This window comes from Malania oleifera, chromosome 5 (genome assembly GCF_029873635.1).
Source record: "Malania oleifera isolate guangnan ecotype guangnan chromosome 5, ASM2987363v1, whole genome shotgun sequence".
NCBI lineage: Eukaryota > Viridiplantae > Streptophyta > Magnoliopsida > Santalales > Ximeniaceae > Malania > Malania oleifera.
In genome coordinates, this window is record NC_080421.1 from 31,538,291 (window position 1) to 31,610,379 (window position 72,089).

The following is a 72,089-nucleotide window of genomic DNA, read 5'->3' on the forward strand; positions in this document are numbered from 1 at the left end:
TAACAGTTAGCTATTACTCTGATATAAAGTTAGAAACTACTAACCTTACTGCAATTGAGAATGAAAAAGTTAATTAACCAGTGCTATATTGTCAAGACATAATGGTCAAATTATAAAGAAGACATGTGAGTCTTTCTAGTAGTGAAGACATGCGAGTCTTTCTAGACGTGACAATGCATTTGGGAGGATATTTGTGATGAGAACCCAATGGCTGCAAACGCAACAGTGAAGAAGACAAGATAAGGGATCGATGAGAATAGCATAGATATTAGATACCTTACCTTTCCCCTTTACCTATAAAATTTACTACTCCCACTTTCCTCCACTCGACTTGGTCTCATCCAAAGCCATGGGATGGGTACCCCATCATGTCACTGTCCCAAAAAGGAAAGCAAGCTAAAATACTGAACTGAACGAAATATATTACTTGAAAGAAGTCTCTCGCACGACTGTTCATTACCTGTTGTCTTATGATTCACAGCTATATAAAAGTATACATATTATGGTTGAAAGAAATTGCACAACTACGGTTTTACTTATCAATTAATTAGATGATTTGGGAATAAAACATTCATCTTTTGGAGTAGAGGGCTTAAATGAGACTAACCCTATGATTGGAGGGGTTTTAGATTTGAATAAAATGTAATATAAAATTATATCAAAAATTTTCAAATTTATCTAAATTCAAATTGAAGTTCCGAAATGTATGCTCCCTAACATAGATAACGTAAAAGAATTTTGTTTCGTAAAAAGGATTTTCTTTTGATAGTCAATTGATTTATGGTATAGTTGTTGGAAAAAATCACTCTATACATGAACAAAATAAGTGTAAGAGCCTTACTGTTTTAGTCTCATCATAATTAAATTTTAGAATTAATTTCATCATAATTAAATTTTAGAATTAAATTTTAAATTAATTATTGGATTGCCTTCCCCAAAAGTCTCAAATTTGGGTGAAAGAACACTAACACCCTTGTTTTCCCTTGTCGTCAGCCAATGGAGTCAAAAGCTTTTTCTATCCAAATTCCAGAGAGTTGCACTTAATTCTTTAGAATTTTCATGTTTAAATTTGGTGTTTGTTGTTGTTCGTTTAACTTGAACACATGCAGCGGAAGTACACAATCAAACACAAATCAATCAACAACCACTAATGCAAACACTCAATGATGAAATATACTCGAGAAGCAATTAAACAATAATAAGAATAAGCAAAAACACAACTAGGACACAAAAAATTTGCGTGGTTCGACAATAGCCTACATCTACAGTAGCAGCACTTCTGTTTTTCAGAATGAACAATGTCAAAGCTTATACATCTTTGGGTTACAATAATGTTTAAGTACGAACCTAATACGCAGAGAAGTGTTCTAGTATATTTAAACTACATCTGTGTCAATTCCCGGAGGAAATCCATCCGTTTTAGCCTAATCTATAAGCCCCCGATTTGAAATCACGTAATCTGTGCCAATAGTAGCCAAACTGTCGACGATTGGGTGCTAAGAAAATGACCTCCTGCGTACTACTTGAAATCACCGACAGTTTGCCCTCACTGCTGTAGACTCCTCTCATGCAATTGTCCCTCGCTTCATGTAGCCTTCTCCAATACATGTGACCAGCTCAAAATATGAGCCACATCTCCAACAATCTCCACCTTGGCGAATATTCACCACCTTGAAAATCTAAAACCAAAACCTATGCTCCACCAGGGCCTGTAGATTGGGTTTGTCCCTTTTCTAACACTTGGAGACATTGATCAAGTCCAAACAATGCTTGAACTTGTTCGTTGTGACTGGTTTCATCATCATATCCACCGCATTGTCAGACGTATGGACCTTCTCAAGGAGAAGGTCCCTTGAAGAAATCAATTCCTAGACCATGTGATACCGCACATCAATGTGTTTCGTCCTCGCATGGTAAACCTAAATTTTCGCCAAGTAGATGATACTCTAGCTATCACACAACAATCAAACTCCACCTTACTAGACACCCAGCTTTCTGACTAGTGCTCTAAGCCATAACTTTTCCTTGGTGGCCTTAGCTACTGCCATGTATTCCAACTCGGTAGTAGACAACGCCACGAGCGACTGCACTAAAGATCTACAACAAATAGGTCCTCCCACAAGGGTAAAGACGTAACCCGTGATCGACCTCCTGTCATCCAGGTCAATCTCTTGCGTAATCAACATCCACGTATCCCACCACCGATGGATCACTCTATTGTGCATTGAACATGATACCATATCCGGTAGTACCCATCAAGTAACTAAGAATCCACTTCACATGTAGTAACCTGGAAAATAATAATAATAATAATAATAATAATAATAATAATAATAATAATAAAGTATAATATTAATAATTAATTAATTAGTTAATTGATTAATTAAATAAATTAATAAAATAGATTAATTAATTAATAATAATAATAATAATTAAACAAATAAAATGATAGTATTATAATAATAAAAAATTTTAAATGAAAATAAAGATATATATATATATATATATATATATATATATCTCCACTAAGGATTGAAATCAATCCTTCATTCTCAATCTGGAGAAATCCAAAGAACTTCCCAATGCCTAGCTCTCAATACAGCTCTCTTTCTCTCCTCAAACACTCACTCCCTCTCTCTAAAATTTTTCTCTATCCGTAAGCCAAACCAAAAAACGAACACCACCACGTGGTCCTAACTTTGTTCCTCATAATTTTAACCGGAGTGGAATTGTCATTTGGGGATACTAGACACCACTTTAAGGCTAAGGTAGGGAGAATAAATTATATTAGGAATTTTTAAAAATTAACTGATTAAATTTTAATATTTGATTATAGAAATTGATATATATGTTTTATGGGTATTCAAATATATGGAAATTGGATTTTGGAATATTATTATTATTATTATTATTATTATTATTATTATTATTATTATTATTATTATGAGTTGATTAAACTGGCATTTGTGAGCTTAGGAATTTTATAATAATCGTTATTTCAAAGATTAACTGATTAAATTGAGAATTTGGATACCGCAATACTATATATAATTTTTCTTAATTATTTAGGCATATGGAAATGATGATTTTTGGTTATTATATTATGGTTTAATGCTTAATTTGTGTGGCATGAGATTAATATTTTTTTTAAATAAACTAGTTGTTATTGTTGTGGTGCATATAGCTTATATGTTATGGTGTTGTGTTGTTATTTATGTAAATTGCAATATAACGTTAGTAGGAGTGAGGAGTTTGTTATATTGTACCTGTTATAAATCGCAATATAACGTTGACAAGATTTGAGGAGGTCGTTATATTGTCATTTTTATAGATGGGGTAAGGTCATGGTAGGCATGAGGAGGTCATCTTACTGTTTTATTATGAATAAGGTTGTGTGTGTTTGTGACTGTGGAAGTGTGTGACGTAAGAATGTGGGGGAAACGATGAGGAGGGATGCCTTGAGAACCACGGGTTGTGAAGTAAATATGTATTTTCAATTATAGGTGTGAGTGCATGAATGTGGATTGAATGTATGGTAAATGTGCATATGTTATGGTGTATGTGTATGCAGATTATGTGGTATGATTGATGTTGAATGTGTGTGAGTATAGTTACAAGTCTCCTTATTGTCGTTGTTAATTAATAAACAAGTATATTTTGCATACACTAAAACTCATGTTGCCACACACTGATAATAATTTATTCAATCCTTACTGAGAAGTGTCTTACCCCAATATACAACTCATTTTTCAGGACCTTCACGTGATTGAGCTTAGCAAGCTCAGGCAAGGTTGGTTAGCGTAGTGTAGTATGAGTGTTTGTAAGAACTTTAAAGTATTTAACTTTATGTTATTTTAAAATTTTGGTTATGTAATATGGATAGATGGAAATTCCTTTTTTTTTTTCATGTAATATAGTACTTTGGTATTTTATTTGAGGATGTTTAATTATATTTCGCTACTTGGATGATATTTATGGTATCAGAGATAGGTGAATGGAACACATAATAGGCCGGACCCCACTTGGTGGGTTCAGGGTGTTACAAAGTGGTGTTAGAGCCTAGTGGTTCTATAGACTTTAACAGATGATTTTATCAGAGTATAAGTTCAAGTTATGATGAGGATAGGAATGGGTAGATTAGAATACTAATAGGAATTTTGAGTTTTGTTTCATAGCCTGGAGTCAGAAAATCCCTTGATGGACTTCTGTAATTTTCTAAATCAGTCGACTTGTTCAGAAAATCACGATAAATCTATCGATGGTGATATTTACAAGTAGAGAGACTGGAACTTGAAATTAGAACTCGAAGGTTAGGTTGGTTGATTTATGGGAATAAGCCTCTGAAAGAGAATTTCGGTAATTTATGTGTTTTGATTTGACAGTTTGAGATCAAGTTGGGTGTTTGATGTTTAAATTGAATGATTTGAATGTTAAACTGGTTTCTTTTTTTTTTAATTGTACCAGTTATGTTAAGATATGGAAATTATAAACTCACCTCTGTCCTATCTTTAGGATGGATCCCAAAGTTAAGAATGTAGATGCCGGAGGGAGTAATAACTTAAGGGCTTCTAGCGAGGATGATATTGATACCTCCATACTACTGCGAGGTTTAGCTCAGTAGGTCAAGGAAGAGATCGGGACTTTGGGGGGTAGAATTGCCCACTTGCGGACTAGGACTATTCAATTAAGCAATTTACTCGCCTGAAACCCTATACTTTTTGCGGGAGGAGGTGACCCAATCATGGCTAAGAATTGGGTGTAGGAGATGAAGAAAATACCGATAGTGCTACGTTGCATTAATGAATAGAAAGTTCTTTATGCCACGTTCAAGCTGTCGGGAGAGGCCAAGCTGTAGTGGCTAGCGGTGAAATTACTAAATGAGCAGAGGCTAGTGCCTACTCCATTGACCTGGAACCGCTTTAGAGAGCTAATTTTTTATCACTATTTTTCCACCACCACCCGAGATGCAAAGGCCGAGGAATTCTTGAACCTGACCCAAAGGCACCTCATTGTGCAGCAGTACACTACCAAGTTCGTGGAGCTATCTCGCTTCGCCTTATACATGGTCCCAGATGAATTCAGAAAGACGAGGAGGTTTGAGAGGGGTTTGTGACAGAGGATCTTTGAACACGCGGTAGTCCTACAGGTATAGATTTTCTTAGAACTAGTGAATAAAGCCACCGTAGTAGAGATGAGCCTGCAGAGAGGTGCAGAGATGTTAGATTAGAGGAAGAGATTTATGCCTTCCAGTTTTCATGTAAAATCCAGATAGGGTTCATGAAGGAGAGATGATAATACTGTAGGTCAAAGGCAAGGAATAGATAATCGAGGCTATCAGGGTAATACTATGTGTTTTAGGTGCAGCAAGTACGACCACATAGCCCAAGAGTGTCCTGGGCCGCTGAACAATGCAACATCTACTTCTAATCAAAATCGGGGGAATAATCAGGACCCTCAAGGCGGTCAGGCACGTGTTTACACACTTAGCCCGACTGACGTGGACATTGTTGGTGGCGTGGCAGTAGGTAATATGTTTATGTTTTGAGGCAAGTAATAGATTTATTTGATTTTAAGTGACATATTTATATATATTTGTGGAGTATATTGAAATTTGTAGTATGAGAATGGTTAGGTAATTTTAGAGGTAGGTAAAAGGATTGATTAGCGAATTTCGAGGACAAAATTCTTTTAAGGATGAGAGAATATAATAACCCATAATAATAATAATAATAATAATAATAATTAATTAATTAATTAGTTAATTGATTAATTAAATAAATTAATAAAATAGATTAATTAATAATAATAATAATTAAACAAATAAAATGAATAGTATTATAATGATAAAAAAATTTAAATGGGAATAAATATGTATATAGGATAAGTAATATATATATATATATATATGTATAAAATATTATTATTATAATAGTATATAGATATATATCTTCACTAAGGATTGAAATCAATCCTTCATTCTCAATCTGGAGAAATCCATAGAACTTCCCAACGCCTCACTCTCAGTACGACTCTCTCTCTCTCAATCTCTATCTCTCTCCCTCCTCAAATACTCACTCCCTCTCTAAAATATTTCACCATTCGTAAGCCAAATTGAAAAACGAACACAACCACGGGGTCCTAACTTCAATCATCGCCAATTTAACTAGAGTGGAATCGTCATTGGGGGATCCTAAACACCACTCCAAGGGTAAGGTAAGGGGAATAAATTATGTCAGGAATTTTTATAAATTAACCGATATATTTTAATATGTGATTACAGAAATGATATATATGTTTTATGTGTATTCGGATATATGGAAATTAGATTTTGAATTATTATTATTATTATTAGTTGATTAAACTGACATTTGTGAGTCTAGGGATTTTATAATAATTGTTATTTCAAAGATTAACCGATTAAATTGAGAATTTGGATACCAAAATACTATATATGATTTTTATGAATTATTTAGGCATATGGAAACAATGATTTTTGGTTATTATATTATGGTTTAATGCTTAAATCGTGTGGCATAAGATTAATATTTTTTAAAATAAACTGGTTGTGATTGTTTAACTTATATGTGTTGGAATTTGTGTATTCCCAAGAAGGGGCGTGAATTGGAATTTTAAAACCTTCTTCTTAGGTTATACTAGATATCAGTAATACACAACCTAAAGTCTTTCTAAGCATATACCAATTGCGCAGATAAAAGTGATATGCAGAAATTAAATCTTGCGCAATGTTCACAATATGTCAAATATAACATACATGTGTAGGAATATAAAGTGTTGGAAATTAAACGTAGACACACGATATGTTATTAGGGTTCGGTCAATACTGCCTACATCCTCGCCTTAGCTCGCAAGCCCGAGGATTACCACTATTACTCACTTAACGAGTGGAGCGGCACCGTATACAACACCAGGTCAAATTACAAGGGCTGACCTCAACCTTTACAACCTGATCCTTACGGGTTAGATCAACACCCCCTTATGCCACGCCTGGAATACAACTGATGATAAGAATATTTGCGTATAATTCAAATACTTCTACACAAGCAGATATGTACCACTATGCACAATACAACCAATGCATTCACAGATGATAAGGAATTAATATTCAAGTAAGATTTTGAAATTTTAATTCAAGAAAATATATTCAACAAGTGAATATTCAAGGTTACCTCAAAAACCCTAATCAAGTATCACACAAATATTTTATCAAATATAATCACAGCAGATACTTAGGGTTTAAACTTGCAAAAAGATTTATCAAATAAAGTATGCAAGCTCTCAAGTCTTGCAATTTGAATTTAAAGACTAGGAAGCTAAAACAAGTTATTCTCAATCAAATATTTATATACGAAATATTATGAGAATAAACAATCAAGCAAAACTCTCAAAAATAGATTTTCAAAGACGTATGAATATGTGAGAGTATTTTTCCAAGTAAAATAATTTGTTAGGATGCACACAATAACCACAATCAACTCCCTTCAATATTGCAATTGATTTGTAAGAGAGGGGAACAAGAAAAACAAACTCTCTATTTCAAAAGGATATTTGCAAGTAAGTATGAACGAGAGTATTAAAAATTTGTGCTTGGAATGTAAAGTTTATGGCAAAAGAGGTACAAAAATTTGAGAGGAATTTTTTGCTACTCTATTTGCTAATCTTGTGTTAATCTTTCCAAATGGAGACATATATATAGCCTCTAACAAAAATATAGTCGTTGGGACATAAAAGGTATTATGAAAATTATTTAATGAGTTTTTAATCCAATTTACCCTTAATTAACATGAGTTACCACAGTTTAAAATATGGCAACCCAAGAGTTTCGGTCGCCCATACCTCAATGTCGGTCGCCCGGACCTCAAGGTCGGTTGCCTGAACACTCACAACTGGAAAAGTTGAATTTTCAACTTCGGGTGCCCGAGGACATGTTCGGCTGGCTAAACTAAGACGATTTTCCAAACGCTCGAGGTTCGTTTACCCGGTTCATAGTTCGGTCTACCGAACTTCTCATTTCAGTTGCCCGAGGTATATTTGAACGTAAGGTTTAGGCGCTCAGGGAAGGTGAAAAAGTTTATATTCATGATTTGGTCTATCGTGAAAGTTTAGTTCAATTTCGATTTAGTTGCCCGAGCCAATTCAACTATTTTGACTTTTTACCCATTCGATCGACCGAGGCATTTTCAGTGCACAAGGTTTGGCCGCCTGAAGTCCTTTCATGCTTAAGAAATGGGTCCTATTTTTAAGAATAGTTTTCCCCTATTTGCATAATTATAATCTATAAGATTGAGGGGATTTATCAAAGTGATGTGTAGGGACCTAGGGTCGATCTAAGGTCTTTGAGCTAACCCAAAAAATATGGCATCGGTCGACTGAAGGTTAATCTATGGTTTTGAGCATCTAATCCCTATCATGCATCTAAATGCATTATTACATACCATTTTAAATATTACAAACCCAAAAGAATAAATACAAATACAATAAAGAGAGAGGTCTTCAATCTTTTACTTTCATGTGTGTGTTTTGAAAAATTAACTTGTTCAAGTACTTAGGCACACACATTAGTAACATACGGTTTGTCATTATCAAAACTAGGGATCAGACCAAAAAGTCAACAATATGTTATGGTGTTGTGTTGTTATTCATGTAAATTACAATGTAATGTTGGCAGGAGCAAGGAGTTTGTTATATTGTACTTGTTATAAATCGCAATATAACATTGGCAGGATTTGACGAGGTCGTTATATTATCATTTATATTGATGGGGTAAGGCGTTGGATGGCATGAGGAGGTCGTCTTACTGTTTTATTATGAATAGGGTTGTGTGTGTTGTGATTATGGAAGTGTGTGAAGTAAGAATGAGGGGGAAACAATGGGAAGGGATGTCCTGAGAACTACGGGTTGTGAAGTAAATGTGCATTTTCAATTATGGGTATGAGTGCATGAATGTGGATTGAATGTATGGTAAATTTGGATGTGCTGTGGTGTATGTGTATGCAGATTCTTGGTATGATTGATGCTGAATGTGTGTGAGTATAGTTACAAGTGTCCTTACTGTTGCTATTAATTAATAAACGAATATATTTTGTATACACTAAAACTCATGTTACCACACACTAATAATAATTTATTCCATCTTTACTAAGAAGTGTCTCACCCCAATATACAACTCATTTTTCAGGACCTTCGTGTGATCAAGCTTAGCGGGCTTAGGGCAAGGTTGGTTAGCGTAGTGTAGTGTGCGTGTTTCTAAGAACTTTAAAGTCTTTAGGTTGTTTTAAAATTTTGGTTATGTAATATGGACAGATGGAAATTCCTTTTTGGTCATGTAATATAGTACTTTAGTATTTTATTTGAAAATGTTTAATTATATTCCGTTGCTTGGATGATATTTATGGTATCAAAGATAGGTGAATGGAACACATAACACCTTGGACCCCCCTTGGTGGGTTCGGGGCGTTACATCACAACATCCCAGTTCTGTCAACCTGAATTCGAGAAGAACTTGCTCACCACGCTGAGAGCATGTGTTAGGTCCAGCCTCGTACAAACCATGACATATGTTGAATTTTTGAGTCCAATCTCTATTTTTATGCTAACAAAACACAAGTTACTTATGTGTGTATTTAGCATGTGAATAGGTTTACACTTCAACACACATAAGGCAAAAGGGAAATGGAAGCCATGAAGGACCTAAAGTACATACATCCTGACATTTTCCATGAAGCTTAAAAAGCAAAGAATGAAGACAAATTTACTTTGTAAGTTTCATTTTGTTTTTATATTTTGGTCTGTAATAATGCATGACATGCATGGTATGAATGAAAGCTTAAATGACCATAGACAGACCCTAGAGACCAACACATTTCACAGAATAACCTTTTCTTAATAACTAATGGGTTAGGGTAAAAAAATTAGGACTAAAATGAATTTGACAAAGGTCAACCAACGTTGCATTTTTTGGCTTAATTAAAAAGCCTCAATTGATCGGCCCTATAGCATTATAATCACCTCGGTTGATCGACCTTGTATTCTGATCTATTTATTATGCCTCGACTGACTGACCATTTAATTGACATCTGCCTTGGTCGACTAACCTTCATGAACTAGCAAATCGGCCTTAAGATCGGGTGACCGAATCTACGAAGACTTAAAAAATCACCATGGCTAGCCGACCCATCACCTCCCACGGTCAACTGAACCCCAAAATTAATTTCAAATCTCTCTGTGTTCGACCGACCGATAGTATCCCTTAGCCGACTGAACCTCTTGGGTTTCGGTATTTTCAGTGCTTAAAATGAGTTTAAATTTAATTAAACAATTTCAAAAATTCCTAATATGTCCTAAACGGTCATATTTTTCCCAAGCTCTATGTATACCCCCTCATAACTCATTTTTTAATCAAAAGATTAGAGAGGAAATTCTCCAAAAATATTTTTGATCTTTATTCATATTACACTCTCCTACAGTTATTATTTTGAAAATTTTCTTTTGGAGAGCATTCATTTTGGGAATTTGTTTTCACTCCAAAAATTCATTTACTCTGATTCACTACTTCATTTTAGAAAATATTTTTAGAGAGTAAAGTTAAAGTTTCTCCACTTATCTCATCCTGATAAATTTTTTTGTTGGAGAAATTTCATATTACTGGTGAATCTTGCACATCCATTGCAAGACTTCATAAGCTTACTTGTTCTTCATTGCAAAAATTATTTTGAGCTACAAACCCTTGCTTTCCTTTGTGCCATAATTTTTTAATATCATTCTTTGGGAAATTATTATTAGGGTTTGAATCTTTGAAGCATTCATCATAACATCCTCTCAAAGATTATAAAATATTTTTATGTGAAAAATATACATACTCACTTGATCTTTATTTTCATATCATATGTGAGTGCACATTGTGCTTTATTGTTATACACATCTGCTTGCTTAGAAGCATCTCTGTGTACAAAATATTCTATATTTATTGTATTCCTGACGTGTGGTCGGAAGAGGATTGCATTGACCTGTAACGTGCACCAGATTGCTTAGACCCGGTTAGGAAAGCACCAGATTGCTTAGATCCAGTTAAGAAAGCACCAGATGGTTTAGACCCGACTAGGAGAACCAGGAGCACCTTTCTAAGGTGTGGTTGTAAAGGTTGGGGTCAACCTTGTGAATGTGACTTGGGGTATTCCTTGCTCAATAAGGAGAGGAAGTTTGTAATCGGTGACGCTCCACCCGTAAGTGAGCATTAGTGGAATCCTCAAGTTGGCTAGCTAGAGGCGGGGGCATAGGCACAGTTGCTGAACCTCAATAACATATCTTGTGTCATTTTTTCCCTTACACTATTTAATTTCTACACTTATATGCTTACATTTTAATTTCTGTGAATGATTAGGAATTATTGAGATTGCTTTAATTTTTTAAATATTTGCTCAGTTAAATATTTTTGGATATTGGGATTACTTAGAAAGACCCTAGGTTGTGTAATACTGATTGCGATTTGAATCTAACCTATGAGAAATTTTTAAAATCTCCAATTCACCCTTCCCTCTTGGGATTACACCAATTACATTAGCATACATCAGACACCCCAATGCACTAGCATAGGGGACCCTCTGCATATCCAGGACTTCACCGTCTGTACTTGGGCATTAGGCGATAGACAGCCTGAAATGACTCACCAAAGGCATGGCATGCTCCCCGACTTAGCATTAGTCATGCTAAACCTCTCCAATACCTTCTCCACATAGTCGCTCTAAGATGACCATAGTCTCCCTGTAACTTTGTCCTTGTGAATCTCCATTCCAAGTATTCTCTTGGTTGCACCTAAGTCTTTCATGTCGAACTCTTTTCCTAATAGAGTTTTCAACCAATTTACCTCAGTTATGTCTTTAGCGGAAATCAGCATATTGTCTACGTATAAAAGTATAAAAGAAAAAAGAGACCCATCCACAAGTTTCCTTGCATAGACGTAGCAATCATACTCACACCTCTAGTAGCCAATTTGGGTCATATAGGCGTCGAACCTCTTATACCACTGCCTTGGAGACTGCTTTAGCCCGTACAATGACTTGTTTAGTTTTTGGACTAAATGCTCCTATTTAAGCTGGTTGAACCCTTCCTATGTGTCATGTAAATCAGCTTCTCCATGGTGAGATAGATTCACCCTGTCTTTACGTCCATCTACTCCAAATGTAGATCATGTTTTGTCACCATCCCCAACACTACCCTGATGGAAGTGTGCCTAACCACGAGGGAAAAGATTTCATCGTAGTCTACTCCCTTCCTTTGTGAGTACCCTTTCTCTACCAAGCGAGCCTTATGCTTCTCTCTTTCCTTTCTTGAAACTGCTTCCTTTTTCCTATATATCTACTTGCATCCGATTGCCCGCTTCCCAGCTGAAAGGTCCACCAAGTCCCAAGTCTGACTTTTATGCAATGACTCAATCTCCTCCATCATAGTGCCTATCTAGCTACCCTTCTCTTGGCTTTGCATCACCTCCTGATAGGTAGTAGGATCCTCGATACTGATGAAAAGTGCATAAGACACTAGATCGTCAAAATCATATCTTGGGGGTGACCTTACGATGCGTTTGGGTATGTCTATAGCTATGCTTCAATGTGGCTGCTAGTCATATGAGCTAAAACTCCCTATGTCATCTCCGCCTTGATTTTTTGACTCCACCAGCACGTCTGGCCGATCTCTTAGGCTAGGACTCCCTACATGTCTACCTTGAGTTTCTAACTCCACCTGAATCGTATGCTCGTTGCTGTTGCGATTTTCTGGCAACTGTTTCCCTATTTCATCCTGAGTACGTTGTAGCATGGCTTTCTCATCGAAAACCACATCCCTGCTGATCACCACCTTGTTTGCCACTAGATCACACAGCTTGAACCTTTTCACACCTTTCTGATATCCTAGAAAGATGCACTGTCTAGACTTCACCTCAAGCTTAGATCTCTCATCACCCAAGATATGCGCATAGGCTAGACACCCAAATACTTAAAGATCAAAGTAGTATACCTTATCTGCTTTCCACACCTCCTCAACAACATTCCCATTCTGTGATGCCCTAGGTCATTTGTTTACCAAGAAACATGCCATACTCACCGCCTCAGCTCAGAAATTCATGGCGAGCCTAGCATGCAACCTTAGGCACCAAAACCTTTCAGTTAGGGTTTGGTTTATCCTCTCCACCACATTGTCTTGCTACGGTGTCCAGCATATGGTAAAATGGCTCTTTATGCCATGCTGCTCACAAAACTATCTAAATCTCGAGTTTGTGTACTCAGTCCCATTGTCTATCCTGAGGAATTTTATCTTTCTTCCCATATGGTTTTCCACTTTAGTTTTCCACACTTTAAACCTGGAAAACGTTTTTGAGTTGTGACACAAGAAGTAAACTCAAACCTTTTGTGCATAGTCATCGATAAAACTCACGAAATACATGTGTCTCCCTTGTGATGCCACTCTCACCGGTCCCAAAACATCTGAATGAATGTAGTCTAGTACTCCCTCCTTCTTATATGCGATCGTCATGAACTGAACTCGGTTCTCCTTTCCAAGTATGCATTACTTGCAGAACTCCAGCTTGCATGATTTTACTCCCTTTAGAAGATCTCTCTTGTGAAGTTCTTGCATCCCACAATCTCCATATGCCTTATATGCATATGCCACAAAAGAGTATTGTGAGACTCAGACTCTACGGCTGCAGCTCCACCTACAACTGTAGTACCCAACAGTGTGTAAATATTACCTAACACTTTCTTCCCCTTCATCATGGTCAGAACTCCCTTACTCACCTTCATTACTCCACCTTCAGACTAGTAACTAAAATCGTTACAATCCAAGGTTCCTAACGAAATCAGATTCTTCCTCAACTCTGGTATGTGCCTCACATCACACAACGTCCAAATTATACCATAATATGACCTGATTCTGATATTCCCCATCCTGAACCTTCTTTGTTTTCAGCACCTCCCTTCCTCCTCTCTAGAAACTCGGGTTTTATGTGCCTTTTTTACTGCACTTAAAACACCACAGGTCCTTCTTCTTCCTAGACTTGGATCGAGCCCTATGGCCACTCGATCCACTCCAGGAATTGCTCCTCCTACGATCCTGATTAAACTTAGCCACGAACTCTTCAACATATGAATCCTTGACGCTGACCTTCTTCCTTTGGTGGAACCCTAGCAACCCACTCCTGATATCCTCCAACTCTAGGGTTTCTTTTCCCCAAGTTAGTTTCATAACTAGGTTTTCGTATGTCAGAGACTTCGGTAGGGAATTTTGTAGTATCAATGCTTTATCCTTTTTTTCAAAAGACCCTAGCCATTGTTGAATCAATAGCTCTGATACCACTTGTTTTAGTTCATTCAACTTGAATGCACGCAGCAGAAGCACACAATTAAACACGAATCAATCAACAACCACTAATGCAAACACTCAATGATGAAATATACTCAATAAGCAATCAAATAATAATAAGAAGAAGCAAAAACACAACTAGAATGTGCAAGATTTACATGGTTTGGCAATAGCCTAAGTCTAGGGGAGCAACACTTCGATTTTTCACTATGAAAAATGTCAAAGCTTATATCTTTGGGTTACAATCGTATTTAAGTATGAACCCAATACGCACAAAAGTGTTCTAGTATATCTAAACTACATTTGTGTCAATCCTTGGAGGAAATCCTTCCATTTTAGCCCAATTTACAAGCCCCCGAATTGAAATCACAAAATATGCGCCGACAGTGACTGTCAATGGTTTAGCCAAACCGTTGATAGTTTGGTGCAAAGAAAATAACCTAATGCATATTGCTTGAAACTGTCGCGGTTAAGATCCAATCCGTCGATGGATTGACCTCGCAGCTGCATACTCCTCTCATGCAATTGTACCTTCCTTCATGTAGCTTTCTCCGGTACATGTGATCTGCTCAGAATATAAGCCACATCTCCAACAGTGTTCAAGTGTAATAACCCCAAAAATGACTATACAAGATTAGTGGGGTGATTCAAAAAAAAAAAAAAATTTAAATTAAAATTTTAAAAATTATTAAAAAAATTAGTAATTAATTAATTAATTAAATTTATAAAAAAGGGAAAAAAATAATAATTAAAATTTATTTTTATTTTTATTAATAAAATATATTATTATTAATATTAATTAAATATTATTAATATTAATAATATTATTATTATTATAAAAAATTTGTATGAAAATCGGGGCATCACAGTTTGGTATTAGAGCTTAGGTTGTTAGGTTCTGCAGACTTTAGTAAATAGCGGAAAACAATACCAGAGTATATGAATGGATTATGAGGAAAATATGAGATGGGTAGATTGAGATATGACTCAGATATTTTCGGAGGATAAGATTGAAATTTAGGATTCTATCTTGCGGCCTAAAAGTAGGAATACCGGGGTTGTTTTTCTATTTTTCCTGGGGTGACGATTTCAGGAAAACCATGTATATTATCGTTGGGTCTTGTTTATGAGTGGTAGGATTGAATCTAAAATTGGGATTGAGAGTGAAGAGATGAATGATTATAGAAAGGTATTTTATGAATTCTGTTGTTGAATGTATTGATGGTGTTATGATAATAGAGTCTTAAGACTGTCTCATATTATTTTCAAGATGGAGCCTGGAAGTAGCAGTGCGAATGCTGGAGGTGATGGGGCAGGGCCTTCCAGTATGGGGGGCAAAGATCCTAATGCAGTACTGCGTAGCGTTACTTAGAAGATGATGGTTGAGATGGCCAAGAGTTTGGGGGAGCGGAGCTGCACGATCGAGCAATTCACGCGTATACGACCCCCATCGTTCTTTGGAGGGGCTGATCCACTCGTGGCTAAAAATTGGATCCAGGGTATAGAAGATATGTTGGCAGTTCTTCCATGCACAGATGAACAGAAAGTGTTGTTCACAACGTTCAAGTTGACTAGGGAAGCAAAACGCTGGTGGAGATCAGCGAGACTGTTAGAGGAGCAGAGACCTGACCAGGTAGTAGTGACTTGGAGCCACTTCAGGGAGTTATTTTTTGAGCGGTACTTCCCCACTACTGTCAGGAGTGTGAGGGCAGCAGAGTTTCTTCATTTGACACTGGGGCAGATGACGGTGCATCAATATGCAGCCATATTTGTTGAGCTGACTTGATTTGCCTTGTATTTGGTGCCAGAACAGGTAAAGAAGGAGAGGAAGTTTGAGGAGGGCTTGAGTCAAGGATTATATAAGTTGGTCATAGGCTTCCAGGCCCAAACTTTTTCAGAAATAGTTGATAGAGCTATAGTGATTGAGAGTAGCCTATAGAGGGGCGCTGCGGCACAGAGTCAAAGGAAGAGGCTAACACCCCCAGATTTTCAAGTAGGGTCTAGCCTGGGACCTTGAAGGAGGCATGGTAATAGTAGGGGTCAGGTACAGGAAATGAAAAATTGTACATTTCAGGGTAATCCATCATACCCTATTTTTCCTACATGTAACAAGAGGCATGAGGGAGAATGTCAGAGAGGAACGAAGACTTGTTATCAGTGCAGTAGATCTGGCCACTTTGCACAAGAATGTAGGAGGCCGTTGAGCAATGCATCCCCATTAAATCAATACTGGGGAAATAATCAAACACCCCAAGGCAACCAATAGAGGAATACTGCCAGGTATGTGTTTATTACCGTACTTCGGGAGAGACAAGGAATGTTGGAGATAAGTAACATTTTATATTTTTGAAGTAAGCAATAGTCTTGTTTAATTCCGGAACAATTCATGCATTCATATTTCTAAAGTATATTTAAATATATGAGATAATAACTTAATTAAAGAATGTTGTTTATTTATGGTTGCACCTATAGGAACTGTAGTGATACGTAGAAAAGTACTTAGTGATTGTCCAATGGATGTTTAGGGAAGAACACTACTTGCCATTTTAATGATATCTAGCATGTATGGATTTGAGGTAATTCTGAGGATAGAGTGGCTCGCTTTTATTATGCCAATATTGACTGTTATAAGAAGGAAGTAGAGTTTAAACTACCTAAGGAGTAGAAATACAGATATATTGGGTTGTGTGTGTGCGCCTCGCCACAAATACTGTTGGCTAGATGGGGAAAAAGACCATGTCTAGAGAGTTGTCAGGGATACCTAGATTGTGAAACAAAAAAGCACTAGAGGGAGAAGTAAAGCTCGGGGATATCCCAATAATGAGGGATTTCCCTAATGTATTTTTTGGAAGACTTAGTTGGGTTATCTCCTGACCATGAAGTTAAATTTGATATTGATCTATTTATAGGGATGACACTAGTCTCTAGGGCTTCATATGGAATGACTCAACGAATTTGAGAGAATTGGAAGAGTAGATGCAAAAATTATTGAACAAGGGATTCATCATACTTAGCATTTCACTTTGAGGAGCACTAGTGCTTTTCGTGAAAAGGAAGATGAGTTGATGAGAATGTGCACAAGATTAGGAGTTTCTTGGGATTGGCTGGGTACTACCGTAGGTTTGTTGAGGGCTTCTCTAGACTGTCAGGCCCACTTACCAGATTGACCAAGAAGGGAGTGAAATTTAAGTGGTCTGATGAATGTGAATAGAGCTTCCAAGAATTGTAACAGCAACTCATCACTGCGCCTGTGTTGACGATTCCTTTAAGAGAAGAGGGGTTTGTAATTTACAATGATGCTTCTCATAAAGGGCTCGGATGCGTGTTGATGTAGCGACGGAGAGTGATAGCCTATGCCTTATGACAGTTAAAAGAATATGAGAAGAACTATCCTACCTGTGATCTAGAATTGGCAGCGGTTGTTTATGCACTGAAGATTTGGAGGCACTATCTAAATGGGGGTAGGTGTGAGATATTTACTGACCATAAGAGCTTAAAGTATTTTTTTCATGTAGAAGGAATTAAATATGAGGCAGAGGAGATGGCTGAAGCTAATAAAAGATTATGATTGTACTATCAGCTACCACCCAGTAAAGGTTAATGGGGTTGCTGATGCTTTAAGCCGGAAATCAGTGAATTCATCTGTGTCTGCAGTGGGTATTCAGCATCCGATCCAAATGGATCTAGAGAGGCTTAGTGTGGATCTGGTAGAGGGCGATCACCAGGCCTTTATTGCTAACTTGGTTTTGTAGCCAACTCTATAGGAGAGAATTAAAGTAGCTCAGAGGAATGATGTAGAACTAGTAAAGCTTATGGGGAAGGTACAGGATGGTCAGGAAATAGAGTTTAGCATCTCAGATGATGGAGCCTTGAGGTTTTGTACCAGGTTATGCGTTCCTGCCGACCCTAAGATCAAGACGGTTATTCTGGAGGAAGCACATCGGTCCCTATATACTATACATCCAGGTAGCACTAAGATGTACAGGGATCTTCGAGAGTTCTTATGGTGGAGCAACATGAAGAGAGAGATAGCTTAGTTTGTGGATCAGTGTTTGACGTGCCAACAATTGAAAGCTAAGCATCAGAGACCGGCGGGATCATTGTAATCACTCCACATTCCAGAGTGGAAGTGGGAGCATATAGCAATGGATTTCGTCACAGGATTGTCGTCGGTGTTGTATGTATAGGACACTATTTGGGTAGTGGTGGATCGACTGACAAAGACTACCCACTTTTTGTTGATAAGAGTTAGCTATTCCATGGACAGATTAGCTGAGTTATATATCCAGGAGATAGTTAGGCTTCACGGCACCCCAGTGTCCATAGTTTCAGATAGAGACTCACGGTTCATATCTCATTTTTGGAAGAGTTTGCAAGGGGCCATGGGGTCTCAGTTGTCGTCCAGCACAGCTTTTCATCCTCAGAAAGATGAGCAGACGGAGAAGACAAGACAAATTTTGGAGGATATGTTGCGAGCATATATGTTGGACCTTGGAAGTTGTTGGATACGATATTTGCCATTGGTCGAGTTTGCGTATAACAATAGCTACCAAGCTAGCATTGGGATGGCACCATATAAGGCATTGTATGGAAGGAGGTGTCGATCCCTATTATACTAGGATGAGATTTGGGAGAGATAGTTATTGGGGCCAAAGGTGATATAGCAGACTCAGAATAGAGTCAGACTCATCAGAGACAGGATCCGAATAGCACAAAGCCATCAGAAAAGTTACGCAGATACACGCTAGCGAGAATTGGAGTTTGACGCAGGAGATCACGTATTCTTGAAGGTGGCACCGATGAAGGGAGTTATGAGGTTTGGGAGGAAGGGTAAACTAAGCCCTAGGTGTATTGGACCATTCGATATTCTTGAAAGAGTGGGTCCAGTTTCCTATCGGTTAGGATTACCACCGATTCTGTCTAGGATCCATGACGTATTCCACGTTTCTATGCTAAGGAAATATGTCCCAGACCCCTACCATGTGATCAGCTATGAAGCACTAGAGTTGGGTGATACTTTAGCTTATGGGGAGTGCCAGTGCAGATTCTTGAATGGAAGGAACAGGAACTACGCACAAAGAAGATCCCACTGGTGAAAGTTTTATGGCACAATCATGCTGTTGAGGAGACTTCCTGGGAATTGGAGGATCAGATGCGCCAGAGATATCCACACTTAGTTAGTAGGGTTTAATATTGAGCCAGTCAGAATAAAGTGAATAATATTGTGTATTTTTATTTGTATAGTGTGACGTAGGATAGATATAATTTTTAGTTTTAGAACGTGAATGGTTTTGAAAGAACTTTGAATAGTTGTAATCTCCCAGAACCCTAGTTGTAATCTCCCAGAACCCTCGTTGTAACCACGGTGTTCTTCCGTCATAAGTGAGGGTAATTAATAAAATTGGGGTGTTTCTCTTTAAGAATGAAAAGTGATGAAGAGCAAATTTCGAGAACAAAATATTTATAAAGAGGGAAGAATGTAATAATCCCAAAAATGACTATATAAGATTAGTGGGGTGATTTCCAAAAAAAAATTAAAATTAAAAAAAATTGAAAATAAGTAATTAATTAAATTTATAAAAAAGAAAAAAGGAAAAATAACTAAAATTTATTTTTATTTTTATTAATAAAATATATTATTATTAATATTAATTAAACATTATTATTATTATTATAAAAAAAATTTGTATGAAAATTGGGGCGTCACATCAAGTGTTTCCAAGGCATAATTATTCCTAAAAAGAGCCCTATAGTGGATATTGTAAATAGTAGAGTTTTTCGACACTTGTAGGCACAGAAAGGGAGGAGACGAAGACCTCCTTATGTCAAGAGTGAGCCATGCGCACCCTTGGGCATGTGACATACACTTGCTAGGCCCAAAATGTTGCCATGTTGCATCTCTTGTTCCCCCTCCACCCCCACAAAAATATTTATTTACTCTAGAAAAAATGTCCAAGGCAAATAACTAAAAAATTATAAAATAGTAGGTAACACATCTTAGTGAAGAATCTTACCAAACAAACACAAAAGTTTGAATAATAAAAAAAAGTATTAACTTATTTTCTATTAAAATATAATGATCTCACTTAAGAATGGTAAAATAAAAATTAAAAATAACACAAATTAAATAATCTACAAAACCAAACTTGTGAAATCAATTTTTCCTAGACCCAACTTTTACTTCATAAACAAAATTGAGATTAAGAGCTAAATAATATTACATTGTGTGCAAAGACAAAACAAAAGAAAGAGAGAGAAAAAAAAATGACATTGAATAACAGGAACATACACATTCATTGATAGCTACACCTAAAAATGAAAAAATTATATAAAAAAAAAAAAAACTTCAAAAAATCAAATAAATGATCTCACCCCTCAATATGCCTAGCCCAAAAAAAAAAAACCAATAAGTGCTAGCATTGGAGGAGTCCATATATGAGCTTGATACACATGGGTGAGCACCAACTTGACCCAAAAGCTTAAACCTATTGGGTCTTGAGCCCAACCATGTATATAAGCACTCATCATTCACTTAACAATCTCCTCCTCTCTTGTGAGTTCCAACTGCTCCCCCTTGAAATGAAACCATCTCCTTTGTGGGAGTAAGCTCAATTTTCCAACAGTTGCTCAAGTGGGCCTTACCATCCGTGCCTTACATGTCTTGAATTTCATTCCACATGCCTCCAAACTAATCCTACCTCCCACGTCTTAACCCTATTTGATCCTCCAACTATTATCTTGTCAGGAAAATTAGCTTTATGTCTCAACTTTTTACGATATCGCTTTACTCTAATACAACTTTTTAGCACTGGAGGAATCTATGGGGGGGCTTGATACACATGAGTGAGTACCAACTTGACCCAAAAGTTTAACCTATTGAGTCTTGTGTCCAACCATATATATATAAGTACCCATCATCCACTCAATTTTTTCAATGTGGGACAAACTCACAAGTGGAATTCTCAACAACAAGTTTAGAAAAAAAAAAAAAATTTGTGCACATAATCTAAAAGCAAAGAAAAATAGGTTAATAGGTTGAAAAAAGTTTTTTTCCATAGACAGATATGTTAAGAAAAATAAAAGAAAAATTATTGGAGGAGAGAGAGAGAGAGAGAGAGAGAGAGAGAGAGAGAGAGAGAGAGAAAGAGTGAGAGTTACCTCATTGCATAGCCATATCCTCTACTCACACTTAACCACTGTCACTATGCCATCATCTCTCATCTACCAAGCCTTCATCCCCCTCTAAGTATAGAAAGAATTAAAAGAAAATAAAGCAACACAGACACACACACAAGAAGGAAAATTATTCTCTAAAAATGTTAGGGTTGTAGGGTGTTAGAGAACAAATTTAGAAAAATTCTATAGCTTTGAGGCATGACTAAATTACTGTCCTTAAGGTGATAATTAGCCATACTAGAATGAGTTTCTAACAATAAAGTAATAACAAAAATCACGTCTTACATAACCAAAAAAAAAAAATGCAAGCAGCAAACCTTAATTTTTTTTTTTTTTTTTAGAAAAACTTCTTTGTAAATAGTGTATTTGACTATAAAAGAAATAAGAGAGGAAAATAAATATTTTTAATTTGATCAATTTGATGATCATTTTTGCCATCAAGATCTCTTATTTATACACGTGAAGAGTTGTAAATTATATCCCTTCAAACAAACACTAGAGTTTAAAGATATGTCTCCTCAAAAGAATATGATTGTTGTATTTAAATTTTAAACTGACAATTCATAGTAATTTTCCAATAGTCATGTTGTTTGAAGTTTAATTTTTAAATTTGAAATAATTAATTTAGAATATATAATGTATTAATTAATTCACACACACACATACTCAAGTGCCAAGTAGTTATATTTATATAACCGCTCCTAAAAGGCAAAAAATAAAATCATAGTAATCATCAAGTGACAAAAATTAAAATTTCAATTCTACCCTTCATTATAAATTCATGAAATTAGTAATTTCACATATGTCCAAATACTAAAATCAATGAACGCCGCCTCCCACAGCAGTGTGCCTTCCTCCAGCGTCGTTGTGGCTCACTACATGCTGCCAAAGATTGCCATTGCTGCACGCCAGAAGGAGACCGCCGCTGTCACCATCCACTTCGTCACTCACGCCATCCTCTCCTCCTATGGCCAGTTCACTCGTGTGTGTGTGTATGTGTGTGTGTGTGTGTGCATGTGTGCATGCGTGCGTGTCATAAATGACTCTGTGTGTGTGTGTGTTTGCATGTCTATGTGTGTGTACGTGTGTGCACACGCGCACACGCATGTGTGTGTGTGTGTGTGTGTGATTGTGTGTGTATGTGTGTATTTGTGTGTGTGTGTGTGTGTGTGTGTGGTTAGATAGTTAGATGGAATCCAAAAACTTAATTAGCTTAGTATTGTATGCTTTATGGGATAATAATTTAATTAATATAATTAATTGGACATATATTCCTTGCTTCATTTTCCTTTGAATTTTTATAAATTCCTTTGAAGGTTCATACATGTATGAATGAATGCCTCTTGGATGTTTTGAATTGTTGTTCATATTTTGTTGTCCTTTTACTTTGCTAGGGCCATAAACCCACCACTCGTCTTTTTAGAACACTAATCAGTGGTGTAACGCCTCGAACCCACCAAGTGGGGCCCAAAGGCTACATGTTCAATTCATGTATTCCTGATACCGTATACCACAACTCATGCAGTGGAAATAAATATACAACCTCAATATAAATACCAGAGTCTATCTATAAACCCCGAAATACAACTGCATCCATCTGTTTATATTACATCGCAGTATTTAAAACATAACTATACATAAATTATTATCACAAACACTCTAAAGTTTACCAAAAATACTACCCTACCCAAAGCTCTAAGCTCGATCGTCTGATGGACCTAAAAATATAATCATCCACTAGGGTGAGACATATCTCAGTAAGGAAGAATAAATCATAGCAGTGTGTGGCAAGGTGTTTAAATAGTACAGAACATATATTCATTTGTATTTCACTATCAACAACATCTAAGAAAATGCATCATTAATAACAATACTAACCTCTGATATTAAACTCACATTCATAATTATTTTTAATAATAATACCCAAGAATAGGGAAGATTACCCGCCCATACAAGTAGCTTCCCTTTGCTCTAATGCTAATATCAAGGCACTCACCTTACTCAATAAGCCCTTGGGCTATGTATATTGGTAAAGTCTCCAAGAATAGGGAATATAATGTAGCCCACACAGGCACCACTAACCATCACTACCAATCCCCATGACCTACCCATAGTAGATCAGTAGAACAAGCTCATCAAGTCTGCCAATACTCTACCCCAATATATAATGACAATATACAAATTCCTCAGGCCTGCCAACGTATATGGTGATTACATTTACGCAATATAACGAACTTCTCAGGCCTGCCAACGTTATATTGTGATACACACGAATAACCTTACAAAATGCCTCATACACACACATCACATTGTTCATTACACAGTAATCTCAAGCAACCAGTATACACAAGCAATCTTTATTCACCAGTAAACTATACTCACAGCCAACCAATGTTTACAATCCAAGAGTATATTTCATTATTCGGTACTCTCAATAGCCAATTAAATTATGAAAGTTATATACCTGCCACACAACTTTATCCCAAATATATATATATATATATATTAAATAACGAAATTCATCATTTTTCAAAATGCCTAGCCGTTAAGATAAATCATACCTAAATATATATATATATATATATATATATATATATATATAATTTGTATACTTGAAATAACGTGTTTATAATTAATCAAAATCGACTATAATTAATTCCCCTTACCTAGTTTCTAAATTTACGCCAACGGAAACCCTGAAACGACGCCTACGACACCCACCTGAACCCTAATTCAAAAACCCGAATTTATCAACTCAAATCTCAATAAAACACTATTTTATCATTCCTTAGGCCCTATATACTCCATACTAACCATTAAACTAATGTTTAATACCCTTACCTCAGTTTTGGGATGCTGCCCTAGAACCCTAAACTAGAAATCTGCTCCACATAGGTTGCATAGAATCTTCCCAGGAGTCCCGTGGTGGTTCCTGATCGTCAATCTGGCCTTTATTGGAGTGAAAATCAAAGAAAAATGGAGGAAGGGCCGTAGGGTTTTTGGTTAGAGAGACAGAGAGAGAGAGAGTGTGTGTTTATTTTTTTTATGTTTACAATTGAACTCTCGGTTTCCTTTTATAACTTTCAGTACTGCCAAGAAAACCGTTGCCAGTTTTCTATTTAACTAGCTAAGATTTACTGTTTACCCGTTACTGACTGAGGTAAAACCCCAAAACTGTCATTGGTTTTCTATTCCCTCTAGAAAACCATCGCCGGTTTTTCTATTAACTGGTTCCTTTCCAAAATCATCGCCGGTTTTTTGTTCCCTTTAGAAAACCGTCGCCAGTTTTCTCCCCTTCCAACCAAAAACTTTTTTTCTAAATTATTTTTTTTATTATTTAATTTTTTTGGGTCTCTACATTCTCTCCTCCTTATAAAATTTCATCCTCGAAATTCATTAATCCGACATTTTTTCACATCTTAAAAGCTAATTAACCACATTTACACACTTCAAATTTATTCTGACATATAAACCATCAAATCACTTAAAATCAATCAATACTATCACTAATGCAATCATAAATATATTACCTGCGCCTCTAGCATCGTCCCCCTCAGTCGTTCCAAGCATAAAAACACGTGTTGGGTTGCAGCTGCCATGAGGCATCGGGTTGTTCCTCCTATTTTTTTTAGGAGCAAGTGCACTGCTTGGTGAAGCACGACAACCATGAGCTATGTGGCCATGACTACCACACCTATAGCATAAAATATTCCCACCCCGGCATTCCCCCCAATGCCTTTGATTACATCTGAGACAAAGGGGCAGGATGGATTCTCCTGGTAGTCTCGATCAATCCTATCTAACCTCTAACCCCCAGTATCTCGATCTCCCCTCCTGGAATCCTGTTGGACATCGGTATGTGAGGTGGAAGGTATAGATCGTTTATTTTGTTTCGCTTCTGCCTCACTCTCCTATATACCGACCTTAACTACCATGGCCCTGTCCACCAGATAAGAGAAACTCTAAGTCAACAATGCCACCACTTGAGCACGTATCCCCTACCTCAGTCCTCTCTGAAACATTTAGGCTTTCAGCGGCTCATTTGGGACCATGTGTGGAGCAAAACGTGATAACTCCATAAACTTGACTGCATATTGTTACACCGTCATGGACCCTTGGGTCAAATGTAGAAACTCCTCTACTTTCGCATCTCGGGTGGCAACTGGGAAGTATTTTCCAAAGAAGACCTCCCTGAAACGGCTCCAGGTAATAGATGTATACCTTGGACCCTGCTCCTCCACCAGCTTTGCTGACCTCCACCACCTCTTGGCCTTGCCAACCAATTTTAAGGTGGCGCATTGTACCTTCTACTCCTCAATACATTGTAGAACAATCAGGAGATCCTCTATCTCTTCAATTCGGTCCTCAGGTACAATCGAGTTTGCACCTCCTTCAAAAGACGGTGGACTCATTTGGGTAAAATGCTGAAAAGTGCAACCCCCGTCTGCCATTGGCTGACCCTACTCTCTCCGAGCTTCCTTCTTAGTATGATGTGCTATGCTACGTAACAGTGCCGAGACATCAACGTCATCCTCACTAGAGGTATCTAGGTGTATATGTCCCCTGGTATCAACATCCTTCCCCCTAGGATCCATCCTAAAGATAGAATAGAAACAGATTTAGAATCTCCTCATTTATCATAACCGAAACAAGTTTGACATGAAAAGTTACTATCTCTGTGCATGTAATTTCTTCTTGTTTTTTATTTTATTTTTTTATTTTATGAATTTTGGCTAACTAATTTCCCCTATTCTTGTGTGTAGGTGATTTAAGAGGTCCAGGTGGCAGCTGGACTGACGGGCATGGCATCTTCATTATTGCATTTTTTTTTTCTATAATGCATATACCCCCGGGTTGCTTCCCCCTACAACTCCTGTTTGTAACATTATGTATTTCTTGTATGTAACCTGCATGTACCCCGCAGGCTTTTGTACTACGACTGTTATTTGTACCACATTCCTATATCCTTTCCCTATATGTATGTCATATTAGTTCTTTTGTGTGCGCATCACGTTTGTATCCTGCATAGCACGTGTTCCCCCTCCTCCTTTTACATAATAGAATGTGACATCATCTTTCAATTTTGACTTCAGAGTTGACCCATTTGACCCCAGCAACCCTATGGTCAATAAAACATGACCTTAAAGCCCAATCAAAACCTGATTTTAAAATTAAAGACTCAATTTAAAACCAAAAAACTCAGTTTGAATGACTTAGTCAACAAATTCCTACACTCAAACTAAAGAAAAGGACTAAATTTTGAAACTTAAAGAATTCAACTAAATGTACTAAAAACTTAATTACAAGGACTCTTTTTTTTTTTGTTTTTGAAAATATGGGACTCAACTAAACGATATCAGGACACAAATTTAAAATTAAAATGCTTAATGAAAGGAAATGAAGGAGACTCTATTTTATGATCTAAAACTTGACTTTAAAAGACTCAATTTTCAAAAGGACTCTGTTTACGCACTAAGAATCAAATTTAAGATTCAAAAGACTTGATTTCAAGATTTAGGGAATTTTTTAAAGCTGAAATGACTCGATTTTTGGAAATACCAGGCCTATTTTACCAAACCTAACCCAAAAGAAAGACTCCAGTTTCGAAGAAGACTTAATTAAAAATAACCAGGACTCCTATCTGAACCAAAACACTAGGGTTTGACCAGACTTTAGATCAGCTTCATTATACTGGGCCTTTTTAGGGAAGCTTGGTTATAATTAGGGTGTCTACACTTCACATAAATAACAATTTGAAAGCAATTGAATTATGAAGCAACAAATCGAGGTATGGTACCAATTTTCATAGGTCAAACCCTTCATGCCATGCAAAGGGTTTCACGACACTACTTATAAAAACCCCATCTGTGAGATATGGATTAAATAAATAAGAAAAGAGTAAGCCAGTAATTTGAGCAAGCTTCGTCAATGAAGCCAGTGTTTTTGTTGACGAAGGCCCTTCTATCATTCGGCAACAAAATGTAGAGGTTTGTCGATGAGGAGAAGTCGAGTGATTTTGGGAAATCCTGAAATCTCATGCTCGTTAATAAGGCCACTGCGACGCTGACGAGGTTAGCCGAGTCAAAGGCTCTATAAATATCCATTTCCTCTGCTTCTTGGCTAAGTTATCAAAATTCTCTTTCTCTCTCTCTAGAACTCGAAGATCCACTCTTTATTTCTCTCACTCTCTCTAAATTTCTTCGTTGTTTGTCGTTAGAATCGACGATCCGACGTTACTACGAGGATGAGGGAAGGAATCTTTATGTGTTATGTGAAACGGATCTTCATTTTGAGGTCTTCGGGTTTTTACCCAAAAAAAATTGAGGTAAGGTTCGGTTTTCATTTTTGTTTTCGTAGATTTGTAAAGAGTAAGATTGTAAGTGATTATCGTATTGTGATTTATAGGTTTTGGGAACTCGGTTCGCTGTTTAGGAGCCATAGAGTTCGTGTTTGGATTTTTGAGGAAAGGGGATTCTGTTTTTATCGGTTAATTTTTAAATTGGATTCGGTAGAACTGTGGTTCATAATCCTGTGTATATTTTGGCTAGTTATTTGGGGAAATCTAATAGGTAAAAATTATGGGGTTTTTACGTTACAATTTTGGGAAAATGGGGGCATTGGGTTGCATCTCTGGTTTCGTTGGAAAACTGTGGTTATATTGTTGAGTATATTGTGTTATGGAGATGGCCTTGCCTTAACTTGTTTTAAAATGTATTCTAAAAATCATGATTTTGTGATTACCAAATAAGTGTGGAATGAATTGTTATATGAATATGCATTGAGTTGTGATATGTTGAAATGAGATATAGGAACGTGTGTTCTGAATTGTTCTAGATTGTAAAAGAGTGTTCGGCTCTATATTTGAGGGTGTGAAATATCACTTGCCAGTGGCAAGAGTGTCTGACTCTATATTCGAGGGCGTGAAATATCACCTCTTACCAGCTGATCACCGAAGGGTGTGGATCCACCAAATGTACTAGTACGATGTCATGGGAGCCTGGGGCTACTCCATGTGCCGGGGACACCGTGTAATGCGGATCGGCTTCATGCAAAAGAGTGTGACGATACTAGGTTGATTGATCATGTGTGTGTTGAGAACTATACTTGAACTGTATTTTGGAAATACTGGAACTGAACTGTGTTATGTTTTATGTCATGATAACACTTATATGTCACACACCGATATAACTTGAATCTGCCTTACTGAGATGTGTCTCACCCCTATCATACATATGTTTTTTTAGGTCCTTCGAGTAACCAGAACTAGTGTCCTAGTGAGTGTGGTGGTCAGTTTACTACATGGAGTACTTGTGTAAGTACTTGGACTGTAACTGGTTGTCGTTTTGGGTATTGCTAGCACCCTGGGTCATGTTTTGTAATATGGAGCTTAAACTTTGTTTGTATAAACTTTGGTATGGTACGATGTATATATGGAATGAACTTTTTCTGCTGTGTATATGTCATGTATGTGGATGTGTATAGGGTGTACGGGAACCCCACGAGGTCGGATTCTCATTTATTATAGTATCATGTGTGTTTTTTATGATACATGGACATGTTAGGTTATTACATCACATCGTGGGGCCCATTGCTGGGTTTGGAGCGTGACAGTTTGGTATCAGAGCTAACCAGGTTGCTAGGTCTTGTAGACTTGGTTAGGTGTTAATGTGTGTACATACCAGAGCATAGGATGTCGTGAATGGGTAGAGTAGGTCAAGGGTCATCTTGTAGTTAGACAAGGATACGTTGACGATATTCTATGTTTTTCCTGAAATGACGATTTCAGTAAAACCACGACCAACCATTGATGGTTTTGTGTCGATGTGATAGGACAGACCTGGACCCATGAGATTGGTAGTTAACATGATTAGATGTCAATAATTGTGTAAACTGTATATGACGTAGGAATTCTAACCGATTCCTATTCTATTTTCAGAATGGAGCCTAAGGAAAATAACTTGGATAGTAGCTCTGAGGGGACTACGAGAGATGAGTCTCCTTCTGTGCCTCGAGGGTTAACAAGGTAGGTTATGCGAGAGATCGAGTAGAGTGTTAGGAGACGTGAATGTTCTCCTACTGCTTCTTGGTGTACCATCGAGAGGTTCACACGTATGCAGCCTCTGACGTTTTCAAGAGGACTTGATCTAATGATAGCAGAGGACTAGGTTGAGAAGACAGAAGGATTCTGAAGGTCCTACACTGTACAGATAAGCAGAGAGTCCTCTACGCTACCTTCTAGCTGTCTGGGGAGGCAAGGCGATGGTGGACTATGGTGAGTTTGCTGGAGAAGCAGAGAGTTGGTCCAACAAAGATGATGTGGACCTGCTTCAAGGAAGTGTTCTTTGATAGATACTTCCCAGCCTCCACACGCAATGCTAAGGCAGATGAGTTCTCTGTTTTGACACAGGGAGATATGATGGTGTAGAGGTATGCTACTCGATATATAGAGTCATCTCATTTCGCACCATACTTGATCTCGAACGAGTACGAGAAGACTCAAAGGTTCGAGAAGGACCTAAAGAAAGACATCTGCAAATTAGTGGGTATGCTGCAGATCTATGAGTTTTTGATTTTGGTGGATAAGGCCACTGTGATCGAGATCGGCATTCGGAAGGATGAGGTGGATCAGGAACCGAAGAAGAGGCTGATGCCATTTGGTTCTCGTTAGAGATCATGGAAGAAGAGGAACAATGGCTCGAGCTACTGCCAGAATATCGAGCATTAGGGTTCTCAGGTGGATCAGTCACGTGAACATTGTATCAGGTGCCACAAATGGCATGAAGGTGAGTGCCAGTCATTTAGGGGTAACCGTTACAGTTGTAGCAAATCAGGCCACATGGCTCGTGACTGCTGCACACTGAAGGGAGACACGCTTGCATCTAGTGTGAACTGGGGTAGCAATTAGATACCTCGAGGAACCATCCAAACGAACACAGCTCCGGTGAGGGTATATTCTCTTACTCTAGCGGATGCTGACCATGCGGGAAATGTAGTGACAAGTACCTTGTTATTTCTTTCAAATAGAGTTGTTGTTTTATTTGATTCGGGTGCAACCCATTTTTTGTATCTATGATCTTTGTAAACCTGTGTGGGGTTGAGACCCAAGTTATGAATAAAGGTTTATCTATAGCTACATCGTCTGGGAGTGTAACGTCATGTAGGAGGATGTTAGGAGGCTGCCCAATAAAAATTCAGGGAAGGCTGTTACCAGTGAATCTTGTGGTGTACGATATGTCTGGTTTTGACATTATATTGCAGATGGATTGGTTATCCTCTGGTTATGCTGTGATCAATTGTCGAGGAAAGGTAGTAGTGTTCAGACCTCATAGGGAGTAAGAGTATAAGTTTGTAGGATTGTGTGTGCATTCGACGCCACAAATTCTATCGGCATTATAGGCGTGGAGGTTACTTTTAGACGGATGTAAGGGACACTTAGCTTGCATGAAGGAACCACCGCGGGTGAGTTGAAGCTCGAGGATATTCAAGTGGTTAACGAGTTCCCGAATGTGTTTCTAGAAGATTTACCCAGTTTACCTCCGGATCGCGAGGTAGAGTTTGCGATAGAGTTACTTCCTGGCAAGGCACCGATCTCTAAAGCTCCATACCAGATGGCTCAGACAGAACTTCAGGTGTTGAAGGAGCAGTTGCAGGAATTACTGGAAAAGGGCTTTATCCGACCTAGTGTTTCGCCCTAGGGAACTCCAGTTTTATTCGTGGAGAAGAAGGACAGGTTGATGTGCATGTGCATTGATTATCATGAGATCAACAACGTGACTATAAAGAACCGTTATCCATTGCTTCATGTTGATGATCTCTTTGACTAGCTATAGGGGACGCAGATCTTTTTGAAGATCGACCTATAGTCAGGGTATCATCAGGTGAGGGTTAGATTTGAGGATGTTGTGAAGACTGCTTTCTGAACTAGATAAGGCCACTACGAGTTCTTAGTCATGCCTTTTGGGTTGATGAATGCTCCAGCAGTGTTCGTGGATTTGATGAATAGGGTTTTCCATGAGTACTTGGACCAGTTTGTAGTGGTGTTTATCGATGACATTTTGGTATATTCGAGGAGTACGGAAGAGCATAAAAACCACCTGAGGTTGGTACTAAAGATTCTACGAAAGAGGAAGTTGTATGCCAAAATGTAGAAATGTGGGTTCTGGTTGAAGCAGGTCATTTTTTTAGGCTATGTGGTTTCTAATGACGGTATCTTAGTTGATCCAAAGAAGATTGAAGTTGTGGTCGACTGGGTGAGACTGAAAAGTGTGTAGGAGGTTCAAAGTTTCCTAGGACTGGAGGATTATTATCGTCGGTTCATGGAGGGATTCTCTATGTTGTCTGGGTCTCTGACACGATTGACCAGGAAGGGTGTGAAGTTTGATTGGACCAATGATTGCGAGTAGTGTTTCCAAGAGTTGAAACACCAATTGGTTACTACTCCGACCATTCCTTCTAGGGATGGCGGTTTTGTGATCTATAGCGATGCATCTCTGAAGGGTTTGGGATGTGTGCTTATGCAATGGGGTAAGGCAATAACTTATGCTTCTCGGCAACTTAAGGAATACGAGAAGAATTACCCTGCATATGATCTGGAATTAGCTGCTGTAATTTATGCACTGAAGATTTGGCGACACTACCTGTATGGTGTTCAATGCGAGATTTTCATTGACCACAAAAGCCTCAAGTACTTTTTCATACAGAAGGATTTGAACTTGAGGCATAGACGGTGGTTTGATCTGATCAAAGACTATGATTGCGCCATCAGTTATCACCTGGGGAAAGCTAACGTGGTAGCTGATACATTGAGTCAGAAGTCGGAGCATACAAGTGTATCTGTAATTGTAGCTTAGCATCATATCAAACAGAATTTGGAAAGCTTTGGCATAGAGTTGGTGGTCGGAGATCATTAAGCTTTCGTTTCTAGCTTGGTGATCTAGGCGACTTTGTTTGAGCATATTAAAGCCACGCGGGCTAGGGATGCAGAGTTAGTTGAGACTGTGGAGAAAGTGCAACAAGGGTTGGCTGTGGATTTTGACATCTTTGATGGAGGTGTGTTGAGGTTTGGAACCAAGCTGTGTGTTCCAAATGATGACGAGATCAGAAGGACGATTTTGGAAGAAGCGCATCGTTCTTTGTATATGGTACATGCTAGTAGCACGAAGATGTATCGGGATTTGTGTGAGTCCTTCTGGTAGAGTGGTAGGAAAAGTGAAATTGCTTGGTTTGTGGAGCAGTTTCTGACATGTCAAAAGGTGAAAGCTGAACATCAGAGCCCAACAGGGCCATTACAGCCCTTAGCTATTCTGGAGTGAAAATGGGAGCACATTTACATGGACTTTGTTACCAGATTGCCGCTAGCACTTCACGGGCAGAATACCATTTGGGTAATCGTGGATAGGTTGACGAAATCTGCTCACTTTGTACTAATGAAGGTTAGCTACCCTTTGAGTAGGCTAGCAGACTTGTACGTGCATAAGATAGTCATAATGCACGGGGTACCAGTGTCCATTGTGTCAGATCAAGACCTAAGGTTTACCTCTCGATTCTGGAAGAGCTTGTAGGAAGCATTGGGGACGAAGCTTACTTTCAGTACAACGTTCCACCCTGATACTGATGGACAGTCAGATAGAATAATACAGATCTTAGAGGATATGTTACAGGCTTCCGTGTTAGACTTCGGTGGTGGTTGGATCCAGTTTTGCCACTAGTAAAGTTAGCTTATAATAATAGCTTCCAAGTTAATATCGAGATGGCACCGTTCGAGGCTCCGTATGGTTGGAGGTGTCAGTCTCCTCTGTATTGAGATGAGGTTGGTGAACGTCAGGTTTTAGGATTTGAACTCGTGTAGCAAGCATCTACGAAGGTAGGTTTGACCCGGGATAGGATTAAATCAGCTCATAATCGGCAAAAGAGTTACACGAATGTTTACCGTTGTGAGTTGGAATTCGAGGTGGGGGGTAAGATATTCCTGAGAATCGCTCTAATGAAAGGGGTGATGAGATTCGAGAAGAAGGGCAAGCTAAGCTAGAGGTATATCAAACCATTCAAAGTTCTTGAGCGAGTGGGTCTGGTAGCCTACAGGATTGCACTACCCCCAGCGCTCTCGAGGATCCACAATGTGTTTCACGTATCCATGTTGAGGAGGTATGTGTCGGATTAGTCTCATGTTATTAGTTACGAGAACTTAGAAATTAGGGATGCTTTAGCATATGAGGAGGTACCCATTCAAGTTCTAGACTGTAAAGTTCATAAGCTACGTACCAAGGATATACCGTTAGTGAAGGTATTGTGGCGGAATCGTGAGGTTAAGAAAGCTTCTTAGGAATTAAAAGCAGAGATACGCCGGAAGTATCCACAATTATTCTGAGAGGTAGTTTGGATAGTAGAGTCAGTTGAGTACGTGTGAATAATGCTGCTATTGTATTGTGATAGGTGGTTCGTATGTGGGAGTTTGTGTTATTGTGAACTCTCGAGACAGTATATGTATGTAACCATGATGTTTCTCCGCCATAAGCGAGAGTATGTATGTATTGTGGCGGGGTTGCGATGTAAGTGGCCGCCGACTCTTCTTAGAGTAGGTATGTGTATGCGATTGTGTGGATGAGTTTGTAAATGAGAAATTACAAATTTTGAGGATGGAATTTTTGTAAGGAGGGGAGGTTGTAAGAACCTAACCTATGAGATATGGATTAAATAAATAAGAAAAGGGTAAGACAGTAATTTGAGTAGGCTTCATCGACGAAGCCAATGTTTTCGTCTAAGAAGGCCCTTCTATCGTTCGGTGATGAAATGCACAAGTTCGTCAACGAGGAGAAGCCGAGAGATTTTGGGAAATCCTGAAATCTCAGGCTCAGCGACGAGGCCACCACGACGTCAACGAATTTCCTTCGCTGGCTCGTCAATGAAGATGCCGCCTTATCGACAAGGTTGGCCAAGTCAAAGGCTCTATAAATATCCATTCCTTTGCTTCTTGGCTAAGTTATCAAAATTCTCTCTCTCTCTCTCTCTAGAACTCAAAACTCCATTCTCTCTTTCTCTCTAGATTTCTTTGTCGTTCGTCGTTATAATCGACGATCCGATGTTACTACAAGAATCAGGGAAGGAATCTCTACGTGTTCTATGGAACAGATTTTCGTTTTGAGGTCTTCGGGTTTTGACCCAAAAAAAATTAAGGTAAGGTTCGATTTTCATTTTTGTTTCAGTAGATTTGTAGAGAGTAAGATTGTAAGTGATTATCGTACTGTGATTTATAGGTTTTGGGAACTTGGTTTGCTGTTTAGGAGCCGTAGAGTTCGTGTTTGGATTTTCTAGGAAAGGTAAGGGGATTCTGTTTATATCAGTTATTTTTTAAATCAGATTTGGTAGAACTGTGGTTCATGATCTTATGTATGTTTTAGCTAGTTATTTGGGGAATAATGGGTAAAAATTACGGGGTTTTCACATTACAGTTTTGGGAAAAGGGGAACGTTGGGTTGCATCTATGGTTTCATTGGAAAATCGTGCATATATTGTTGAGTATATTGTATTATGAAGATGGCCTTATGTTGACTAGTTTTAAACTGTATTCTGAAAATCATGATTTTGTAATTATCAAATAAGTGTGGAATGAAATGTTTTATGAATATGCATGGAGTTGTGATATGCTGAAATGAGATATATGAACGTGTGTTTCGAATTGTTGTAGGTTGTGAAAGAGTGTCTGGCTCTATATCCAAGGGTATAAAATATCACTTGCTAGTGGCATGAGTGTCCAGCTCTATATCCAAGGGTGTGAAATATCGCCTCTTACCGGCTGATCACCAGAGGGTGTGGATCCACCAAATGTACCGGTACGATGCCATGGGAGCCTGGGGCTACGCCATGTGCCGGGGACATTATGTAATGTGGGTCGGCTTCGTGCTGAAGAGTGTGACGAAACTAGGGTTATTGTCTGTGTTGAAAACTATACTGGAACTGTATTATGGAAATATTGGAATTGAATTGTGGAAAAATAATGGAACTGAACTGTGTTATGTTTTATATCATGATAACACTCATATGCCACACACTGATATAACCTGAATCTTGTTTACTGAGATGTGTCTCACCCTTATCATACGTATGTGTTTTTAGGTCCTTCGAGTAACCAGAACTAACATCCTAGTATTGGGAGCATGGTGGTCGGTTTACTGCATGGAGTACTTGTGTAAGTACTTGGACTGTAACAGGGTTGTCGTTTTGGGTATTGCTGGCACCCTGGGTTTTGCTTTGTAATGTGGAGCTTAGACTCTATTTGTATAGACTCTGGTATAGTATGATGTATGTATGGAATGAACTTTTCCATACTTATATGTCATATATATGGATGTGTATAGGGTATACAGGAACCCCATGGGGTTGGACCCTCATTCATTATAGTATCATGTGTGTTTTGTATGATACAGGGACATATTAGGTTACTACATCACACCCTAGGCCCATTGTCGGGTTCGGGGCGTAACACTACTTGTATCACATATGTTTAACTTGTAAGTTGAAAGAAAACCACAAACTCACTACATAAACATGTTCACTTTTTTTATAAGTCTCAAATACTTTATACATGGTAGGCAGTAAACAGTAAGTATAAAATAAACATGAGAGTTAAGTGGTAAAGAGCAAAAAAATGTTATTCATTTTATTAGTTCTCCGTTGATAACATGTATTTAGTGAGGGAAACAATTAGGCTAAACATATGTACAATAGCTAGTAAATTTTGCAATGATTGATGGACATTAATATTTTTCTAAAGAACTTTTTATATGATTCCTAGTCTAGCACAAATAAACATCAACATGTTTGAAGAATCATACTCCTTTTTTTCCTTGGGCGCCACACCACTTAAAGAACAAAACCTACACTACTATTTACATAATAGTTGCCTACCTAAGTGGTACAAGAAAAGCAGTTAGAAGCAAGCATAAAGCTCTCAATAAGCTTCATTCATTACACTAGCCATGTTTGTTTAATAACATTATTGTACCATTTTTCTCATCTATAAAGTGGACATATTTTCAAATTGTCATTACCCACTTGGGTAGGAGAAAGGGATTATTACCTTAAACTAACTAAAGTACAATGTTGATTAAGTTATATTCAACTACAAAAAATAGTTTTCATCTTTTATGTTTATTTTAAATTAAAAAACCAATACCTTATTTTCATTGGTTTCTAACTCTTATTGGAAAACATCTTTTTATTTTTTAATATTATAATTTCCTTACTCTATGTTCAGAAACATTGAATCAAATCTTTGAATTGGGTTTGTCTGAATTATGACAAATACAATACAAAATTATATTCAGTTTCTTCTCACTCCACACAAATCTAAATCTAAGTCTCAAACTCCATGTTGTCAATACAACCTTATATAATTATTAAAAAATTAAAAAAAGTATGTTGCATGTTTTGTAATTATTTTGAAAGTTAGAATAATTTTTTTTTTTTTTTAAATTGTACGACTAAACAAACTCTTTGTTTTTCACTTTTTTTTTAATGCTGTACAAATCTAGCATGAAAAAGTAAAAAATAAGTTAAATTGTAATTCTTTGAAAAACTAAAATTAAAAATTAAAAAACATTCTCCACATGCCTTAATAATTTTATTTTTTATTTCTATTTTTTCAAATACTTAAAAAAAATGTCACCTAGTTTTTTGTTTTCCAAATTTGTACTGAAAAAAGTGGAAAATTTTCTTTTCTTATTTTTTTTTATTAAAACCTAAATACTAAAAATTAATATTTTTATAATTATTTAAAAGTATAAACAAAAAATAAAAATTATTCTCCATAACTACAAAGACCCTAATCTTTTCACAGCCTGAGCAAACTGTACACCTAGCATGGCAGCAAAAAGATCATGCTGAACAGGGAAGAAGAAGCATCGTAACAGTGGGAGATAAAAAATAAAAAATTGGAGAGCTATTTAGGGTCAATCGATAATAAACCAAAGATGAAGACATTAGTAATAGTAGGTTAGTGATGGAATAATTTAAGATGGAATTGTGGGACCCACTGTGGTGGGGTATACACATTCTCAAATCGTATCCCTTCCTCCCCCTTATATATTTATGTGCTCTCCCAGTTTTTTCTAGCTCGGAGGCAAGTTTGAAGCACCTCATTCATTAACTTCTTCTTTGCCCCCAACTACTGCCACCACCACCACTACCGCCGCGACCACCGCCGCCGCCCCCGCCGCCGGAAGTAGCCACTCACCCAGTTCTTAGACAATAACACCCGCGTCCATCCTAAACTGCATAAAACCAAAATCAGAGCATATAAATACCGATCGCAACTGCCAGCCGCCCGCCAAAGATGTCGGAGCCCAACGAGCCGGCTGTCCTTGCGTACCCCCCGCAGCCCAATTCTTCACAAACAATACTACAGCTCAGCTTGTATCCCATAACTTTGAGGGTCTCTCTCTCTCTCAAAATAAATATTTCCGTTTATATATACCTAGTTTTTTGAAATATTAATATATATATATTTATATTTATATTTATATGCACCGTCGATTATTTAAAAGATGCATCATAACATATATTAAATGTAATCATCTTCCTAGCTAGCTAGTTATCAAGGGGAGACTTCCTCGGTTAATCAAAAAAAATAAAAAAAAGGAACAGGCTAGTATTATGGTGTGGGGCATTCTTGTGCTGATTTTCTTATATTTTGATTCCTTGCAGTTCGAGGAAGTGGTGTACAAGGTGAAATTGGAGGAGAAGGGGGGGTGCTGGGGCAGCACTACATGGAGCGCCACCAAAGAGAAGCCAATACTAAATGGGATAACCGGCATGGTCTGCCCCGGAGAGATACTGGCCATGCTGGGCCCCTCCGGCAGCGGCAAAACCACCCTCCTCACCGCCCTCGCTGGCCGCCTCTCCGGCAAGCTCTCCGGAAAGATCACCTATAACAGCCACCCATTCTCCGGTTCCATCAAACGCCGAACCGGCTTCGTCACCCAGGACGACGTTCTCTACCCGCACCTCACCGTGACTGAGACACTCCTCTTCACCGCCTTCCTACGACTGCCCAACAGCCTCACCCAGGACGAAAAGGCCCGGCACGTGGAGCGAGTCATTGCAGAGTTAGGCCTCAGTCGGTGCCGGAACAGCCTGATCGGGGGACCGCTCGTTCGCGGGGTGTCGGGCGGGGAGAAGAAGAGGGTGAGCATAGGCCAGGAAATGCTGATCAACCCTAGCTTGCTTCTGCTGGACGAACCGACATCCGGGTTGGACTCGACCACGGCTCAGCGGATCATGACCACGGTGAAGCGGCTCGCAGGCGGTGGCCGGACCGTCGTCACCACCATACACCAGCCGTCGAGCCGGCTCTACCACATGTTTGACAAGATAGTGTTGCTGTCTGAGGGCAGCCCCGTATACTGTGGCCCTGCAGCGACTGCCATGGAGTATTTCTCCTCCATTGGCTTCTCAACCTCCATCACCATCAATCCAGCTGATCTCTTACTCGATCTTGCTAACGGTAATTATACTTTCTTTTGTCGGAATTAGTTATTATGTCTTTCTTCTTTCATTGAGAAATTTAAACTGAAAAAAGTCGTCAAATGAGGGACAGGAGCAGGTGTCCTCTCTTCATATAATTTGATTAATTTCCTCCATGGATCCTTTCTTTCACATGAAACAGAGATCATATGAGTAGCCCTACACAAAGTGGTACTTTGGTTAGATGATTGTAACTTTGCATAAAAGAAGAATAATTTTGATACCCCATGCACTACCCCACCCACACACAACTCCCCTTTAACTGTACGTGACAAACTTTTGTTTCTCCCCTTAGCCATACTTCAAATGTCATCATCCCAATTCCTCCTCCCCCCTCCCCTCCCCGCCCACCCCCCACCCCCCCCCCCCCCCCAAAAAAAAGGAACAAAAAAAAAAAAGAAGGAAATTTCTGGGTATGCCAAAATATGGAAAATTGATTCTTTGAAATAATGGACATTCCACTTTTCATGAGAATGAAAATTGAAATTTTCAGGGATCAGCCCGGATTCGAAGAACGGAGTGACGAACCAGAACGAGAGCACAGAAGAGGAGCAAAAGTCAGTGAAGAAAGCTCTAATGTCCGCTTATGAGAAGAACATATCAACAAGGCTCAAGGCCGAGCTCTGCAGCTCTGATGTGATCAGTAGCTACAATAACTGTAGTACAAAAGATGCTTACGCAAGTAAGAAAGCATTAATATTCACTTTTACATTTGCTTTTGTTAATTTGCTTATAATTTTGTTCAGCTAAAGTATTCTGGGCGGTTATATACATGTATATATAAAATTAATTAGGTGGGCGTGTGGTTGCATGTTTAGGGATTGAAGGGCAATGGGGAGAGCAGTGGTGCACAGGGTGGTGGCATCAGTTCAAGGTGTTGATACAGAGGGGAATGAGGGAGCGTAGGTTTGAAGCGTTCAACAAGCTACGAATCTTCCAAGTCATTAGCGTTGCTGTACTTGGTGGACTTCTATGGTGGCATACCCCTACATCCCACATTGAAGACCGGGTGAGAATTTCTTATCATACTCCTCTCTCTCTCTCTCTCTCTGTATATACATATATATGGGGGGTTTTAAACTTTTACATGACATACGGTACAGCCACTGAAAAGCAATGTTTTAATGACATTAATAGGACAGTGGGACTTGAGCAATGATCCACTGGATTAGTGATCAGATTAGATTACTTTAGATTTTTTTTTTTTTATTATTTATTTTTTAGTTTTATACGCTTTGTTTTCATTGATTTTGCATACTTTGTGGGAAGATTGATTAAGTGATATTCATTTTCATTTAATTTTATATACATTTATTAAAGGTTGAGTTAATTTTTTTATATTTTTAATTATTATATATATATATATATATATATATAAAACTATAAATACCTATGGCAATTAAACGTTTAAACTTATTATATGGTGATATATGATAAATAATTTTTTTTCTTTATTAAAAGTTTAGGAATTCAAATCTCTAATTTTTTTTTTTTTTTTAATGAGGGATAGTCTATTGTGTTAGGTCCAACTAAGGCATATTATTGAAGTGAAATCAAGTTGCGTAGACCTAGAAATTAGTCAAAATTATCGATTCTTATTTCTGACATTTTTCCAAAATCTACTACCTACAAAACCAACCTTAGAGAATCTACCTTGTAACTGAATTTCTCAAACTTGCCTTTGAAACTTGTGACAAGTTATATGTGATAAAAATATTTGAACTTTAAAAAAAAAAATTTAATGCAAGTATTGACAAGTTTTAGTTTAAGAATTTCAAACTTGTGAACCCAAAATTTAGAACTTGTAAATATAACTAGTTCATGAAATTGATCATGAGTTTTATAACTACAAATTAAATTTAGGAACCATCTTAAAACAAATAAAGTTAATTTGACTAGTAAGTTTTAGGTTTCAATTTTTTAAAACTAGCCTTAGGCAACTTTGAGATTTTGAATACAAAACCTACTCATCCTCATTTGTAGGACAAGGATTCATGGTGTGACTTCAACTACAGCTATGTGATTGAGTTCAATTCAATCTCTACCAATTTAATTGTGTGGTGCAAAGTTGGATACACCATAGATGTATCATTGAGCTATCTAAATAGGTCAAAATTTCTCTCTTTAAGGGAGGTATAAAAGTTCATCCACTCTATGCTTACGGCACGACACGTGTCTCTTATGATTGATCAAATAATTCATGAGGTATGCACGCGTCATTAGTCATAGCTAAGTATGATGTAAATAAAAATGTTAAATAAGCTGCAATAAAAATCTAATCACATCATATTTGGGGAAAAAAAAACATGGATAATTTTTTTTTGCATATAGTTGGTTTCTAACAAAAACGTCACAATCAAAACAATGACATCCATTCGAAATGGTGGTGTCCGCTTTATCCAAATGGCGTACCTTCATTGAGACCAGACTACCATGGAATGTACCTAGGAAACTTTACCTTGTCCTGGCTATATGGAGTTGGACATCTAGTAACCCATATATGATTTTGACATCATTCAAATGTACGCCACATTTCAAAGTTTCATAACAAACATCTAGGGGGCAAAAAAAAAAAAAAAACTATGTACATAGATATATGCATGCATGCATGCATGCATACATACATACATACATACATACTAACCAATTGTTGCTCCAACAAAATGCAGATTGCCTTGATCTTCTTCTTCTCTGTTTTCTGGGGCTTCTACCCACTCTACAATGCTGTTTTCACATTTCCACAAGAACGAAGAATGTTGATGAAGGAAAGATCATCTGGGATGTATCGCCTTTCCTCCTACTTCCTGGCCAGGACCTTCGGAGACTTGCCTCTGGAGCTTGCACTCCCAACAGCCTTCGTCATCATAATATACTGGATGGGAGGGCTCAAACCTGATCCCGCAACATTCATACTCTCCCTTCTCGTTGTACTCTTCAATGTCCTCGTCGCGCAGAGCCTCGGCTTGGCATTCGGTGCCATGCTTATGGACATAAAACAGGCCACTACTCTAGCTTCTGTCACAACTCTAGTCTTCCTCATAGCTGGGGGATACTACGTTCAACAGATCCCTCCCTTCATAGTTTGGCTTAAGTATTTGAGCTATAGCTACTATTGTTATAAGCTTCTTCTCGGAGTTCAGTACAGTGAGAATGACTATTATGAGTGCTCAAAGGGAGTGATGTGCCGGGTTGTTGATTTTCCGGGTGTCAGATCAGTTGGGATAAACCATTTGTGGGTGGATGTGGGCATTATGGCCTTGATGTTGGTGGGCTATCGGTTGGTTGCATACTTAGCATTGTGCCGGGTGCAGATGAGGTGATTTTAGATGGCTAGAACGAGGAACATTTCCACCAAGAAGGCAGTTCAAACTTGGAAGAGTATTAGGATTTTTGGGTTCTTCAATTGAGTAATAATGTTAGCTTTAGATGGAAATCATGTCGGGTTTTGAACTGAGCAATCAGTTCAGAATTTTGATGTGCTACCTTTTAGCTGATGGCATAGACAATACTAACTTGGAATTTGGAAGAAGTTCAATTTTTCTGCAAAAATACCCCACAACATCCTGGAATAAACTTGCGAAATACACACACATTTACATTTAAGCCAATAATTTGAACAGCTAATAGAAGCAATACTGCAATACCACCAAACCTTACAATCACTTCATGATCCAAGATGTTGACATGTAATAGACCCAATGCACATTTTTTTCAAAAAATTAATAATAAAAACTGGAACATCCGCCAATGTGGATCTTGAATGGTTCGGCTGCAATGCCTAAAACATAAAGCACACCGGGAAAGAATTTTCTAATTTTTCAGACTAAATTGCATTGGAGAAGAGAAAATGAGAATGAGGAAAATGTGCAATTCGTTTTTTTTTTTTTTTTTGAGAGAGAGAGAGAGAGAGAGATCAAACAGCAGAAGCTGACTTTGAAGCCCACTATACTTTTCTGCAGAACCAGATTCTGAATCCGCGTGGGGCATCTAGAGTCGAGCGTTGCGTTTATTTAATAGCTTCCTGATCAACAAGAAGAAAGACAGCACTCATCAGAAAAACAACTGGGGGAGCACATGATAGTGATAATAAAAAAGAGAAAAACAAGACAGAGCACAGGCTTTTCGTTATGTTTCTTTTTTGGTAATATTCTATTTTTCTTAATAAATAGGGAGCGAGAGATTTGGATTCCACCTGTTTGATTTAATCTTCTGGTCAAGATGGAGCTTTTGGGGCTTGTGAGACATCCACGAGCACCCCACTAACATTGTGCCAATCATGTGAGATTCTTCTCCCAGCCAACTTGAAAAATAATGATTAAGGTAATGATTGAAAAAAGGAACAAAGGTGCACCACAAATTAATAATTAATATCTTCATCAAAATGTGATCTACTAGTTATTAGTATTAGTCAAGTATGCATAATTTCTGCTAAGATGAGACTTGATCTCCCCCCCCCCACCAAAAAAATAATGTTTGCGCGCAACTGCGCATGCATATTAATTTTTGCTGGGTTAAAGGCTAGAGAGTGGAGAGATCAGAGCATAGAAAAGGCAAACCCTAATCCTAATGGACAAAATCATCCACAGAAAAAATTTTTGAAGGCACTAACTGATGGGAGGAGGTCACCCACGTGGTAGTGTAGACACTAAAGATCAATGAAGCTTGGTGGACGCCCATGCACTAAGCAAGAAAATGACACCCAAAATCCTTGTCATTTCCTACTTAACTTGAGTAGAATGCACCATCCACAGTGCCACACCAAACTTCTCTGCTTGAACTAATAGAAAAGACAAGAAAATTTTCATACTCATCCTTTTAAGACAAGAAAATAAAGCTGTTTGAATGATCAAGGAACACTGGAATGGCCAGTACTGACAAGTGATTTGAGCGTACACAGAGGAATGCAAAAACAAACAAGCCTTGACCATTTGAGAACACAGATTGAGATAATTTTCATTGATGGTAGCAAACATACTTCAGGGGCCCATTTAACTTTCATTCTTATTAAAACACCCCAGTGTTATTTAACGAAAGACAGCAGGACTTTTTCAGCAAAATCCATGGATGCACATTTGCAATCAAATTCACAATTGAGTCTTAAAGTGAGGAACAAAAATTCTTTGATTCAATAATAATCAAATTCATTGGTCCATTTGCTTCTTCCGTAAATCGAGCTTTTTGATCCACATGCCTTGATTCCAGAGAAAATAGTCCATAGCCATGGAGAAAACAGCACCAGCATGAAATTTTTCTCTCTTTCAAATTCAAAAGTAATCAGAGCAGTCTTTTATGTAACAATTCGATGTTTTATGATAACAATTTTCAATTGATTTGGTTACTCTAATAAGAGACTTAAACAAATATGGCATATATAAATAAATTAGTTCACAAAGTTACCATAACCATCTCTCTTTCTTTTCGTTTAATTAAATGAAGGTTAAGAAGATGCCTACATAAGCTTGAAAAAGGAATACAACTCTGATATTTTGTCACTATGTCAATTACGAGCATTCTAGAACCAGTTTCAATCCATGGAGAAGATCAAGAGGATTTTCAGTTCTTTAGAGCAAAAAATAACCTCTGATCCTAGAAGCATTGTCATAGTTTTAAATTCCTTTGAGCAGGAGGTGATCAGGTAAGTTAGAATTGTTCTGACAGCTATTAACAAGTTACAATGCAGTAAGCAGTTGGGCTGTATGAATTATTTTGTACAGGAGTATTTTAAGACAACCAAAAAATAAAACCAAAGAGGATGTTATACAGGGCAAATGAACAATCAAAGTTGGAAAGAACAACCGGATTATAAAGAATGAGAACACATCAAAAATAAGAAATAACAAAATTGAAGGGAACCAGCAAAACTGATCACAATGTAGAGAGCAGAAAATCACCTATTTCCTATATGGATATTCAATCTATCTATTTTTGCCTGTTGTCAAAATAAATTTGACAAGCAGTGGAAATAAAAGTACCACAAAAGTCGAACTACAATTATCTCCAAACTTGTCAAATCAATTCAAATTTTTACTTGAGTATCATGAATATCCATCAAATGATGAGGTTAAATGATCATACTTTTTTTTTTTTTTTTTGGATTACGCACCGGGTATCCACGCGTCCGTTTTACGGTCCACGTGACTAATCCTGCGCCCCTTGAAGTTGACCCTACAACTCCAAAGGGAGGGTAAATTCAGGAGTCCAGGGCGGAAACGAGCTTAAGAGGGTTTGAACACCTGACCTCGTGACAATATGTTGGAATATCCCAAAAACTAGCTTATATAAAACCAAACATAATGCAGGTGTTCTATGCTACCTTCGAGAGAAACAATAGAGAAAGAGGCCTTTTTCGTCAACAAAACTATCCATTTGGGGTTCAACTCAAGCTTCCCCATTCTATTACCATTGTCATTGCTTCATTTCAATCCCTTGCAATTTGCATGAATTTCCTAAACTGCGAGAAATATTGCGTGAAGCTGGAATCCAATCTCCTGATTGTATCTTGTAAGATGCCGTCAACATCCCTGGCATAATGCCAGAAACTTAAAGCCAATGGCTCATGCTTTGCTTTGTAAGAATCAGATATCATGGGCTTCAACAACTAAAGTTGAAAGGAATGCAGCTTTGTGATTACAAAAAAGTGATCCTCGACCCTTAAACAATGAAATTTGAACAATAAAAATCAAGAGGATTTTACAGGGGATGAAACAATTCCAAAAGAATTACACAAGTGATTTAAGTTCCGAAGTTTGTTTACCCACTGCACATATTGCCTCAAAAAATGAGAAAGAGACGGTCGGCCCCCAAAATCAGAAACATTCACCCAGATTATCAGTAAAGGAATGCTTTGATAATAATATATTTCAGAAGTGCAACTAGAACACACCACCACTATTACCTTGGGTAAAAAACAGAAAGTCTAATATGAAGTATTAGACTCACAAACTAATAAAAGTCCTCAGAAGAGATAAAATACAAAAAGAATTGACATTTCACGTGATGGAAAAGGCTTCTTCATAGTGAATGTCTTTCAAATGCGAAGAAGCCCTTTTCATCATCAACAAACCATTCATTTAGGGCTCAACTCAGGCTTCACCGTTCCATTACCATTCACATTACTTCACTCTAACAAGAATTTCCTGAACTTCAAGAAATATCACTGCAAAGTTGGAAAATATCTTGGTTGTATCTTCAAAGATCTCAACATTTATGTGAACTGTTGTCCTAAATCATCTATTCAAGAGAGGCAGACAATAAAAAACAAAAATTTTAATCGATAAAGTACAAAAAAGAACAATATTTCACGTAATGTTGAAACAAAATCGTGATGGGGTCCTCTTCAGCAAACAATCCCCAACAAAAACATTTTAATAGGCCATTTCCAGGCCCCATATTAGATAATTAGATCAAAAGGCATTACTCGGCAAGACTGTTTCCACAGTCAGAACACAAACTAGAATGGAGAAAGACTAATTCCTTCATTACAAGGCCTGGAAATTCATTGGCATCATGAGTTTTGAGCAGGTGGAATGTTTGATTCTTTGTATAATAATTCTAACATCAAACAATAAATGTTGATGCTGAGCATCTAGGTTTATTAACTTTCCAATTAACTTCACATATTGATGCTCATTTTCAAAATCAACCCAACATGTCAGGTCCATGGGAGTATCAGCTAGTCTAGTTCCCAATATATTAATCTCAGTCAGTATATTTACAACATAATTCCTCTAAATTCAAGCCTTTGCTACACCAAAAATCAAAGAGTTTTCAGATCCTTGCTTGAAATTGCTTTTGGGTCCAGAAATAAAACTTAGCATCTGCAATTTCACTCAATTCTCTACTTTTGAGTGGCATCATTTACGGAAACCACTCAAAGAGCGCCTGTCTCTTGCTTCCCAACAAAGATAAAGTCGTAATAGTAACATCATATGAAGCTAAAGGCAGAACTACTTTGCTAAACTTGTCAAATGTCCCAAATGTTAGGACCAGAAGAGTCCATAGGGGAGCTTAAGACACATAGGTGAACACCAACTTGACTAAAAAGCTTAAACTTATTGGGTCTTGGGCCCAACCATGTATATAAGTTGAAAGTAGAATAATATTCCCAAGAGGGGGGGTGAATTGGGTTATTTAAAAATTTTAAGTTCCTTTTAAATTTTTTGTTTAGTTCTCACAGCAAAACTTAAGTTAATCAATCAATTCTCAATCAACAACTAAAAACCGCAATTAGTTGAAAAATTAAACAATCCAATCAACCACACAATGATTTAAGATAACCAACACAAACACTTAAACAATCAAGATTTTTGCAACTCTTTGAAAGCTTTCAGTTTTTTTTGACAGCCCTGTAATTTGTATGCAAGCCCTGTTTTGGATTGATTTTTACTCCGTTCTCTTAATTAAGAATTCCGCAAATTAACCGACGTACTCCCTGGTGGGTTTCCGTAAATGGTTAATTGAAACATATTTTCTATAGATTAAGAGTCTTCTTTGAATTCAGTGTTTAAATTCTGCAACATGCACTTAGCATACACAAGAATATATATAGTGCAGAAATTAAAAGAGTAGGGTTGAGAAGAACATCAAGTTTTTTACGAGATTCGACTTTTCCCCAACCTACATCCTCTCCTTTAGCTAATACCACCAAAGGGTTCCACTAAATCAGTTCCTTTCCAGGCTGAACACTGCTGTTACAATCCCTCCTTCAATTAGGCTAGAGTGTGCCCCTCCAAACGATAACCCTCGCTTGGTACAACAATGATTCAAGGACCTGAACCGTCAATCAATCTACAAGAAAATATTCAAGAAAATTTGTACAAGAGATTTAAATCCTCTCTCTCTCTCTCTCTCTCTCTCTCTCTCTCTCTCTCTCTCTCTCTAGAACTCGAAAACACTCTCTCTATAACGCCCCAAAAATAATTATTACAAGAGGATGTAGTGATTTAAATAAATAAATAAGGTAATTAATTAAGTAATTAAATTATTTAAATAATTAATTAAAATCAATAATTATTATTAATTAAATATTATAATATCATATATTAATATAATATAATATATATGTATACATATACGTTAAAGGTTATTATTATTATTATTATGATTATTATCATATAAGTTAGTAAAGGAAAAGATCCTTTAGGAATGACATTTCTTGAAGAATCTACGCACCCCCCACCCCCCCGGCGGAGTGTATTTCCTGAAGAAGCTGCACTCCTTCTTCTGAGCGTCTCTGTCTCTTATCTTCATTCTCTCTCCCACTTCCTTCAATTTCTCGATTGATTTTCGCCTAATCGAAAATTAGAAAATACTGCTGGACTCCATTATCCACCACCGACATTTCTACTGGAACGGATTTGTCATAGAAGCAGCACAAGTACCATGTTATTGCTTTCGAATAGAGTTGTTGTTTTATTTGATTTGGGAGCAACCCTTTATTTTATATCTGCAAGTTTTGTGAAACTGTGTGGGGTTGAAACCGAAGTGATGGATGAGTGGTTGTCTGTGGCTACACCAACTAGAAGTGTGACGATACGTAGTACGATGTTAGGAAATTGTCCAGTGGTTATTCAAGGAAGGCTGCTACCAGTGAACCTAGTAGTGTACGACATGTGCATATTTGACGTCATACGGGGGATGGATCGGCTATTCTCTAGTTATGTGATGATTGATTATCGTAAGAAAGTAGTAGTGTTCAGACCTCCTGTGGAGCAAAAGTATGAGTTCATAGGATCGTGTGTGTGTTCGACATCACAAATTCTATTAGCTATATAGGTGAGAAAGTTACTTATGGACGGTTGTCAAGGGTACCTAGCTTGCGTGAAGGAACCACCTTGGGATGATCTAAAACTTGAAGATATCCGAGTGGTTAATGAATTTCTAGATGTATTTCCAGAAGACTTGCTTGGTATACTTCCTAATCAGGAGGTGGAGTTCGCTATTTAGTTGCTGCCAGGCAAGGCATCGATTTCTAAAGCTCCATACCAAATGGCTCCAACTGAACTTAGAGAGTTGAAGGAGCAGTTACAGGAACTACTGGAAAAAGGCTTTATCTGACCTAGTGTTTCACCCTGGGGAGCTCTAGTGTTGTTTGTAAAGAAGAAGGATGAATCAATGTGAATGTGCATTGATTACCGGGAGATCAACAAAGTAATAGTGAAGAACCGATACTCGTTGCCTTGTATAGATGATCTGTTTGACCAGCTACAGGGAATGCATGTCTTTTCGAACAAGGTTTTCCATGAGTACCTGGATCAGTTTGTAGTGGTATTCATTGATGATATTCTGGTATATTCTAAGAGTTCGGAAGAGCATGGAAACCATCTGAGGTTGGTACTTCAGGTTCTATAGGAGAAGAAGTTGTATGCTAAGCTGAAGAAATGTGAATTTTAATTGAATCGGGTCGTGTTTCTAGGCCATGTCGTGTCGAAGGGTGGTATCTCAATTGATCCAGGTAAGATAGAAGCAATGGTTAACTGGGTGAAACTGAAGAGTGTGCAGGATGTTCGGAGTTCCCTAGGACTGGCTGGGTATTACCGGCGGTTCATGGAGGGATTCTCTAAGTTATCTGGCCCTCTAACACGGTTGACGAGGAAGAGTGTGAGATTTGATTGGGATGTGTGCTGATGATGGTTTTATGATTTACAGCGACGCATCGTTGAAGGGTTTGGATGTGTGCTGATGCAACAAGGGAAAGTAATTGCTTATGTTTCTCAACAACTCAAGGTGTACGAGAAGAATTACCCTACGCACAATCTGGAGTTGGCGGCAGTAGTATATGCGTTGAATATCTGGAGACATTACTTATATGATCAACAATGTGAGATCTTCACGGACCACAAGAACCTCAAATAATTTTTCACACAAAAGGAGTTAAGCATAAGGTAGAGAAGGTGGCTCAAACTGATCAAAGACTACGATTGCACTATTAGCTATCACTCGGGGAAGGCTAACGTGGTAGCTGATGCGTTAAGCCGGAAGTCAGAGCATGCGTTAGTATCTGCAATAGTATGTATGCATTATATCAGACAGGATCTGAAAAGTCTTGGTGTGAAGTTGGTGGATGGTAATCATCAGGTTTTCATCGCTAACTTGGTGATCCAGCCGACCTTATTTAAGAGGATTAAAGTCGTGCAGGCTAATGATGCGAAGTTAGTTGAGGTTGTAGAGAAAGTGCAGCAAGGGTTAGCTACAAATTTTAACATCTCCAAGGGAGGTGTGCTAAGGTTTGGGACCAGACTATTTATTCCAAACGACAAGGGGATAAACAGGATGATCCTGGGGGAGGGGCATCGTTCTTTTTATATGGTACATCTGGGTAGTACGAAGATGTGGATTTGCGCGAATCTTTCTGGTGGAGTGGCATAAAAAGGGAGATTGCTCGGTTCGTGGAGCAATGTCTAACGTGTCAGTAGGTGAAAGCTGAACATCAAAGGCTGGTAGGGCCATTGAAGCCATTGAGTATTCCGGAGTGGAAATGGGAGCACATCTCCATGGACTTTGTCACTAGGTTACCACCAGCACTTCACGGGCAGAATGTCATCTGGGTAATCGTGGATAGGTTAACTAAATCTACTCACTTTATACCGATGAAGGTTAACTACTCTTTGAGTAGGCTAAGATTTGTACATGTAGGAGATAGTTAGAATGCACGGGGTACAGGTGTCCATTGTTTCAGATCGAGACCCGAGATTCACTTCTTGATTATAGAAGAGCTTATAAAAAGCACTAGAGACGAAGCTGACTTTCAGTACAACTTTCCACCCCCATATTGATGGGCAGTCAAAGAGGATAATACAGATCTTTGATGATATGTTATAGGCTGGTGTGTTAGATTTTGGCAATAGTTAGATTCAGTTTCTACCGTTAGTGGAATTTTCTTATAACAATAGCTTCCAGGCTAGTATCGGGATGACACCATTCAAGGCATTGTATGAGCGGAGGTGTCGGTCTCCTCTATATTGGGATGAGGTCAGTGAACGGCAGGTAATGGGGCCCAAACTCGTACAACAGGATTTTTAGAATGTCAAATTGATCAGGGATAGGATTAAATCAGTTCAGAGTCAGCAGAAGAGTTACGCGGATGTTCACTGTTGTGAGTTGGAATTTGAGGTTGGGAGTAAGATATTTTTGAGAATTGTTCCGATGAAAGGGGTGATGAGATTCAGAAGGAAAGGCAAGCTGAGCTTGAGGTATATTGGACCATTTGAGGTACTGAAATGAGTGGGTCCAATGGCCTACAGAATTGCACTACCCCCAGCACTCTCGAGGATCCACAATGTGTTTCACATATCCATGTTTAGGAGATACGTGCCGGATCCGTCGTATGTGATTAGTTACGAATCCTTAGAAATTGGGGATGATTTGGTGTATAAGGAGATACCTATTCAGATTCTAGACCGTAAAGTTTAGATGCTGCGTACCAAGGAGATACCATTAGTGAAGGTACTGTGGCAGAATCACGCAGTTGAGGAAGCTTAGTGGGAGCTAGAGATGGAAATACGCTGGAAATATCCACAGATGTTCTGAGTAGTAGCTTGGGTAGCAGGATCGGTATAGGTATGTATGTAATATTCAGTTATCATAGTAATGATGTGTGGTTAGTCTCTGAGAGAGTTTTGTAATATTGTGAGCTCCCGAGATGGTATGTATGTAACCACTATGTTCCTCCACCATAAGTAAGGGTACGTATGTATTTGGGACGGGGCTTCAGGCTCTTTCTAGAGTCGGGTATGCGTTGGGTATGTAGTTGAATTGGTAAATGAGAGATTACAAATTTTGAGGATGAAATTTTTATAAGGAAGGGAGGTTGTAAGAACCTGACCCCAGGTAGGTGTATTAAATAAATAAGAAAAGAGAAGGAAAATTAAAAAGGGTAAAAATTAGTCGGGCTCGTCGACAGGGCTTCCCTTCTCATCGACGAAGTCCCTTGTGCAGCTCGGTGACGAAGATCAATCGTTCGTCGACGAGGAGATGTCGAGAGATTTTGGGAAATCCTAAAATCTCAGGCTCGTCGACGAGTCCACCTTGGCGTCAACGAAGTCTCATGTACAGCTCGGCGACAAGTCTTAGTGGTTCATCAACGAGGAGATGCCAAGTGATTTTAGGAAATCCTGAAATCTCAGGCTCGTCGATGAGTCAACCATAACATCGACGAACTTCCTTTTGTGGCCCATCGACGAGGACGTCGTCTCGTCGATGAGTCTGGCCGAGTCAAAGGTCTATAAGTTGAATTTTCCATTTTTTCATGGTTAAGAAATCTAAATCCTCTCTCTCTCTCTCTCTCTCTCTCTCTCTCTCTCTCTCTCTCTCTCTCTCTAGAACTTGAAAACACACACTCTCTCTTTCTAGGATTTCAGGTCGTCTATTGCCGAAATCAACGATCTGACGTTACCACGTAGATGAGGAGGAGAATCTCTACATTTATAGCAGATTAGAAATTCATTTCAAGGACTTTCTAGTTTTGACCAAAAATCGAGGTAAGGGTCCAATTTCATTTTCATTTCGGTAGATCTGTGGAGAATAGTATTGTAAGGAAATATTGTTGTTTGTTGTTTAGGTTTTGGTACCTCAGTTCACTATTTTGGAGCCGTAGAGTTCGTTTTTTAATTTTCGGGTTAAGGTAAGGGGATTCTGTTTATATCAATCAGAATCGGTAAACATGTAGTTTACGATTGTATGTATGATTTGACTACTTATTTGGAAAAATCTATCAGGTGAAAATACGGAATTTTTGGGTTTTTATTTTGGGAAAATTTGGGGGGTTTCAATTATCATCTCTATTTTTGTTGGAAAATCGTATATTGTATAAAATTGTGATACTGAGACGGTCATACATATATTTGCATTAAACTATATTTTCGAATTGAAAACGATATGATTTGTTGTATACCAAATAAGTGTCGAATGAACTGTTGTATGTAAAATGTTCTAGGTTTTGTTAAATAGCCGTATTGGCTAATTATCGTAAGTTGAGAGGTATAGGAACATGAGTTCCAAATTGTTCCAAGTTTTGTGAAATGCCATGTCTCGGCTAATTACCGTGGGTGAGAGTGTCTGCCTCTATGTCTGAGGGTGTGAAATATAGCCTATTTATTCCAGTTGGTCACTGATGGGCGTGAGTTGACACTATATAGCAACGATATCTTTGTGGGGCTTTGGCTATTGCTAGGCTATCGGGTGCTCATATTAGTAGCGATATCTCTGTGGGGCTTCGGCTAATGCCAGGTTATCAGGTGCTTCGTGTAATGTATGTTTTGTATCATATGTACTAGAACTAGATTGTGAAAATACTGGAACTGTGTCGTGTTATGTTTTATGTAGAAATAACACATGTATGCCACAGACTAATATAACCTATTTTCTTCCTTACTGAGAGGTTTCTAACCCCGATTATACAAATTTTTTTCAGGTCCTTCGAGTTGCCATCACTAGCATTCTAGCGTTTGAGGGTGTGGGTTTCGGTTAGCTACGTATAGTACTTGAGTAAGTACTGAATTTTGTAACCAGAATGTCACTGTTAGGTTTTGTAGACATACGGGGTATGTACGGTATTTTGGAGTGTAGACTCTAGTTATGTATAAACTCTAGTATGGTACGTTGTATGTATTAGAAAGAAAATTTTCGCTGCGTAAGTCATGTATATGTATATGTATGTGAATGTGTATAGGGTGTACATGTACCCCACAGGGTCGAACCCTCATTCGGTGTAGTATCATGTATGTTTGAATTGATACAGAGACAGGTTAGGTTACTAAATTCCCACTTGGGGCCCATTTGCGGGTTCGAGGCATGATAGCAGTAGCCTGGTGCTTTTGGTCAGGCGCCTTTCTTGTTAAAACCCAGTTTAAAAACAAAGTCAGTAGGTTGGTAGACACTTGACAGAACCCAGTCAAGCTTCTCACATTACCTTGTTAGGCACCTGTCAGGGTCTAGGTAGTAGCCTGACGACCTTCTGTCTGTGTATTTTGAAATCATTTAATTTGGTAGCCTACTTACGATTCTAGTCAGGCTCCTGTCAAGACAAAATGTTGATTTTAAAATGATTTTTGTAAGAACTTTGTTTGCTTCTCAATTCTTGGAATTTCAATTTGTTTTCTAGAAAAATATGTTCCAAGATTTTAAGTTTTAGCTTTCTAGGTCTCTTGTTCCTAATGAGCTTCAAAAATAATTTCATATTTGAATATACTTGAAGTACTTACAAAGCTTGTCCTATTGACTCATTTATCTCTTCAATTCTTGAACTCCTTGAAATCTTGAGTTTATTACTTTGAGTTCTTTTAATTCTGAGCATTTTTGTTCTTCAAGCTTTCAATCTTGATCACCAATATTGATGTGAGCTTTCTAAACTATTCCTTGTGATCATATGCAGTATGCTAAGCTCCAATATTTATTTTTCCTGAAACATCACAGCTTTGAAATTTGATAACCTTACTTTGATATCATCAAAATTAAGAGTCGTAAGTCTTGTTTAGGCAAACAATCTCCCCCTTTTTTATGATGACAAATAAGGAGCAAAAAATAGAGTGAACCTTAAAAGGCTCCCCCTTACAATAAGCTTAAAACTAAACTTCAAAGTTTCATTATAGAAAAATTTCATATACTCCATGATTTCATTTATCATGCTCATCATCATTTCATAAATCATATCATGCTCATCAAAAATGACATAAACATTATGCTCGTCATATGACATGAACATTACGCTCATCATACGTTCATCAAGTAAGTAACCATCTTTTGCTCATAAACATAATCCCCCTTTTGACATCATTCAAAAAGGAGAAATACAACCACATAATAGACATACAAAAGAATTTTTTTCCATACATCCATCAAAAGTGAGCACATAGTCATATTCTTAAAGTTTACAAAACAGCATGAAATATCAAAATTAGTCATCAGATCCAGTTCTTCTTCTTCTTCTTCTTCTTCTTCTTCTTCTTCTTCATCTTCTTTCTTAGTGTCTTCAGAATCCTCTTCAGATTTTTCCTTGGAAGCGTCATCACTCTCCTCTTTTTCTTCTGATTCTCTATCTGATTTAGCATCACTAGGAGGTGCTGAATTGATATCAATAGGGGTTGCACCCCGAAAGGAACTAGTGAGATGTTGTTTTAACTTTTTAAGGCGCTGATTAAGTGAGGAGTACTGAGTTTCCATATTGGTGACTTTGTCCTAAAGGTAAGTGAGTCTAGCTCTCATGTTAGTGCTAAAGTTAGAGTAGTACTGATAGAAAGGGAGGAACCACACAGGCATATCTGCGTCCTCTAGAGCAGGATTAGGACCTTTTGGGTCTGGTTAAGGTGGCTTGTTCCCTCTATATAGCCATCCTTGTGTGAATTTCTTATAACCCATAAACTTGAGAGTGGTGGAGGAAAATAGATCATAATGGGTTCTTTTGATGAATTTTGAAGATGGTGTGATGACTTGGTAGTGAGCAAAGAGTAAGGATAGGATTCCACCGTAAGGAAGAACAACTTGGGGTGCTTCCATTTTTATAACCATCCACTTAAGCATTAAGCTAGCCAAATCCATTTTTTTCCCTTTGAGCAAGCACCACAAGACAAAACAGTCTAAGAATAAAACGTGGTCATATGATCTAGCTCTTGGTAGGATATTGAAAGCAATGAGCTTGTGTAAGATTAATTCTTGTAGATTGAGTTGTTTTTATAGTGGAGGATTGCCAAAGTATACAGGTGGATCATTCATTACAGGAGGCAAGAATTCTTGTGGGGTGAAACCTTGCTCCATAATCCATTGTTTTTCTATGGGATTGCACTCAAATTCACCTTTTTTGATGCGAAGCAATTTTCCTAACGAATGAGGTGTGAGAGTGATTGATTGTCCTAGGAGGTCGGTTGAAGCACCTACTTCATTTTTCACCAAGTTTGAGTAGAAAATTTTGGTCAAGTCGGGATAGTATCCCTTTGCTTGGTTTCGAATGAACTTATCACAACCGATATCTTTGAATAAAGTTAGGATTTCAGGAAAATCAGATTCAAAGAAAGGAACATCTAGAACTTTACCGAATTTGGGTTCGATGTTCTAAATATAGGTTCGATACAATGATTTGGTGTGTGCGGAGGTCAGCCATTTCTCTATTTCATCATTGCTGGCTTGATGAGAGGAGGAAGCCTTGTCCTTGTATCTTGTTGTTTTCAGCTGTGGCATATTGAAGAGTTGTTTGGGATCCTAAGACCCTAGTTTAAGAAGGTTTAGGTTGATTGGGTAAAGTGGAGATTGAGTAAGGGAAGGATTTGAGGAGGAAGAAAGAGAGGTAATGAAGAAAGAAAGAGTTTTGGAGAGGTATAAAAGAGTAGAAAGGCGGCTATTGTTTTAAAATGAGGTGTTTTTGCGTGTTTGGAAGATGACCACCACTCGTCAGGCGCCTATCACTTGAAGTGTCAGGCACCTGATGACTTAGATTTCACCAGGCAGTAGCCTGCCAAGCGTCTTCCTCTCAGCTGGCTGCTTGTCATGTAGGCTGTATGCAAATTCTTCCGATTCCTCTTCTAATTTACTTCACAAATGTGTAGCATCCCTAATTCTCGTCTAATAACTACAAATCGATCTTTTGAAAGTGGTTTTGTAAATATATCTTCCAATTGATCATTTGTATTTACAAACTCTAAAATTATTTCTTCTTTTTGTATGTGAACTCTCAAGAAGTGATATCTAATGTCAATGTGCTTTGTTCTTGAGTGAGATACTGAATTTTTTGAAATATTTATGGCACTTGTATTGTCACACTTAATTGGAATTGTTTGATATTCAAGATTGAAGTCTTTTAACCGTTGTTTCATATATAGTGTTTGTGTACAACAACTCCCGGCTGCTACATATTCAGCCTCAGCAGTTGACAAGGCCACAAAGTTTTCTTTCTTTGAAAACTAAGATACTAATGATCTTCCTAAGAAGTGACATGTGCCACTTGTGCTCTTCCTATCAATTTTTCATCTGGCATAATCTGCATCTGAATAGCTAATCATTTCAAAGCCGGTGTCTTTTGGATACCATAGACCTAGTTCAAATGTGCCTAATAAGTATCTTAGAATTCTTTTGACAGCAACTTGATGAAATTCCTTAGGTGCTGATTGAAATCTAGCACACATGCACACACTAAATATAACATCGGGTCTACTAGTTGTTAAATACAATAAGTTTCCTATCATTCCTCGATAATGTTTTGCGTCAACTGGTTTTCCCTTTTCATCCTTATCAAGGCTTGTGGAGGTGCTCATAGGAGTTCCTATAGGTTTACTTCCTTCCATTTCAAACTTTTTCAACATATCTCTAATGTATTTGGTTTGATTTATGAATGTTCCATTTTTAGCTTGCTTGATTTGTAACCCTAGGAAGTAATTTAGCTATCCCATCATACTTATTTCAAACTCTTTTTCCATGCATTTTGTGAATTCTTTACATAGATCTTCATTTGTAGCACCAAATATGATATCGTCCACATAGATTTGTACTATTAGCATGTCTTTTTTTTTAGTCTTAATGAATAAAGTGCTATCTACTTTTCCTCTTGAAAATTCATGGTAGCTTTAGGAGTTTGTTTTAAACCATACAAAACTTTAGTTAACCTAATTACATGATCGGGATATTTTATGTCTTCAAAACCTTGATGTTGTTTTATATACACTTCTTCATTTATATACCCATTTAAGAAAGCACCTTTTACATCCATTTGATATAACTTGAATTCCTTATAAGCTACATAGGCTAGAAGCATTCTAATTGCTTCCATTCTTGCTACGAGGGCAAAGGTTTCATCATAATCAATACCTTCTTATTGATTATATCCTTGAGCTACTAGCCCAGCTTTGTTTCTAGCAATTATCCCATTTTCATCCTTCTTATTTCTAAAAACTCATTTAGTTCCTATGATTGAATGATCTTTTGGTTTGGGCACTAATTGCCATACTTAACTTCTTTCAAACTGATTTAGTTCTTCTTGCATAGCTATAATTCATGAATCATCATTTAATGCTTCTTCTACATTTTTAGGCTTATCCTAAGAAAGAAATATGTAGTGATTGCATAGATTTTTCAAGGATGATCTAGCAGTTATACCTCTTGATGGTTCTCCAATTATTTGATCTTTTGGGTGATTTTTAACGTATCTCCATTCTTTTGGTAATTCCGAATTTTCTGTGGGTTTATCATTTGGAGTCTCTTCAATGATTTTTTTCCTTTTCTTTTACTTCTTTTGCTTCAACTATTTCTAAGTCTTCTGATTTTTGAGTGGGTTGTCCTTCTTTAGCTTTTGGTGTTTTGTTGAAAGGGTTTTCTTCATCGAAGGTTACATGTGTTGATTCAATTACAGTAGGTGTCCTTTTATTGTATATCCTAAAGGCTTTACTTTTTAATGAATATCCTAAAAATTTTCCTTCATCAGCTTTTGCATCGAATTTTCCTAACTCATCTGTATCATTCAATACAAAGCATTTACATCCGAACACATTAAAATATGAAATATTTGACCTTCTACCTTTCCACAGTTCATATGGTGTTTTATTTAGCTTTGATCTTATAAGTACTCTATTAATTACAAAGCATGCGGTATTTACCTCTTCAGCCAAAAAATATTTACATAGATTATGTTTGTTTAACATAGTTCTAGCCATTTCTTGTAGTGTTCGGTTCTTTCTTTCTACAACTTCATTTTGTTATGGAGTTCTAAATTCTGAAAAATTATGAATAATACCATGTTCATTACAAAAATTTTCAACATCCTTATGGTTGAATTCTCTACCTTGGTCACTCCTTATGTTTGATACATTATATCCTTTTTTTCATTTTGGAGTTTCTTACATAGATTTATTAGTAAGTTACTAGCTTCATCTTTGGAGGCTAAAAAAAAATACCCAAGTGTACCTAGAATAGTCATCTACTATTACAAAGGCATATTGCTTACCTCCAAAGCTTTGAGTTCTAGTAGGACCAAACTACTCTAGATGAATGAGTTCTAAGGGTCTACTAGAAGATATAGGTTTCTTCTTTTTAAATCTTGTTTTAATTTGTTTACCTAGTTGACATGCATCACAAATTTTATCCTTTCTAAATTTTGAATTAGGTAATCCCTTGACCAAATTATTTTTAGATAATTTTGATAATAAGTCCATGCTTGCATGTCCTAACCTTCTATGCCAAAGCCAACTGGCTTCATTTGTGGCAACCAAGCATGTTACACTTTGATCAGTTAAATTATCAAGGTTTATGCAATACACATTATTAACCCTATAGGTTGTAAATAGGATTTCTTGTTTATTAGGATTTTGAACTAAACATTTATCTTGCTTAAAGATTATGTCAAATCCTTTATCACTAAGTTGACTTATACTTAAAATATTATTTTTTAGGCCATCTACTAACAACACATCATCAGTAGTAAGTGAGGGTTCTTTACCTATTTTATCGATTCCAATAATTTTACCTTTACCATTGTCGCCAAAGGTGACATGTCCCCCATCTTTCTGTAGTAATGTAGTGGACTTGGATCTATCTCCGGTCATATGTCTTGAACACCCGTTGTCCAAGTACCACTTTTCCTTTGACGGTGTTGTCCTAAAGCATACATTCACGGTGTTACTTTTTGGAATTAAAGTTTCTTAATTTCCTTTAAATCATATCTAGTTCCATTGTTTACTTTCCGTTCATTTTTAACTTTAACATACTTCTTTTTAAGAGGATAATTAAACATGATGTGTCCTTTGTTTTTATACAAGTAGCATGTGGTATGTTTATGTATATTAGTTGAGGATGTGCTAGCATAGTATTTTGTGTCTTTTAAAAAATACCCTATGAACAATTTCTTCTTTCTTTTATTTGTGGTTCCATTAAAATCGATTCCTTCTTTATTACCATTCATTCTTTGTTGTCCAACCATCTTTCCGAAATTTTCTTTTCCTTTAGTGAAGTTGTAAATAATCATTTCTTTATCTTCAATTGTCTTTTTAAGATCAATTATTTCTAAATTTTTCTTATTTTGATCATTTACTTGTAGCTTAACTAATTCTTGTGACATATCATTTATTTTCTCCATTAGATTATCAATATGGGTTTCTTTTTCTTTTTCAATAGATTTAGATGATTCTAGTTGGCTTTTAAGATTTTCATTTTGTTCCTTCAAGGCTATATTTCTTTTAGAGACTTTTATAAATCTATTGTGAAAGGCAAATAACTCAGCTTGAAGTTCCTTATAAGTTGGCATACTTTCACAAGAGTCGTTGCATGATTCATTACTTGATTCTTCTGAGGAGGAGTAGTAGGAATTTACCTCTTTGTTGTGTGCCATTAAGCACATGTTTTCCATCTCTTGTTTGCTGGTTTCGCTTTCTGATTCACTCAAGCTCGTGTCATCCCATGTGGCTTTCATCGCTGTTTTCTTCTTCTTTTTCTCCTTCTTGAGCTAAGGACAATCTGACTTGATGTGTCCTACCTTTTTGTAGTGATAACACATCAATGGATCATCTCTGTTTTTGTTCTCCTATTTACTTGTTTCACCTTTTTTAGCTTTTGCTCCTCTGAATTTTCTAGTGAACATTTTGTTTTTTTTATAGAATTCTCCGAGTCTTTTAGTAATAAAGGCTATTTCATCTTGATCTAAGTCACTTGATTCACTATCTTCATCATTTGAGCTTTCTTTTGATGCTTTTAGAGCTATGAAGTTCTTATTCTTATTTTCAGGATTTCTTTCTTTTAAAGCCATTTCATAAGTGAGTAGTGATCCTATAAGTTCATCTAGAAATGTGTTTTTAAGATTTCTTCCTTCAGTTATGATCGTAGCCTTTGGTTCCCATAGGGGTGGAAGACCTCTAAGAATCTTATGGATCATCTCATAGGTAGAGTATGCTTTCCCTAAAGCATTAAGAGAATTTATTATGTGGGTGAACCTATATACATGATAGTGATAGATTCATCATAATTCATTTTGAAGGCCTTATATTCACTAGTTAGCATGTCGATCCTATTATCTCTAACATCTTCGGTGCCTTCATAGGTTGCTTTCAACTTGTCCCAAATTTTTTTAGCGGTTTTGTCAGCCATGACTCTATTGAATCCATTAGTATCTAAATCACAATATAAACCATTAATTGCACTTAAATTTACTTGTAGCATTTTGTGATTGATTTCAGTCATGTCTTTTTCTTCCCTAGGGACTTCTTTTCCATCTACTAATTTGGTAGGAATTAAGTCGCCATCTGTGACAACCTTCCATGCCTTCCAATCCATAGTTTGGAGGTAGACCCTCATACGTTGTTTCCAAAAGGTATAATTCAACCCACAAAAGATAGGAGGTCGGGTTGAGGATTGACCCTCTCCGAAGGATGCTATTCCTAGGTGTGTCATTCCGATCTTTATATAGCTTCTAGTTAAGATTTACTATAACTTAGCTCTGATACCAATTGAAAGTGGAATAGTGTTCCCAAGAGGGGGGGTGAATTGGGTTATTTAAAAATTTTAAGTTCCTTTTAAATTCTTTGTTTAGTTCTCACAGAAAAACTTAAGTTAATCAATCAATTCTCAATCAAAAACTGAAAACCACAATCATTTGAAAAATTAAACAATCCAATCAACCAAACAATGATTTAAGATAACCAACACAAACACTTAAACAATCAAGATTTTTGCAACTCTTTGAAAGCTTTCAGCTTTTGATGACAGCCCTATAATTTGTATGCAAGCCCTATTTTAGATTGATTTTTATTGCGTTTTCTTAATTAAGATTTCCGTAAATTAACCAACGTACTCCCTTGTGGGTTTTCGCAAACGATTAATTGAAACGTACTTTCTATAGATTAAGAGTCTTCTTTGAATTCAGTGTTTAAGCCCTGCAACTTACACTTAGCATACACAAGAATATATATATATATATATATATATATATATATATATATATATATAGTTCAGAAATTAAAAGAGTAGGGTTGATAAGAACACCAAGTTTTTTACGAGGTTCTGCTTATCCCCAGCCTACATCCTTGCCTTTAGCCAATACCACCAAAGGGTTCCACTAAATCAGTTCTTTTTCGGGCGGAACAACACCATTACAATCCCTCCTTTAATTAGGCTAGAGTGTGCCTCTCCAAATGATAACCCTCGCTTGGTGCAACAATGATTCAAGGACCTGAACTGTTAATCAATCTACAAGAAAAGATTCAAGAGAATTTGTACAAGAGGTGCTCTCAAAAGAGCTGATTAGTACAATTTCAAACTATATACTCCAAAGTAATTCAATATGAAATTTAAATTGAAGCTCAAGGGAGTGTATCACCAATTAAGTCTTTCAATGATTGAAAGATTCGGAATTAAGGCAAAAGATCAGTGTTGAGGGTTAGCAAAGCTTTAGTAGAATTCGTGCACAATGAGTTAGCAAGAGAGCCTTTGAATACTTGAGAGCAATTGAGAGTATGAATGCTGAATTTGATGCTTGGTAGTTTAATTCAATGATCTTAAGGCTTATTTATAGATTTAGAAAAGTGTTTAACTTGATCCCCAAGTTTACTTGGAGTAGTGCCCAAGTTTTAACTAAGCTTAAGCCCTAAGCAATCAAAATTTTAAAGAACTTTTCGTTAAAAAATTTGAAATCTACCGTGTGGTAGTAGCTTGGTGCTTTTGGTCAGGCGCCTATCACGTTAAAACTCGGTTTAAAAACAAAGTCAGTAGGGTGGTAGTCACTTGGCTGAACCTAGTCAGGCTTCTCAGATTACCTCGTCAGGCGCCTGTCAGGGTCTAGGCAGTAGCATGATGACCTTCTATCTGTATATTTTAAAACCACTTAATTTGGCAGCCTACTAACAATTCCAGTTAGGCTCTTGTCAAGACAAAATGTTGATTTTAAAGTGATTTTTGTAAGAACTCTATTTGCTTCTTAATTATTGGAATTTTCAATTTGTTTTCTAGAAAAACATGTTCCAAGATTTTAAGTTTTAGGTCTCTTGTTCCTAATGAACTTCAAAAATAATTTCATATTTGAATATACTTGAAGTACTTACAAAGCTTGTCCTATTGACTCATTTATCTCTTCAATTCTTGAACTCCTTGAAATCTTGAGTTTATTGCTTTGAGTTCTTTTAATTCTGAGCCTTATTGTTCTTCAAGCTTTCAATCTTGATCACCAATACTGATTTGAGCTTTCAAAACTGTTCCTTGTGATCATATGAAGTATGTTAAGCTCTAATATCTATTTTTCTTGAAACATCACAGCTTTGAACAAATTAAATAACCTTACTTTGTTATCATCAAAATTAAGAGTCGTAAGCCTTGTTTAGGCCAACATAAGCACTCATCATCCACTCAAATTTTCCAATGTGGGACAAACTCAGAAGTGGAATTCTCAACAATCTTCCCCTCGCTTATGAGTTCCAACTGCTCCATCTTGAATGGAAACCATCTCCCTTATAAGAGTAAGCCCAATTTCCCAACAGTTGCTCAAGTGGGCCTTACTATATTAGGAAATTTTTCATAAATATACTGCAATCAAGGATCTTTAATTATCATGAACTTCACATCTATTTTACCTTTATGTGGAAAATAAATAAACCATAATATAAACTTCCCATACCAGAATCAACTAGGCCAAATGAACCAAGAAGTACACCCGGAGAGCTGTAGAAATCATTTTTCCCACTTTTCCCCGGTCTCTTTCTTTCCTTCAACAGATTTATGGGATTTCCTAATGATTAGAGAGCAAAGGCAGAGAGAGGACAATTTCCTATATGCCTTTCTTCTTCCTTTCCTTTACCTTGTAGCCAACATCACCATTCAACTAACCCTTAGAGCTTATGAACTTAACTTTTCCTTTCTCTTCTTTAGCTCTCTTTTCTTTAGATTAGCTTGATGTTTGCTTGCCCTTATAGCTACTCCCCATAAAATATATATATATATATATATATATAATATAATATAGAAATACCCTTCAAACTTCCAGTCATAAATATCTCATTAATTCTAAGCTAATCCTTTCATGTTAACTCATAAATACATTCATTCAATATCCTTTAGGATATCGGCATATAGCCTTCATGTGTGACCCATATCATTCATGTGGGACATATCCTTTGGGATATATATCCTACATTCTCCCACTTGGCCCATATGAATGATATTAATATGAATTAACAAATAACTATAATGTGCACAAAATATTAGCTTATTTATAGTTTTAATGAGATTACCATAATATCATAATTAAGCAACCCATTAGCACGAGTCATGGCGGTAAATATCATTAGAGTGACATCTTCCCTTCTATGTACCACAATACTAATAAACCACTTAATTATGATCCACAATAGGAAGTTACCATACTATCCCTGTAACGTCTTTTTCAAAGACTATTTCTGTTTAACAGTAATCCATCTTCCATAATTACATAAATGATGGTAAATAGAGATAATGTTCAAAAATACTTTTATTGATATCATTATACATGCTATAGAATAAACCATAAAGATCCACTATCATGCATCAAGGATTACAACAAAGACTCATGTGATCAGCATGTTCTTTAAATGTCCTTGGTGTCAATCCCTTCATTAAAGGATCTGCTATCATAAGCTCAGTTCTTATATGTTCTATAAGCACTGCCTGTTTCCTAACTTCCTCCTTAACATCCAAATACTTGAGCTCCATATGCTTAGCGCTATTAGAGTATTTGTCGTTTTTTGAGAAAAGGACTGCTGCTGAATTATCACAATAAATTCTCAGCGGCTTGGCTATATTGTCGATGATCCCAAGTCCTAAGATAAAGTTCCGCAACCACAAAGCCTGAATCATGGCCTCAAAGCATGCCACAAATTCAACTTCCCTAGTAGATGCTGCTATGATAGTCTGTTTAGCGCTCTTCCATAATATTGCTCCTCTAGCTAATAGGAACAAATAACCATACGTTGACTTTCAACTATCAACGCATCCAGCAAAATCTAAGTCAGAGTAGCCAACCACCACCAACTGATCTGTTCTCGTATATGTGAGCATACAATTTCTGGTTCCTTTTAAGTACCTCTATACTTTCTTTGCATCTTTCCAATGTTCCATTCAGGGATTACTTTGGTATTTCCCGAGCATCCCAACTGCAAAACAAATATCTGGTCTCGTACAATTCTACACATACATCAAACTTCCAACAATAGATGCAAAAGGAATATTTTCCATACTTTTCTTTTCTAATTCATTATGTGGACAATCATTTACACTAAACTTGTCCCCTTTACAAATAGGAGCAGGAGTTGGTTTACAATCACCCATATGAAATCTTTATAGAACTTTATTAATATATCCTTTCTGAGATAACCCTAACAGTCCAAGTGATCCGTCCCGGAGTATTTTAATTCCAATGACATAAGTTGCCTTACCCATATCTTTCATTTCAAAGTTCATAGAAAGAAATCTCTTGGTATCATTTAGTAAACCAAGATCACTACTGGAAAGTAAAATATCATCAACATATAGAATCAGAAAGATAAACTTGCTCCAACTGACCTTTAGATATATACACCGATCAACGGTGTTTTCCTTAAATCCCAAGGTCGTGATGGTATCATGAAACTTAAAATACCATTTCCTGGAAGCTTGTTTAAGTCCATATATTGATTTCTTTAATTTGCAAACCAAATGCTCCTTTCTTCAATCATCAAACCTTCAGGAAGATCCATATACACCTCTTCGCCTAAATTCCCATTTAGAAAGACAGTTTTCATATCCATTTGGTGTAACTCTAAATCAAAATGAGCCACCAAAGCCATTATGATTCTAAAAGAGTCCTTTTTAGACACATGACAAAACGTCTCTTTATAATCAATACCTTCCCTTTGAGTGAAACCCTTTGCTACAAGTCTAACTTTATATCATTCAATGTTGTCATTATAGTCATGTTTGGTCTTAAAGACCCATTTACACCTAACTGTTTTAAACCCTTCAGGCAAATCAACGATGTCCCAGACTTTATTCTGTTCCATAGATTTCAACTCATCATTTATAACATTGATCCACTTTTCGGAATCATCACTTTCAATGGCTTGTGAAAACGTAACCGAATCCTTACTAGTTCCTAAATAATAATTAGCCTCTTGCAGATATAATAAATAATCATCAGAAATAGATGGTTTCCTTAATCTTTGAGATCTCTTTAGTGCTATTTCTTGTGATTGTTCTGTAATTAGCTCAATGGTGACATTTTCATTACGAAGTGATACATCATTAGATTGTTTTTCAATGCTATCATGCATTTCAACAACTAAAGGACAACAATTTTTGTCAAAGGTCTAGATATTCGTATAAGAACCTGAATTTCTTTAATGACCACATTTCGTGATATCTCACTTCCAGTGATTTCACCATTTTCAAGGAACTTTGCATTACCGGTTTCTACTATTCTCATACTATAGTTAGGACAGTAAAACCCATACCCTTTAGACTTTTCTGGGTATCCAATAAAGTACCCACTCATAGTCTTAGAATCAAATTTACTTTCATTTGGATTATAGACTCTAATCTCTACTAGACAACCCTAAACATGAAAGTGCCTTAAACTCGGTTTCCTTCCCATCCACAATTCAAAAGGAGTATTATGAACTACCTTACTAGGAACCCAATTGAACACATACATTGTTGTTTTAAGGGCTTCCATCCATAATGAAATGGGTACTGAGGAATTACTGAACATACTCCTAACTCTTTTCATAAGAGTACAGTTCCACCTTTCAACAACACCATTCTACTGAGGCATACCAGGCATTCTATATTGAGCACAAATACCATGTTGTTATAGGAATTTAGAAAATGGTCCTGGAAATTGTTTAATCCCCATCATACCTACCATATTACTCACCACCTCTATCAAATCTAATGATTTTCACTTTCCTATCTAATTGTTGCTCTACTTCAGCAACATAAGCTTTTAAAGCTTCTATTTCCTGAGACTTTTCATGCAACAAATAGATATAGCCATATCATGAAAAATCATCAATAAAGGTGATAAAATACTTTTCTCCACCTAAAGATGGTAAGCCAAAAGGTCCAAATACATCAGTATGAACAATTTCTAGTAGATTTCCACTTCTTGTGGCTCCTTTCTTTGTATGTTTAGTTTGCTTTCCTTTAATGCAATCAAAACATACATCGAAATCAATAAAATCAAGGTTTGATAAAACCCCATCCTTTACCAATCTCTCCATTCTTTCCTTGGATATATGACCCAGTCTTTTATACCACAAGAAAGAGAAATTTTCATTATTTTTACTACGTTTAGTTCCAGCATTAGTTTCAGTAAACTTTTTGTTGAGATTAAATTTATACAACCCCTCATACAAAACACCAGAGCCAACACATAAGTTACCTTTCATAAGATAGAAACCTTTATGTTCAAAGTGCAGACCATAACCATCATTGTCTAATTTGGACATGGAAATTAAGTTCCTAGAGATATTTGGAACATAAAAGGTATCAAACACGTCTAAACAATGACCCGATTCAAGATACAACCGAACAGTTCCAACACCCATAACAGGCACTTGATTTCCATTCCCCAAGACTATCATGTGTTCATTTTCCTTTACACTCTGGATCGTAAGGTATCCCTGGATCGAATTGGAAATAGTAGAACCAGAGTCAATCCACCAAGTATTAGAAGGAATTTGTGTCATGTTTGATTCGAAACATACATAAGCTAAAAACTTACCTTTCTTTTCGAACCATGCTTTACATTTCAGGAAACTTTTCTTTAAATGCCCATAGCCACGACAAAAGTAACACTTGGGACAATAATGTTCCTTCTTGCAAGTCTCACCACCATATGAAGTACTCGCCACCTTCAATGGATCTTTCTTTAAACCTTTCTTTATTTTCTTTCCTTTACTTGTAGCTACATGACTCAAGACATTTACTGAATATTGTCCTTGTTGTGTGAGTATTGCCTCTTCTTGAACTAACATGCTTGCCAATTCATTTACATTCCATTTTTATTTAATGTATTATCGTGAATCTAAAAAGACCCATACTGAGGAGGCAAAGAGTTCAAAATAAACTGAACAAAGAAGCTTTCATTAGCATTCATACCCAGAGTATTAAGTCTAGCAACCAGATTAGTCATTTCTAGGACATGTTCATTCATTCCTTTACTACCATCAAATTTCATTGTGGTCAATTGAGCCATCAACGTTCCTGCAAAGGATTTATCAGCTGAATGAAATCTATCCTCCATTGCCTTAAGATATTCCTTTGCATTATCTAGTTGAGGGAGTGTTGATTTAATGTTATTTTCTATATACATCTGCATGAACATCATACTTAATATGTTCAACCTTTCCCATGACCTATACAAAGCTCGCTGCTTCGAACTACTAGCATCAGTAATAGCAATTGATTTATCCATTCATAGAGCTAAGTCCAGATCCAGAACACTAAGGTGAAACTGAATCTATTCATTCCAGTCAAAGAAATTTGTACCATTGAAGATCAGAACAGGAGAAGCCAGCAAATGCAATGAAACGGGAACAAACAATGCAATAACACAAAATGCTCACTACATTAATTCTTTGAGTTTAAAACATTTCATTAGTAAATTGTGTTCAATCTTTGGATCAACTTATGTAATATACTAACACTTTACATTTACTAGTGATTTTCACCCATCCAGGCATAATTGATAACCTTTATAAAGTTCGATTGGTCTGTCACCTTTGGGCAAGCATCCCAATCTCACTACCATTCTTCAATTATCCTGATTAAATCAATGATTATTTGAAAGTTGGTGCACCTTTGGGCCAGCCATAATATTCAAATAACCATTCTGTTATAATTTTTTTTCAAGATTATATTTCAATCATCATTTCCAACTTTTCTTAGCATGATCACTTTGTTGACACACATGCTAACCATAATAGAAACATTGATTGATTCCTTATTCAACAAAATTTATCCATAATTTATAGCAGATAATCAATTCCCCACTATAAGAATTTTACTAACTTACTTTCATGTAAAATTATCTAGCTTATGCCTGCATAACATGTGAGTGTTCCATTATTAATTAAGTTATAATAAAATTATTTGCATGCGTATCATTCAGCAGTCCTACTTTAGTATCACTATACAGGGGAAAACCGTCAGCGGTCTACATGTAAGAAAACTTTTAGACCAACAAAAAACCCCATAAATCCATCAAATATCACATATATTTTTCAAACTTTCATACGAACCTATAACAATTTTGTAAGGGGTTAAAAGAAACAATCTTTATCATGAAAGGAAGATCATGATAATTTCAACCATGGCTCTAATAGCACATGTTAGGAAAATTTTCATAAATATACTATAGCCAAGGATCTTTAATTATCATGAACTTCACATCTATTTTACCTTTATGTGGAAAATAAATAAACCATAACATAAACTTCACATACCAAAATCAGCCATGCCAAATTAACCAAGAAGTACACCCAGAGAAGCTGTAGAAATTGTTTCTCCCACTTTTCCTCGGTCTCTTTTTTTCCTTCAACAGATTTATGGGATTTCCTAATAATCAAAGAGCAAAGGTAGAGAGAGGACAATTTTCTATATGCCTTTCTTCTTCATTTCCTTTACCTTACAGCCAACATCACCATTTAGCTAACCCTTAGAGCTTATGAACTTAGCTTTTCCTTTCTCTTCTTTAGCTCTCTTTTCCTTAACTTAACTTGATGTTTCCTTGCCCTTACAACTATTCCCTATAACAATAGCTAATATATATATAATATAGGAATACCCTTCAAACTTCCAGCCATAAATATCTCATTAATTCTAAGCTAATCCTTTCATGTTAACCCACAATTACATTCATTCAATATCCTTTAGGATATAGGCATATACCCTTCATGTGGGACGTATATCATTCATATGAGACATATCCTTTGGGATCTACATCCTACATACCACTGGCGCCTTACGTGCATCGGATTGCATTCCACATGCCTCTGAACCAATCCTACCTCTCACGTCTTAACCTTATTCGGGTCCATCCCCACCCTAGATGATCCTTATTGGCCTCAACCACACACTTGGTCCTCCAACTGTTAGCACGTCAGAAGAATTAGCTTCATCTCTCGACTTTTTTTTTTTTTTTTACAATGTCTCTCACCCAGAGCCATCGGCTCTGATACCACTTGTTAGGAGCAGCAGAGCCCATGGGTGGGCTTAATATATATGGGTGAACACCAACTTAACCCAAAAGCTTAAGTCTATATGGTCTTGGGTCCAACCATGTATATAAGCACCCATCATCCACTCAAATTTTCCAATGTGGGACAAAATCAAGTGGAATTCTCAACACCAAAGAGATTGTTTAAGACCAAAAGGGTGTGTTTGTTTCAGTGGCTAGGTGTAACAAGCCAAACACTTCACACTCTATGAAAGGTCACGTGGTTGTAGCACATAAGCCTAACTAGTCAGCAACAAGTAAACAATGAACTCCATAAACACGTTTACAAGCATCAAATATAAAATGCACAGTAACAAGTAAGCAAGCATGAAGTACACACAAGATCATAACAAATAGAAAAGCAACATAATACATTATAATACACCTCTACTAACAATGTGTTTTTAGCAAGAGAAGCAAGTAGGTTGAACCCGTCTATAATAGCTAGTGAGTTTTACAATGATTGATGAACATTCACCCTCCCCTTAAAAGCTTTCTATGCGATTCCTACTCTATCTAAAGGAAACACCTTTATGCTTTGAAGACTGATATTCCTTTTTCCTAGAGCACTACTCATCTAGAAAGATAAACCCTACCCTACTATATACATGATGGTTACCCACCAAATGACCATATAACAAGGGATCATAAGCAAGCATAAGGCCTTGAACAAGTTTGTCCCATGATATTATTCCCACTTATGTGGTGGACATCCTCATAGCTTTGATGCTGCTATTGAACTTGATCCATGAAAGGAAGCATGTCTTCCACAAACATTGCTTTATCCCCAAGGCCCTTCCACTTCACAAAGAACCCTATAACGACCCCGGCCTGCCATATGGGCCCGGAGTGCTACTTTAGTGACGTCTGTGTACCTAATACCTTGTTCATCATATATAAAACACATATATGCAACGAAAATAAAATACAAAATCCTCAAATTACATTACCAGAGTTCTAACTACCTTTATACACAAATTTATCCATTTTCACATAATTACATCCCATAAAACTAAACAAAAATAACATCTCTATCTACACACTACCCGCATAAATTTACACCTCTAGCCCGACTTCTCTAGCCTGCTAGACCCAATCTCTAGGATTACCTAAAAATATAGTTTGTAAAGTAGGGGTAAGGCACAGCTCGGTAAGGGAAAGACTAAGTTAATGTCACTGTGTGACCAACATGCATTTAGTGTACAGAAAATAACCAGTTCACTAAGTAGATAAACACATTTATAAAAACAATCTTATTTTACACTCACACACACAATTAGTCGAGGATAGGGAAGATTACCCGCCCATACAAGTAGCTTCCCTCTGCTCTAATACCATTACTGCTATTAGGGCACTCACCTTTCTCAGCAAGCTCTCGAAATTATCTTATTAATTATTTGCATTCACATAAATTAACAAATATGCATATAAGACACTCCCTGTGACAAACACGTCATTTACTTCCCCCATGGCACGGGTTGTACGGCCCGAAGGCTGGACTAATGTCTTGGGGGATCCACCCAAACAATAGTCATCTGTACTCTTTGCTAACATACTCCGCGAGTATACGCAGCTCCAACTGTTGGTCTGATTGCCCTCACCTAGGGGGGTGCATTCACCTCACGTAGGCAAATCGGACAAGGTCACCCTACACCTCTCAGCACAAGTGTAGGCACACACGGCAACATAACAAATCCCTAGCAACGGTACAATGCTCACAATACACTGGTCCCCAGGGTTCCTAAAGCATATCATATAATTTAGATAATAGAAATCACCATTTTAAACGTTAATTCACATATATTTCCTGTTATTCCAAAAACCTGGGCCCCGACCACAA

At 37.1% G+C, this 72,089-nt stretch overlaps 1 protein-coding gene across 1 annotated transcript; it reads left to right on the plus strand.

The window, feature by feature from the left end:
- The first annotated feature begins 37,655 nt into the window (after nucleotides 1–37,655).
- Nucleotides 37,656–42,615, plus strand: LOC131154950 (ABC transporter G family member 14). The gene is made up of 5 exons (XM_058107797.1): nucleotides 37,656–37,975; nucleotides 38,248–39,046; nucleotides 39,560–39,748; nucleotides 39,885–40,075; nucleotides 41,736–42,615. Exons 1-5 carry the CDS (start codon nucleotides 37,877–37,879, stop codon nucleotides 42,384–42,386), a joined length of 1,929 nt encoding a protein of 642 aa, XP_057963780.1. The 5' UTR covers nucleotides 37,656–37,876; the 3' UTR covers nucleotides 42,387–42,615.
- The last annotated feature ends 29,474 nt before the right edge of the window (nucleotides 42,616–72,089 follow it).

What these genes read in the sequence shown, in the direction of transcription:
- LOC131154950 (XM_058107797.1), top strand. Translation starts at nt 37,877, where the DNA reads ATGTCGGAGCCCAACGAGCCGGCTGTCCTTGCGTACCCCCCGCAGCCC. An exon ending in TGTATCCCATAACTTTGAGG is followed by an intron (nt 37,976 to 38,247) that starts GTCTCTCTCTCT and finishes GATTCCTTGCAG; the next exon opens with TTCGAGGAAGTGGTGTACAA. An exon ending in CATCCCACATTGAAGACCGG is followed by an intron (nt 40,076 to 41,735) that starts GTGAGAATTTCT and finishes AACAAAATGCAG; the next exon opens with ATTGCCTTGATCTTCTTCTT.